This window comes from Populus euphratica, unplaced genomic scaffold (assembly GCF_000495115.2).
Source record: "Populus euphratica unplaced genomic scaffold, PopEup_1.0 scaffold20.1, whole genome shotgun sequence".
Classification (NCBI taxonomy): domain Eukaryota; kingdom Viridiplantae; phylum Streptophyta; class Magnoliopsida; order Malpighiales; family Salicaceae; genus Populus; species Populus euphratica.
Window position 1 is genome coordinate 2,847,126 of NW_011499854.1, and position 72,089 is coordinate 2,919,214.

At 31.3% G+C, this 72,089-nt stretch overlaps 3 protein-coding genes across 3 annotated transcripts; 1 reads left to right on the plus strand and 2 right to left on the minus strand.

Annotated features, from left to right (window-relative positions):
- Positions 1 to 20,811: 20,811 nt before the first annotated feature.
- LOC105122733 (crocetin glucosyltransferase, chloroplastic-like) lies at positions 20,812 to 22,700 on the plus strand. Its single transcript, XM_011022018.1, has one exon. It carries the CDS (start codon positions 21,105 to 21,107, stop codon positions 22,521 to 22,523), a length of 1,419 nt encoding a protein of 472 aa, XP_011020320.1. The 5' UTR covers positions 20,812 to 21,104; the 3' UTR covers positions 22,524 to 22,700.
- Positions 22,701 to 29,251: 6,551 nt separating this feature from the next.
- Positions 29,252 to 33,277, minus strand: LOC105122732 (Peptidase S41 family protein). The gene is made up of 12 exons (XM_011022017.1): positions 32,876 to 33,277; positions 32,610 to 32,691; positions 32,340 to 32,470; positions 32,117 to 32,203; positions 31,878 to 31,956; positions 31,531 to 31,619; positions 30,967 to 31,002; positions 30,669 to 30,788; positions 30,454 to 30,540; positions 30,198 to 30,347; positions 29,987 to 30,094; positions 29,252 to 29,717 (listed from the first exon to the last, which is right to left on the minus strand). Exons 1-12 carry the CDS (start codon positions 33,212 to 33,214, stop codon positions 29,469 to 29,471), a joined length of 1,557 nt encoding a protein of 518 aa, XP_011020319.1. The 5' UTR covers positions 33,215 to 33,277; the 3' UTR covers positions 29,252 to 29,468.
- A 937-nt stretch (positions 33,278 to 34,214) lies between these two features.
- NRPA1 (nuclear RNA polymerase A1) lies at positions 34,215 to 56,550 on the minus strand. The gene is made up of 21 exons (XM_011022016.1): positions 56,354 to 56,550; positions 55,843 to 56,009; positions 54,209 to 54,368; positions 53,739 to 54,056; positions 51,877 to 52,101; positions 51,564 to 51,737; positions 51,102 to 51,261; positions 48,611 to 48,795; positions 47,818 to 48,054; positions 46,643 to 46,731; positions 46,339 to 46,486; positions 46,011 to 46,229; positions 45,295 to 45,657; positions 45,045 to 45,192; positions 44,108 to 44,316; positions 42,605 to 42,807; positions 41,018 to 41,216; positions 40,620 to 40,903; positions 38,659 to 38,799; positions 35,932 to 36,790; positions 34,215 to 35,164 (listed from the first exon to the last, which is right to left on the minus strand). Exons 1-21 carry the CDS (start codon positions 56,366 to 56,368, stop codon positions 34,568 to 34,570), a joined length of 5,100 nt encoding a protein of 1,699 aa, XP_011020318.1. The 5' UTR covers positions 56,369 to 56,550; the 3' UTR covers positions 34,215 to 34,567.
- Between the last annotated feature and the right edge of the window lie 15,539 nt (positions 56,551 to 72,089).

Genomic DNA, 72,089 nt, shown 5'->3' on the forward strand with positions numbered 1-72,089 from the left:
AATTGGTACATTCAATTTTGTCTTTTCGTAATTGGTATCAAAAGATACGAGAATCAAATATATGAAAATAGAGTGTTTGTTCAGAAAGGCTAAGAGGATATTTTTCCCTTCAAAGTGCTTGTATAACAATTCACTTTGAATTGTTTTTATAGTTTACAAATTTTTGTATTACCTTTTTTTATTATCGTATGTACGTTAATTTATTTTTTCAATGATATATGATCAAATAAGATATTTCAGATTATATATAACTTTACTCATTTTTATTTTTATTTTTATTTATAGAAAATAAAGATCATTGATATTTATAATCAATTATTAATCAATTGAGAGAGCAAAAATAGTATTTAATTGCTACAAATATGAATTAATGAAAAGAATGAGACATATATTTGGATATTTTCTTTCAACTAAAAAATATTATATTATTTATACTTTTTAAACCTTGTTATTTTGTTTGTTGGATGAGTGAAGAATTATTTTCTCTTAAAAACCTTGATAATAAGAAATATATTTTACATAACATTTAATATTAATGGAAATAATCATTACATCAATAATACATCAATAATAGTATGATGATCTAAATATTTTTTATACAATATTAATGCTGATGAAAATAATCATTATATCAACAATAATATACTAATTTAAATATCTCTTATACAATATTAATGTTAATAGAAATAACTCTTACATCAACATTAATATTAATTGGAACATGATATGCTATTAAAATATTTTTATATATAGAGAAGTTTAGAGAAATGATTATCATTGATTTTTATAATCATAAAAATAGCTTTGTGACTTGATATAATACTTATAAAAACTATCAATTCTATATATATTTAGTTTTGAAATAATTCCAAATCAAAGAATAATGGATTGGATATCATACCAAATTCACATGCGGCTAAATCAAAAAATATTAGTTTTTATATTTTACTAGATTCATATTATTTAGGTTTAACTTTCTAACAAATTTAAATGCGTTGCTATCTTGCATTTGGCTCTTTTAATATGGATTTATTAAAACAAATGAATCATAAATAAAATACCTTGATTTATTGTAACTAAAATTTCAAGAATTTTAAGTGTTTTTTTAAATCAGACCAACTAACAAAAAAAATGCCAACCCATAATTGCTTGAAAAAAATTCTGTTAAAGTTTTCATATATTACACCTTGAATGATAGGCTTGAAATGATCTATAAAATGTATTTGGTATTGTGATAAATATTTTTTATTTTTAATATGAGTACATGAAAATATTATTAAATAATTAAAATAGTAATTTAATAATCTTAAAAACTAAATATATTTTCAAAATATGCTGGTTCTAAAAACAAAAACAAACATTCAAGAACTTGCCGACATGTATTTTCTCAGAGATCGCCCAACTGCTGCAACGTGTTGGGCAACTATGCGGCGTCCCCACCACCGAAACACCTAGACTACTTATAAAACCCACGTGTCATACTCTGATAACTTTTTTGGTCACAGTCTGTATAACTTTCACGCATAAAAAAGACAGCTAGCTGTTGTTACAGTTAGGTGAACGTTGCCAGCCGATTATTATTCTATAAAATTTAAAGTTTATAGTCGTTAATAAAGTACTAAAAAAATCAAGGCAAAGGACACCTTTTAGGACCCACTGGCCACACAAACCTCCTTTAAACAGAGAGTTTAACCTAGTTCAGAAAACACAAACACATACTCTTTGTCTAAAGCCAAGCTCCAGCCCTAAGCTTTACAAAGAAAACACATCAATCTCTCTCCTTTTCTTCTCTCCAATCTCATTGTATTATTAGCAATGGCTGCCACTCAGGCTACTATCTCCCGGGTATTCTTGCTCCTCCTAGTGATTGTTACATTCGCTGTTGTTTCTGCTCAAGAAAGCGAGATGGCTCCTGCACCAGCACCGATGGATGCTGGAGCTGGGTTCTCTATGCCAGTCTCTGGTGCCATTGTTGGATTCTCCCTTGTTGTCTCCCTTCTTGTTTTCTTGAAACATTAATTATTATTTTTATTTCTTTCTCAATTGATGAGGTGTTTTGGCTGATATATTAACTTCTCGTGGGAGAGTGATGAGAGGTGAATGATATATTGTATCATATATATATCGATCCATTCTTTGTTGTCTATTTATTACGTCAGCAATGAGATATTGATTGTTTTCGTTTGTTTATCAAATTGCTCCCCTCTATTAGCACTCTGTTTACAGGTGCGTTTGGAAACTGTTTTAAACACAAGATTTGGAAATTCGAACAAATGGCATGATGGGCCTTTTGTAAATGGGAATTCATATAAGATCACAAACTTGGGCTTCAATTGGCCTTTTGTAAATGGGAATTCATATAAGATCACAAACTTGGGCTTCAATTGGCCTTTTGTAAATGGGAATTCATATAAGATCACAAACTTGGGCTTCAATTGGCCTTTTGTAAATGGGAATTCATATAAGATCACAAACTTGGGCTTCAATTGGCCTTTTGTAAATGGGAATTCATATAAGATCACAAACTTGGGCTTCAATTGGCCTTTTGTAAATGGGAATTCATATAAGATCACAAACTTGGGCTTCAATTGGCCTTTTGTAAATGGGAATTCATATAAGATCACAAACTTGGGCTTCAATTGGCCTTTTGTAAATGGGAATTCATATAAGATCACAAACTTGGGCTTCAATTGGCCTTTTGTAAATGGGAATTCATATAAGATCACAAACTTGGGCTTCAATTGGCCTTTTGTAAATGGGAATTCATATAAGATCACAAACTTGGGCTTCAATTGGCCTTTTGTAAATGGGAATTCATATAAGATCACAAACTTGGGCTTCAATTGGCCTTTTGTAAATGGGAATTCATATAAGATCACAAACTTGGGCTTCAATTGGCCTTTTGTAAATGGGAATTCATATAAGATCACAAACTTGGGCTTCAATTGGCCTTTTGTAAATGGGAATTCATATAAGATCACAAACTTGGGCTTCAATTGGCCTTTTGTAAATGGGAATTCATATAAGATCACAAACTTGGGCTTCAATTGGCCTTTTGTAAATGGGAATTCATATAAGATCACAAACTTGGGCTTCAATTGGCCTTTTGTAAATGGGAATTCATATAAGATCACAAACTTGGGCTTCAATTGGCCTTTTGTAAATGGGAATTCATATAAGATCACAAACTTGGGCTTCAATTGGCCTTTTGTAAATGGGAATTCATATAAGATCACAAACTTGGGCTTCAATTGGCCTTTTGTAAATGGGAATTCATATAAGATCACAAACTTGGGCTTCAATTGGCCTTTTGTAAATGGGAATTCATATAAGATCACAAACTTGGGCTTCAATTGGCCTTTTGTAAATGGGAATTCATATAAGATCACAAACTTGGGCTTCAATTGGCCTTTTGTAAATGGGAATTCATATAAGATCACAAACTTGGGCTTCAATTGGCCTTTTGTAAATGGGAATTCATATAAGATCACAAACTTGGGCTTCAATTGGCCTTTTGTAAATGGGAATTCATATAAGATCACAAACTTGGGCTTCAATTGGCCTTTTGTAAATGGGAATTCATATAAGATCACAAACTTGGGCTTCAATTGGCCTTTTGTAAATGGGAATTCATATAAGATCACAAACTTGGGCTTCAATTGGCCTTTTGTAAATGGGAATTCATATAAGATCACAAACTTGGGCTTCAATTGGCCTTTTGTAAATGGGAATTCATATAAGATCACAAACTTGGGCTTCAATTGGCCTTTTGTAAATGGGAATTCATATAAGATCACAAACTTGGGCTTCAATTGGCCTTTTGTAAATGGGAATTCATATAAGATCACAAACTTGGGCTTCAATTGGCCTTTTGTAAATGGGAATTCATATAAGATCACAAACTTGGGCTTCAATTGGCCTTTTGTAAATGGGAATTCATATAAGATCACAAACTTGGGCTTCAATTGGCCTTTTGTAAATGGGAATTCATATAAGATCACAAACTTGGGCTTCAATTGGCCTTTTGTAAATGGGAATTCATATAAGATCACAAACTTGGGCTTCAATTGGCCTTTTGTAAATGGGAATTCATATAAGATCACAAACTTGGGCTTCAATTGGCCTTTTGTAAATGGGAATTCATATAAGATCACAAACTTGGGCTTCAATTGGCCTTTTGTAAATGGGAATTCATATAAGATCACAAACTTGGGCTTCAATTGGCCTTTTGTAAATGGGAATTCATATAAGATCACAAACTTGGGCTTCAATTGGCCTTTTGTAAATGGGAATTCATATAAGATCACAAACTTGGGCTTCAATTGGCCTTTTGTAAATGGGAATTCATATAAGATCACAAACTTGGGCTTCAATTGGCCTTTTGTAAATGGGAATTCATATAAGATCACAAACTTGGGCTTCAATTGGCCTTTTGTAAATGGGAATTCATATAAGATCACAAACTTGGGCTTCAATTGGCCTTTTGTAAATGGGAATTCATATAAGATCACAAACTTGGGCTTCAATTGGCCTTTTGTAAATGGGAATTCATATAAGATCACAAACTTGGGCTTCAATTGGCCTTTTGTAAATGGGAATTCATATAAGATCACAAACTTGGGCTTCAATTGGCCTTTTGTAAATGGGAATTCATATAAGATCACAAACTTGGGCTTCAATTGGCCTTTTGTAAATGGGAATTCATATAAGATCACAAACTTGGGCTTCAATTGGCCTTTTGTAAATGGGAATTCATATAAGATCACAAACTTGGGCTTCAATTGGCCTTTTGTAAATGGGAATTCATATAAGATCACAAACTTGGGCTTCAATTGGCCTTTTGTAAATGGGAATTCATATAAGATCACAAACTTGGGCTTCAATTGGCCTTTTGTAAATGGGAATTCATATAAGATCACAAACTTGGGCTTCAATTGGCCTTTTGTAAATGGGAATTCATATAAGATCACAAACTTGGGCTTCAATTGGCCTTTTGTAAATGGGAATTCATATAAGATCACAAACTTGGGCTTCAATTGGCCTTTTGTAAATGGGAATTCATATAAGATCACAAACTTGGGCTTCAATTGGCCTTTTGTAAATGGGAATTCATATAAGATCACAAACTTGGGCTTCAATTGGCCTTTTGTAAATGGGAATTCATATAAGATCACAAACTTGGGCTTCAATTGGCCTTTTGTAAATGGGAATTCATATAAGATCACAAACTTGGGCTTCAATTGGCCTTTTGTAAATGGGAATTCATATAAGATCACAAACTTGGGCTTCAATTGGCCTTTTGTAAATGGGAATTCATATAAGATCACAAACTTGGGCTTCAATTGGCCTTTTGTAAATGGGAATTCATATAAGATCACAAACTTGGGCTTCAATTGGCCTTTTGTAAATGGGAATTCATATAAGATCACAAACTTGGGCTTCAATTGGCCTTTTGTAAATGGGAATTCATATAAGATCACAAACTTGGGCTTCAATTGGCCTTTTGTAAATGGGAATTCATATAAGATCACAAACTTGGGCTTCAATTGGCCTTTTGTAAATGGGAATTCATATAAGATCACAAACTTGGGCTTCAATTGGCCTTTTGTAAATGGGAATTCATATAAGATCACAAACTTGGGCTTCAATTGGCCTTTTGTAAATGGGAATTCATATAAGATCACAAACTTGGGCTTCAATTGGCCTTTTGTAAATGGGAATTCATATAAGATCACAAACTTGGGCTTCAATTGGCCTTTTGTAAATGGGAATTCATATAAGATCACAAACTTGGGCTTCAATTGGCCTTTTGTAAATGGGAATTCATATAAGATCACAAACTTGGGCTTCAATTGGCCTTTTGTAAATGGGAATTCATATAAGATCACAAACTTGGGCTTCAATTGGCCTTTTGTAAATGGGAATTCATATAAGATCACAAACTTGGGCTTCAATTGGCCTTTTGTAAATGGGAATTCATATAAGATCACAAACTTGGGCTTCAATTGGCCTTTTGTAAATGGGAATTCATATAAGATCACAAACTTGGGCTTCAATTGGCCTTTTGTAAATGGGAATTCATATAAGATCACAAACTTGGGCTTCAATTGGCCTTTTGTAAATGGGAATTCATATAAGATCACAAACTTGGGCTTCAATTGGCCTTTTGTAAATGGGAATTCATATAAGATCACAAACTTGGGCTTCAATTGGCCTTTTGTAAATGGGAATTCATATAAGATCACAAACTTGGGCTTCAATTGGCCTTTTGTAAATGGGAATTCATATAAGATCACAAACTTGGGCTTCAATTGGCCTTTTGTAAATGGGAATTCATATAAGATCACAAACTTGGGCTTCAATTGGCCTAGGATGGAATTCTTGAGGTCATCTTGAGGCTAATTGCTCAATTGCTTAATTAATTTGCATAATTCTGAGCCAATAGAAAAATACTTTTGTAAATGATGTGACTTAAATGAACATCTTTAAAAATACAAGGACTGAAAAATCTTAAAAGTGCATCTACAATAATATAATTGTATGTTAATTTGTACTGTCTAATATTCCATCTCATTTTTTTTTTCCTCTGGTAGTGTTAATATATCCTGAATATATTAAGTACCATTTGTTGTTATGCGTTATGCCGGTAACAATGTGTTTAATTTGAAATTATTTTTATAGTATTTTTATCTTTTAATAATTATGAGTGTCTAAATTAATTATTAATTTACATGTATATCAACTAATTTTTTAAAATCCTAAAATTAATAATAATAATTAGGGATATTAAAAGTTGTGACACTTAAAGAATAAATTTAAAATCTGATTAATTAAATTATATTTCTCAGGTTTAATTTTACTTTTTTTTATTGATTTTAATGTACTTGTAATAAAAATATAAAAAATTATTTTTTAATATATATATATATATATATTTAAAAAAAATACCTTATATTATAAGGATGGAATTCTTGAGGTCATCTTGAGGATAATTGCTTAATTAATTTGCATAATTCTAAGCCAATATAAAAATATTTTTGTAAATGTTGTGACTTAAATGAACATAGTTAAAAGTCCGAGGACTGAAAAAACTTAAAAGTGGTAAGTACCATTTGTTGTTATGCTTGTAACAATGTGTTTAGGTTAATTTTTTTTATGTTTGTTTATTTTTTTTATTTATTATAAATATTCATGTTAGCTTACATATACATCAATTAATTTTTTAAAATTTTAAAAATAATAATTATATAAATTTCTAATAGCCTCAAATTTTATGAAACTTAAATAACTGATTTTTGAAGAGTAAATTTAAGATTTGATGAATTAAATTATATTTTTTAAATTTAATTTTATTATTTTTTATTGATTGTAATGTACTTGTAATAAAAATATATAAAAAATACCTCATACTACAGTAATAAAACACACGTAAAAGGATCTCGATTGTTTCAATAACAAACCAAGAATCAACGTTCTGCCACCAAAGGTCAAGATTTCACATTCATCCTTGAACTTGTAAATTTATAAAGCCAATTACTATATATTTTGGCTCCCCCACTTTATAAATTCTAGATTCATCCCCGCTTGTATCGCCATTGAAAGCAGAAACAAAACCTGATTGTTTACCCATCGCCTGCCTCATATTTATCACCGCCCTAAATTAGAGAGATTTACCAAAAAATGGAATTTAGTATTTATTTTCATCAAATTTTCAAGCCATGGTGTTTTTTCAGACAAACACTATTAGAAAGTTTTGAAGAAATAACATCTGCGAAATTTTATTTTTAAAAAATAACTTAATCAATGAAAAATTGCAAATAAAACACGTTATATTTAAAAAAAATGCAAATATATTTTTAAATAAAAAAAATACTTTAAAAAACTATGATACTAAAACACTTATTAAAAAAAAACTGGCCCTAGCTTTGCTGCCATGCCCACTGGGCACAGCTAGCCCACCCACATGGTGAGTTGGGTAAGATCACCTGTGCCCATATAGAAACCGGCCGACAGATTAAACACTGAAATGCCACCTAATCTTGTCTTTTGTGTCAATCTCCCATTTGACGCCGTCCATTTTTTTGACCACGCCAAATGACCCAAAATCTGAGTTGTCCTACATTTTCACATCCAGATGGCAAGACCCATGCTAGGCTGTTACGGACCCACACGGACCCTATCAAATACAACCATATACACCGTCCCCATAACATCATCTCGACAACAAAATAAAGAGATAAATTAAATTATTGAGCCTACAGAGTTATTTCAATTTGATGTGTTTATTTTTTGTACAATTCCTTCGTCATTTTCAATCATGGCCAAGGTTAGCGTATCCAAGGCAGTTCTGTTCACGTTCATTGTTGCAATGCTCTCGGTGGCCGCTTCTGTGTCAGCTCAACTGGCACCGGCTCCGGCACCATCTATGGACACTGGATCAGGGTTCTCGTTGCCTGCTCCTGGTGTTATCGTTGGATTTTCTCTCATGGTCTCTATCCTTGCATTCTTGAAGCTTTAGATTATAATGACGTTGATTTATTTATTTTTTATTTCTTATAATTGGATTGGATGGGTTTGGTGATTGAGAGAGGAATAGGGAGGCACTGTGATGATTCTTTTGCTGTTAAATTTTATCTACACATACTATATTATGAAATAAATGATTCTCTCAGTATTCATTTTTTTTTTTTTTGAGAAATGATCTTTTAATTTCACTACTGCATTTATTCTTCAACATGGCAAGGCCATGATAATTTTAAGAAAGTGTTCCCTTTACTGTTTAGTATTATGTTAATGGTTGTATATATTTTCAAAATATTTTTTATTTAAAAATATATTAAAATAATATTTTTTACATTAATATATTAAAAAATAAAATTTTAATTACTAATATACTAATTGTAATGGCTTGCTCTCGTAGCCTCATAATCATCTTCATCTCGGAGCATTCATCTTGTTTTTTTATATTATTATTAATGTGATTATTTGAATTAACTTGTATGTATTTTAATTAATTTTATAAATTTTAAAATTAATAATTATATAAATCTTCGATAATTATAATAAAATTCAAACCGACAATGATTAAGAAGTAAGTTCAAGTTAAGTTAACATCATACTTTCGCTCTTTTATGTCTCCCTCCCACTTGTGGCTAATGCCTTGGACAGCAAAACAATATGTGTGACTAAACTACCAATGGATTTGACATATGCATTGGGCCATGAAAAAAAAAAAAAGGTGTGCTGAACTTCATGGAAAACGAGTTCAAGCACGGTTCAAATAAAGATAGATTATAATTTATTTATTTTTTTATATTTTAAAATTATTTTAATGTTTTAATATGATATGTTGATTTAAAAAATATTATTTTAATGTAATTTTAAGTAAAAAACACTTTAAAAAATAATAATACTCCTAAATATCCTTAAAGTTCTAGAATTATTATAATATTACATGATTTGTATCATCATGTTCCTGTACTGTTATTTTGATTTATAATGTTCATCTATTATATTTTTATATATCCTTAGGAATCATATTTAGATTAGGATTAAAAGATATCATGTGTCGAGAACTGAATTAAATCACAAAATAATTACAAGATTTACACTTTTTTTCAGAATTAACGTAAAAAAAATTGAATTTTTATCAAAAAAATTAACTAATACAACCTTATCTAATTAACCACAAATTTAGCTGCTCTCCTATTTGGATCACCTTCCACCCTGGCTCCCTCTCCATGCATTAGTTTATGGTCTCCGTGTTTACAGGCCACTCTTCACCTTTCCTGTAGCCAGCAAATCAAGGAGATTCGGCTTAAAAGCCTACGGCTGTCAGGTTGTTCAGCTTCGGCACTTCCTACACGGATGAAAGTGAAAAACAATAGCAATGTTTGTTTTTATGGTTTAATTATATTTATAAATAATAAGTTTTTATTGTTTTTATATTAAAAATAAATTTATAAAAAATAAAAATATATATTATTTTAATATATTTCTAAACAAAAAAATATTTTAAAAAATATTTTTTATATAATATCATGAAAAAATCATAAAAAAATCCTACAGCAATTTATCTAGCCCTGAACCAATAGCTTTTAAGCCGATTAAAATTGTGATATAAGTTGCAAAATTATATAAATAGTATGTTTAACATATAGAATCATTTTAAAAATTTAAAAATTAATAAAATTGAATTGAAATCAAATAAAATTAAATGAAATCACAAAAAATTATGATTTTAATTTTGATATGAGTTAATGTATGTTTAATGTATAGAATCATCTTAGAAACTCAAAAATTAATAAAATTAAATTGAAATCAAATAAAATTAGATGAAATCACAAAAAAAATCATGATTTTAATTCTGATTTTACGATTTCAGCAACATATCTAATTTTTTTTGTTAAAGTATCTTTTCGGAGGAGCCAAAGTCTCTTGTTGGTAAGTCATGGATTACGGATTTGACTTTTTCGGCATTGGACTTTGCTTCTGTTCTAGCCATGAGCTTATAGGCCAGTTATATTGAAAAGCTTTGACATTAAAAAAAAAAACAAAAAAGTATATTTGCAGCAGTAAAATTGTTTGTTCTTGTTTCTTTAAAATAATTTAAAATTTTTAATATATATTTAAATAAAAAATATTTAAAAAAAATAGAGAAAAAGAGGATAGATATTGTTTATGAAGGTGTCCAGAAGCTAGTCTTAATACATTTAACATGAAAAAGGGTCTTCATTAATAAAAAAACTGCATCCTTATTAAAAAAAAAGAGGTAATAATTTTTTTTTATATAATTGATAATGAATTTTTATTAAAAAATTCATGCTTTTATTTATTCTTTTTGTTTAATTTATCCTATGTGCCTCTTTTTTATTTGTTTTATTGAAGGAAAATTCAATAAAGAAAATATGTTCAATTTAATTAGAATCATAATTTAATATGTTCAATTTAATTAACAAAAATTAATTAGAATTATATTATATTTGAATTGATTATAGGACTGAATAAATATATATAAATTTTTATTTGAATCATATATTTTAAAATTATAACAGTGTATTTTAAGGTGCTTGAATTATGTATAAATTTTTTTTATAATTTTTTATTTTTTTTATTTAATTTTTTATATATATTTTCCATGTTGTGTTGAATTTTACTATGGGTACGGATTGAGGAAGATAAGGATAAAAAATACTTGATAATGTTATAATTGTTGTTTTTAAATTTTTTTAATATGTAAAAATTATATTATATTATTTTTAAAAAATTGTTTTTAAATTTAACAGATCATTAAAATAATTTTAAAATATAAAAAAATAAAATTTAATAAAACCACGTTTAAAACACAATTCCAAAAGCCGTATAAAAACATTGAGATGCTGCATTAACGACTATACGTCTTTTGAGCTAACTCGAGCGATAAAGCAAGTAACTACAAGAAAGGTCCTAATCGGTTGACCGACAGGAAAGTCAATATCTTCGGAGCACGTCTTCGCTGACCTCCTTAAAGAAGGAGCATATTCCTTCCCGTTACAAAATAATTCCCAACTCAACTTTAACTGTAGCTCAATTCAGCGTAAAAAATAATTTATTCTATAAAAAACACATCCTAATCAATTTTCACAAAATTAACTCCAGACCTTAAAATGCAAAATAATTATCTCTTAACACCGAAGTTACCAACCAAACTTTAAATTGAGACAATTCAACCTCTCTTTTTATTTATTTATTTATGAAAAACATGTGCTAAGAAATTTCTGTATTTCAACCATAACTTTAAATTAAGACTCAATTCAGTCCGAACAGACATGTTATTTATGGATAACACATTATTTTTTTTTTTATAAAAATTAACCCAAACCCAAAATTGCAAAATTTTAAGACGTAGAAATAAAATCTATAATTGTCAATTTAAAGTGGAGATTTGAGAAGGAGTTAGGGTGGAGGGGGAGGGGGGAGTTGCCTGCCACCGCTGCTGCACACTTCTGCTGGTATCTAGGCTGTATTTAAAAGTTTAACCATGCTTATTATTTAAAGTATTTTTATTTAAAATTATATTAAAATAATATTTTTTATTATTTTTATTTTTAAATAAAAAACATTTTTAAAAATAATTATTATCATACATTCAAATACCTCTTCATTAGAAATCACCTACAAATTATTTTTCATCATGAATTCCATTGAAAATCATCAACAAAAAATATTCTTTAGGTGATTTCATTGTAAACTATCAGGTAAAAAAAATGATAATCCTGGAATTCTTAAATAAATATGTAAATTTACAAAAGATATAGATATATAAAAAACCAAATACAAACTAAACAGGTATGCAAATTATACTTGAATAAAAATAGTTTAAAGTATTTATTTTTTAAAATACTTAAAAAATATTCATATAAACTATTAATCTTTTATTTTTAAAGTTTTTATTTCTCTTCATCTAATACTAAAACATTAACTTCAATAAATCTTTTAAGATTTTAACAACTCTTCATTATTTACACATATTTTAAATAATAGCTGATGAACTTAAAGAAATTACACATATTTTTTTTTTTATAAAGATCTAATCTAAACTTTAAAATAAAATGAATAAGTAGAATAATAAATCTAAAACAACAACAAAAAAATAAAAAGAAGCTTGAGAAATTTCAGAATAGACTTTCCATCCCTCCAAAATACCTATTTACAAGACATAGAATGAAAATATTAATTATTCATAATTCATAAATGTTTATTAATTATGATAAATTTTCATAGTTAACAATTATTCATAATTCATAATTCATGAAAAATTACAAACACATTCATAACAAATTCTAAAAATTACTAACCAAATAAAAACTTAATAACAATTTTTTTTATTAACCTAAAAATTACTAACCAAATAAAACTTAATAACAATTTTTTTTATTAACCAAACTCATTAGCCGACAGCTCATCAATCACCACCCACTCTATATAGTTATTTTAAGTTTGAAACTTTTGTTATTTAAAATTTTTTTAGTATAATTTCTTATTTATATCTAATTAATTTTTAAAATTATATTAATATTTTATATTAAAATAATTATATTGGGTTACAAAATCCTACGTGATTTTAACTTCAATTATAAATAAACTTCATATTTAATTTAATCTTAAAAGACCAATTATATATTTCATAAAACTAATTCCAACAATCACGAGGATAATAGACCTTTTCTAGTAGTGTGTAAACACTCCTCTGCAAACTTATCTTAAAATTAACCTTATCTAACCCAGAGATATGCACTGTAATTTCATATATTCTTAATCCACATTATATCAACTTTCATTTAATTACATCTATAATTTTAAGGGATTAGTTTAGAAATAAAAAAACTGGTTAATTTCTTAATGATACCTAACAAAACTTAATTTTTTCTAAATACAATAACAGATCTGATAACACTTTTACGACCTTTACCATACAGCCATATTTTTTTTTGAAAAATATCTATTTATTTGTTTATATAGCCAATTTCAATTACTTTTGCACTTGGTGGTGCTATTTGTATCGCATCCAGTCTTATAGTTAATAATAATAAATAAATAAAAGGTTACGCAGTACCAAAGAAAATATTTTAACGGGTGAACTTTATATTTTGCAGTTGGCAGAGCTCATCTAAGGTGAATGGAGTTTTCGATAAAATTATAAATAAGACCCTTTTAAATATTACAAGTGAGGTGTGGGATAGTTTTAATTTTGTACTTGAAGTCTTTTATTTAGTAAGGACAACATTCATTTCCTATAGTATAATTAATAAATATACTTCACTGTTAGGGGCTTTTTGTTAAGTAGAGGATTTGGATTATTATCTAAATATCTCTTAAGCTTTGGCCAGTTCTACTGTAATGGTTAAGTATTAAATTCAATTAAATTAAATGGTTGTCGAAAACCATGTGCAAAACTGAAAAATTGTATATATGGTAAGTTAGATTAGTCTTTATGACATAATCAATCCTATCTTAAAAACATATTTGAATTTTGTCCTGTTTCTAAAAAACCTTACCAGTCATGTTTCAGATTTCACGATCAATGTTGATTTTAATGATTTAGATAGGAAAAATAAAATAATAATAAATTAAATAATCTGTCATTTTTATCACTACTTAATTGTATTCAAATAATTTGAACTCAATAATTACACGATCAAATAATTTGAAACACAGAGGACCCCCAACAAAGAAAAGAAGAAATTGACTACTAATAAACTATTAAATTACTAATAAATCACATGAATTATATATGGTATGTTGGGTTCATATCTTCTCTGTACACAAACAATATTGCCTAAAAAGATGACCTGCTAATTAATTTTATTAATTATATACGGAAAGATGGGCTCTTATTTTCCTCTATACAGAAAACACTTATGATTTACCAGTTTCAACGTGCCGACGTGTCCGTTTCTAATGTCAACGTGAGTAGAATCAACAATCCATTTATGATAAGTATGAGTGTATTTTGGTTGTTTTTATAAATATTTTTTTATTTTAAAAATATATTAAAATAATATTTTTTATTTTTTAAAAAAATATTTTTGATATAGAATATGAAAAAAATTTAAAAATATATAAAAAAATAATTTAAAATATTTTTTTTTTAAATATGTTTTTGAAATACAAAAACAAAGATGATAACTGTCAAAATCAAATATTTTTTTAAATATGTTTTTGAAATACAAAACCAAAGATGATAACTGTCAAAATCAAATATTATATAATACACACGTCTTGGGCATCCAGCCCTTTTATCCTTCTTCAAGGATGTCCTGTTTCTTGTACATCTTTCTTTCTGTCACCTTCGGTTCCAGTTGTTTCTCATAAAATAATTTGCTTTAACAAGATATTTTTCATATCTTTCCAAAAAAATAATAATTATTTTATAATATGTAGATAAGATAATAAGAATAAGAGCGGTTTAGTTTGTTTTCATATTTAAAAAAACAAATTTAAAAAATTTCTATTTTTTATCTTTTTACTTCAAATTAATATTTTTTTAATATTTTTAAATCATTTTGATATACTAATATAAAAATAATTTATAAAAATTAAAAATATATTATTTTATTATTTTTAAAATAAAATATACATTTAAAAAATAACTACCATCATAAATTTTTAATAATGATCAAAGCCTCAGGTTTAGAGATTCTAGGAGTAGAGATATAGCCTTGTAAGAATGAGGCTCGTGAAAAAAATTAAAATGTAAAAGATAATGATTGAGATACTTGATTTCTTTATTAAATGACCGTTCAATTTGTATTTCTTTATTATTAAATCTTATAATTATAATTATCGCATTAAATGTGATAAGATATGTATTTCATAATTTTATTTTATTTTTATAATAGATGTCACTTCATTTAATAAGGAAAAAAATTTAGTATTCCTATCACTATCTATATGTAAATCAGGTCGAGTTGTCATTATTTGTACTTCACCAATTTGATCACGCTAACCTCTATATGGGATACTACATGAATGATTGTCATTAAAAATAAATAAAATTCTGAATGAATAGATACTAAATTAATATTTCAAGAAATCTTGTACAAAAATATATTCAAACCATAAGAAATACGAGAACAAGTTTTTAAATATTTAACATCAAATATTAAACATTTCAGAAACATTGGAAGAAAATAATACTAAAACCATAAGTAGTATGAAATGATTTTTTTTTAAATAAAAGACTCCTTTTTTGAATTAAAATTTAGCATTTAAAAAACTAATTAAACAAACGCTAAATAGAATTAATAAGTTTTTTCAGGCTTTTAATTGTACCCAGATATTTTAACTCAAACAACCCAGCTGTTTACAATTATAATATAAATTTTTTTTTAAAATGTTCTTTATTTAAATATTTTTTTATTTTTTAAAAAATATTTTTAATATCATCATATCAAAATAATTTAAAAATATTTTAAAAAATCAAATTTGAACCCCAATGTCAAATTATCATCATGCTACACAACCATTCGTTGCCTAACTAGTTGAGATCACCAACATTTGACCAAAAGAAGAGCAATTGAGTGGTTTTATTATTCATCATCTTTTTTTAATACAAAACCAAACCAAACCAAATACAATCATAAATATTTTTATTGACTAGGCTTTGATCTAATCCTTTTAATTGAGTGACGCATGGACTGGGTTTTCATGATAATTGGTGAGAAAGAAGGGAACGACTTGTCAAGCGCGGCACAACATGCTGGGAGCGGGAGCAGGGACGTTCTAATAACAAGAAAAATAAAAAAACGAGCAAGTCCGGTGAAAAAAACAAGGTTTAGAGTTCGTTTGTTTTAATTTTTTACTTCATTTTATTTATATTTTTAAATCATTTTAATTTATTAATATTAAAAATATTTTTTAAAAAATAAAAAAAACATTATTTTAATATATTAAAAAAATACTTTAAAAATAACTATAAAAACACCCCTCGAGAAACTCGTGCTTCTGTTCCGAGATCTGTGGTCGAAACATCGCTCGAGAACCTCGTGCTTCTGTTCCGAGATCTGTGGTCGTATTTCCCATCACTCAACCTTACAGTGTACAAACTTATTTTAAGAAATAGTTTAATAAAAAATTATTTTAAAAAATAAAATATTTGAATTAGCCGCGACAACATTGCTAGTATAAAATTTGTCTACATCACAACAGAAGCTACTATTACGTCATCGACACTGCACAACTCAGCAACAATAACAACACAATTCAAAGATAAACAAATATTAGTTGGAAAAAAAGTTTTCAACTGGTTGGATTAGAAAATATATTCAATTAAATTGTAACACAATCCCTATTATTATTATTATTATTGCATGGTCAGCTTTATGCCCCTACATGCAAACTACCTTTATTGCATGAATATATATAGATATGGGAAGACAAAGATTTGGGCTCTTTTTTTTTTTTGGACATTTATTTTCATATTTGCATTGTGTCATTGCTGTCGCCGTAAACTTTGAATTTTAGCTTGTCGAGGCAGCGTGAGTGCCGTAATTATTGATGCGACAAGTGAAAAGTTTTTTTGTTAACGAGATATTGATGTTGCTACAAACTCGATTATGTTCCCCTTGGCAATATGCTAACTTGAAAAAAACAATAAAAATCCATTATTAATGCCAAGCAACAACAAACTCGAACAGAGTATCTTGTACATCACCAAAACTCAAACTCAAAAAGGGAACATGTAATAGTTATAAACTAGATATGAGGTGTTTGCAGCGTTATGATTCAGATTTTTTTTAAAAATAAAGGGATATTCAAGCGTGATAACCTGTATTATTTTAAAATAATTTAATTAATATAATACTAGAGATAAAGATTAAAATAACATCACAAAAAAATCCATAAGGTTTAAAGTTTAATATTTTAATATTAAATAATAAAATTAAAAATAAATAAATCAATTTAAAAAACATAAAAAAAATTCTAACTCATCCCAAATTAACTTGATTGGCCGCTACACATTAAATGAGACCAGGATAAAAGCTAAATAGTAACATGCAAGGAAAGTTACAAACTTTCCTTACATATTTTAATTCTATGTATAATATTTTTTTAAAAAAATTATTATTTTTTATGTATAATATTTTTTTTTAAAAATATTATTTTTAAGCATATGAAATAAACGATAATAAAATTAAGTTCAATTAAAAAGAAAAAAATCTCATCAAATTTGTAAATCGCAATAATTTGGGTTACCTTAGCAAATATATAAACTATTTTAACCCTGTAAAAGATAAAATAAAAATAAATAAATTAAAAAATTTAATTTTCAATTACATTGAATTAAACAAATAAACAATTTTTTGAAAAAATAATAACAAAAATTTTTAAAAAATGAAAAAAATAAAACATAGCAAGTGAAAAAAATTACAAATTGAAATTTTTAATCAGTTTAATATTAAACAATAAAAATTAATAAAGAAAATTCTAGTAAAAAAAGAAAAAAAGAAGAAGGGGAAATCATTGTAGGCAAAACAAAAAAAAGTGAAAGTAATATACTGTGAGTGAGAAAAAAAGTGAAAAAAAATGAAAAAGTGAGAAAAAAAAGAAAATACATAGTAAATTATTGTAATTACAGTTAATTACATAGTAATTGGACGTGGATAAATAGTAAATTTCCCATTTCCTTTAGCCTATTACTTAATTACATTGTATTTTCAGTCAATATAAAATCAAAGAACAACATTGAAGTAAAGAATCTTAAAAAAATTAAAAAAGAACAAAGAAAGAATGAAAGATTGAAAGAAAATTATAAACCTTCCAATAAATAGCATGAGTAAATCATTGTAGCCCATACCAGTATAAACCAGACTTATTATACTGCGGATTTTCACAATATAATTTCTTTTTCATCCCAAAAGATTTTTTTTCATCTTTTTAGATTTAAATTAAAGGCTAATTCATGATAATTTGTTAGGAAAATGTAAGATTGAAAATCAGGGGATCCAAGTGAAAATAACGAAGGAGATGGTTGTCTTTTTTGAACTTTTAAAAAAATATTTATTATATCTTTATACTTTTTAAATTTTAAATATTAGGATTTTTTAATTTTTGAAAGTAGATAAAAATCAATTTTAATTCAGAATTTTATTTTTTATATTTTTCTATTCTTAAGTAAAGAGAAGAGAGATAAAGTTGTTGGGGTTCCTACAATTAAAAGAAAAAAATCATTGTTAGAGTCGTTTCTACAACCAAAATAATTAATTTTAATGTTAACGAGTTTTATTTAAAAAGAAAACCTTTACTTATGTAAAACTTGAAAAGATTTTTTTGGGTTGATTTTAGGTTTTTGTATGGTTTTTTAAAGCCATTAATGAGTTTATCTAAATATATATAATATATTTTTAGATATCTAAAGTAAAAAATTGTTGAAAATTGAATTATTTAGTGAAAATATATAAAATTATTTATAATCTTAAGAAAGATATATTTTTAAAGGATGATGACGTTTTATATTGGTTAATTTATTTTTTTGTGGTCATTTGTTGAATTAAATATTTTTATTATCAGTTTTTTAATTTATATTTTTTTTCATTTATTTTAAAAAACACGTTGAAAGAGTTTGAAAATTTATTGTTTTTTGCTAAAAAAATTATTCAATCATCAAAGACAAAAAGCAAAACCATGGCAACTATTGTAGGGTGAAAACCTTGGAGGAACATGGGACAAAAAGGTGGGTGAGGAAATACATCATTTGCACGAGAAACTTCAAGAAATGACAGAAGAACAAACCAAGTAGAATTAACATTTTAACTTGCTGTTGGATGATGAAATGGCTACGTATTTTGAAGACTTTCATGACCCATAATTAAGGCATCGGAGACGGAAAAAAGCAACAACTCAGTTCCAAACGGGGAAGATCGTACGGTTATAAACCTGAGATCAGGAGAAGGAAGTAGTGATTGTTCCCGTGGCACTAGATAAAAGAAAAGAAAAAAAAAAGATTTTCGTACAGTCACCTAATTTGTTTTTATTACACAGTTGGCTCTATTGTTTTACTTATTACACTGAATCTTCATTTTGATGAGGGAATGTTTACATTTCATCCTTGGTATGATTTGAAATTGGACGTAAGACTATTGTTTGAGGCTTTTGTTGATAATAGAGGATTAAAAGGGGGTTATGGACACTGATTAAGATTGTTTTTTATTTAAAAAATATTTTTTTATAATTTATTTTTTAATATCAGAATATAAAAAAGAATAAAACAATATTCAACCGCTGGGCCAAAAAATCTTTAAAAATAATTTATCAAATTTTCGTTTATAATATGTGGATTTAAACAATAACACTACTTTTGGAATAAATTTTAATCTTTTTTTATATATAATTTATTATAATTTTAATTTGAGATTGATATAAATCAACGAGCAATAATTTATAGAATATATATTTATCCTCTCGAAATTTTAAAATTGAAGAAAAAAAGTATTTTCAAAACTCAAGCTATATGATTTAAAGAGTTAATGTGAATAATAAATTTTAAATTAATTTAATTAGTATAATATGCATAATTAGCAATTAGATAATCCATATAGAAACATACTTCGTACCCTTAATCCTGAATTTTATCAATGATCGATCTAATTTCAAAATCTCATTTGGAGAAGAGAAACGTGAGAAGAAAAAAAAAAAACTCTTGCAAATTGACTAGATCGTGATGAACTCAATTGATGCATTTGTTATTTTAATATTATATTGATATAGGATTGGAAGCCATTTTTAATTTTTCCATCCCTCTCTTTGACTCTTTGTCTACTTTTCTTCCCGATACTTCGAATGTGAATGAGAAACAGTCAACTATCAAGAATGGTAAAGGGGGTAGGTTGCTTTATTTATATATATATGGTAATTAGTTCGATTTTTTTATGATATAATCCATCTTTTCTTAAATATATATATTCTAATTTTCTCCTGTTTCTAGAAAAACATACGAGTCAGGTTTAGATCTCAAAGTTCATTTTGAATTTAATTATTTAGATAGGAAAAAAAAATAAAAAAAATTAAGTAGTCGTTTTTGTCATCTACTTAATTATATGCATTTAACTTGAATTCAATAATTACATTTCAAATGATAAAACATGACTGAAGGAGAGACCAAATTAAGGATCCCCAGCAAAGAAAAGAAGAAATTGGCTACTAATAAACTATTAAATTACTAATAAATTACATGAATTATATATGGTATGTTGGGTTCATATATTTTCTGCACATTGTACAGAAACAATTCTTCCTAAAAATATGACCCGCTAATTAATTACATACAGAAAGTTGGGTTCTTATTTTCCTCTATACAGAAAACACTTATGATTTGCCTTTTCTCACTGCTCTTTTTTTTTTTGTCAATTTGTGTAAGAAAACAAAAATGGAGTTGTCAATTTCGACATTTTAGGGAAGCCATCGTCATAATCGGACGTCTTGTGAAATCGTCACCACTTGCGTAAGTTTTCAGTGTATAAAACCATTCTCCCACACCCTCAAGGACTCACAAAATCCCACACTCCATTTCAGCAACAAAAATCAATCCAACTTACTTCTTTTTCCCTACAATTCCAGCGACTAAGATGGGAGTCATGGGAGTACAGCCTCACATCCTCCTTGTCACATTCCCAGCTCAAGGTCACATAAATCCAGCCCTTCAATTTGCCAAACGTTTAGTAGCCATTGGTGCACATGTCACCTTTTCTACAAGCATGGGTGCCGCACGTCGGATGTCCAAAACCGGAACTTATCCTGAAGGCTTGTCTTTTGCTGCATTTGATGATGGTTCCGAACATGGGTTCAGACCCAGTGATGATATCAACCACTACTTCACCGAGCTCAGGCTAGTTGGCTCAAAATCTCTGGCTGAACTTATTGTGGCAAGTTCCAAGAATGGCCGGCCATTTACTCGTGTGGTTTACTCCAATCTCATACCATGGGTGGCAAAGGTGGCACGTGAACTAAAACTCCCTTCAACGCTTCTGTGGAACCAATCTCCTGCTCTTTTAGACATCTTCTACTACTACTTCAACGGCTATGGTGATACTATTAGGGAGAATATCAATGATCCAACGTTTTCGCTGAAATTACCCGGATTGCCTCCTCTTGGCAGCCGCGACTTACCCTCATTTTTCAATCCTAGAAATACACATGCTTTCGCAATCCCGGTAAATAGAGAGCATATAGAAGTCCTTGATGAAGAAACCAACCCAAAAGTTCTTGTCAACACCTTTGATGCATTAGAGTGTGAGGCTTTGAATTCAATAGGCAAGTATAAGTTGGTTGGTGTTGGCCCTCTGATTCCATCAGCCTTTCTGGATGGAGAAGATCCAACAGACACTTCTTTTGGTGGTGATCTTTTTCAAGGCTCAAAGGACCACATAGAATGGCTTAACTCGAAGCCTGAATCCTCTGTGATTTATATAGCATTTGGAAGCATATCCGCTCTGTCAAAGCCACAAAAGGAGGAAATGGCTCGTGCCTTGCTAGAAACTGGCCGTCCATTTTTGTGGGTCATAAGAGCAGATAGAGGAGAGGAGAAAGAGGAAGGTAAGCTGAGTTGCAACGAAGAGCTTGAAAAGCAAGGAAAGATAGTGCCGTGGTGCTCTCAAGTGGAGGTTTTGTCACATCCATCAATAGGCTGTTTCGTGACACATTGTGGGTGGAACTCAACCTTTGAGAGCTTGTCTTCTGGGGTGCCAATGGTGGCTTTTCCACAATGGACTGACCAATTGACGAATGCTAAGATGGTTGAAGATGTATGGAAGACGGGGGTGAGAGTCACGAGTTCTAACAAAGAAGGGGTAGTTGAAGGCGAGGAGATAGAGAGATGCTTGGAGTTGGTCATGGGCGGTGGAGAACGAGGAAGTGAGATAAGAAAGAATGCCAAGAAATGGAAGGAATTGGCAAGACAAAGTTCTAAAGAAGGTGGCTCTTCTTACAATAATCTGAAGGCTTTTGTCGACGAGATTGCAGGAGTAGCTACGTCGTTTGAAATATGAGATTTGGTTTTCGTGAATAATCTACAAAGCAAGGAAGGATTAGAACCCTTTGAAGTTATTTCCTTTATCATGTAAGCAAAATCTTAACCTTTAAATTCATGAATTATGAAGAGTCAAATATCTCTTCATGTAAAATAAGTTCTTATTTTTTATTATTAATAATAAAATATTTCTGTACTTCGACTAGAAAATGAGGCATGCGTGTTCATTTTGTAATTAATCAAGTCCCCAGCTTGCCTGCTTGATGCTACCTTCCCAATGCCGTTCTCCAGATCGATCTACTGGAAATTTCATTCCTTCTCTTCCTTCACGTATTGTTCTAAAAGGCTTGTATGATCTGTTTTAAACAAGATTAATTACCCAAATTTAGTAAATGAGTTTAAAAATGCTAAATTTTGAAACATTTAAAAGCATAAAGGCGACGAAAAAAATCTCCAATTCCACCAAGGCGGAAGAGAAATTTGAAACGAACTCATCCTACCAATGTCAACATGCAAGCGGAAGCAGAATGAACTGTCCTATTACGGCAACTAGCCTTTGGTGTTGTTGACTTAAATGAAAGGTTTAGATGATACTGAATGCGTGATTGTGATTGAAAATAAATAAAATCCTGAATGAATAGAAACTATCTTAATATTTTACGATTTCTATACGACAATATATTAAAACCAAGGGAAACAAGTTTTTTAATATTTAAACCCAAGTATTTCTGAAATATTACAAGGAAGTAATGTTAAAACCATAAGAAATATGAGTGGATTTTTTTTTTTCTTTTTAACAAAAGACTACATTTTTTTTGAATTAAAATTTAGCATCTTGAAAACAAATTAAATGGAATTAAAGTGTTTTTACTCGCTTTTAATTGAACGTAGATATTGAAGGTTATTAACTCACGCAAACCCTGTTCTTTTCATCATGCCTCGCAACCCCCCAGAATCCCTTTCCTGGCTGGTTGAGATCACCAACGTTTGACCACAAAAGAAAACAAAAATCAATTGAGGGATTTTACTATTAATTGCCTGAAATTTCCCATCTTTTTTAATACAAAACCAAACCGAAAACGATCATAAAGATTTTTATTACAAGGCATTGATCTTTTTAATGGAGTGACGCACGGACTGAGAATTGGTGAGAAAGAAGGCAACGACTTGTCAAGCGCGGCACCACATTATGGGACCAGGGACGTTATGGATTAATAATAAGAAAAAAATTAAAAGACGTGAAAGGCCGACAAATAAACTTGGGTATTTTTTTTCATCTTTGCATGGCGTCATTGTTGCCGTAACCGTTGAAATTTAAATTAAGGCCTGCTGAAGCAGCTTGTTGAAGCAGCGTCAAGGCTGCCATTGTTGAAGAAGCGGATATGCTGATGTGAATCATGTGACAAGTGAAATGTTTTCTTCTGCGTCCCATAGTGCTGATGCAACGAGCTCAAATATGTTATTTCCAAGTTTGGACGCTATGCTAACTTGAAAAAAAAAAAAAAAAACTCCACTATTAATGCCAAGTGACAACATCCTCAAACAGGATACCCTGTACATCACAGAACGTCAAACTCAAAAACAGAACATGGAATAGTTAAAAACTAGATGCGCTGCGGGTTTGTAAGTGAAAATGGCTAACTGAAGAAATAATAATAAAAAAAAAGGCAGTCAAAGCAACTTTTGTTTAAAAAGTCGAAAGTGTTAGGGAGGAATTTAAATAGACTTTAAGGTTATATTTGTTTTTTAAAAAATAATTTTTAAAATTTTTTTATGTTTATTTACCATTAAAAAAGTTAGTTAATGAAAAATATTTTTCGGTCAACAAAAAACATTTTCCAATTAACGAAAAATATTTTCTGGTTAATGAAAAATATTTTTCAGTAAAAAAAAAATTTGGCTTGATTTTCAGGAAAGTGTTTTTCTTTTTAGTTGTGTTTGTTTTCCGGAAAGCGGGAAAACACTTTCCAGATTTTCTAGTGTTTGTTTTTCAGAAAGTGATTTCTGGAAAATCACTTTCCAAACTTTCTTGTGTTTATTTGCTGTTAGGAAAGTTGGTAAACGGAAAACACTTTCCAGTCAAAGAAAAATTTGACTTGATTTTCAGGAAAGTGTTTTCCTGAAAAATTTGGGAGGAAAACACTTTCTGAAAGTTGTGAAAAATTTAGAAATATCATTATTTGCTGATTATGTCAAATTTGATCTTCAAACTTTTGATTGCTATATATATTTTGTTTTGAATATTTATTTTTCAATTTCATTTCTTAAAATTTAATTTTTATATTAACTTTGGTCCTCATATTTATAAGTGTTATTTGTTTTTCTCCTATTATTTTTTTATTAAAATTTTTTATCTATCAAATTTGGTCCTCATTCTTTTAATTATTAATTATTTTATTTGAAATACTCTATGAAATGTTTATTATTATTAATTTAATTTCTTCGTCTTTTTTTTTAGATTTGATTTTTATTATTTTAATTATTATTTATTTTATTTGAGATAATTGATGATTTTTTTTTTCAATTTCATTATTATTCAACTTTTTAATTTATAAGATTTGTTCCTTATTATTTTAATAAACTTGAGAAAAATAAAACATTAATAAATTATTTTTCAGTTCATTTTTCATAACATTACTAAACATTAAAAAATGATTTACTTTTTTAAAATTTATTTTTAAAAAAATTTATTTTTTTTAAAATAAAAAATGATTTACTTTTTTTTAAAAAAATTTTCTTAATTTTTTTTTTTTTTAAAAAATAACTTTCCTCCTGCAAACATAAAAAAAAAAAAGGGTGGGCAGGATGAGCAAGCTTACAGCCAAGGCAAATGCAATGCTAAAAGCGACAGTGACAGACGATAAATATAAGCAATGGCCTAGCAAGCTAATAAAACGAAGGAGCTAGCAAGGCAAAAAGCACATGCGCAAAAAAGGGCAGATCAAGCACATCAAAGATGCATTATTAAGTACCCTAGATCAAAATGAATATGTTAAATGTTGCTGGAAAGTGGAACAAAAAACATGAAAGAGTTGAGAAGCCAAGCACGCTAAATGGTCAGTAAAGAATGTTGAGCAGCACTGGATAGAAACAGAAAGCATGGTAATTAGTTCAATGGCAATTACTTAGGATGAGGAAAGAAAGGATAAACAGGGTAAGCAAAAGGAGAAGACACAGAGGCAAGGATAGTTATCATAGGGTAGCAGGAGACGCGGGAGCCTGAGCTATGAACCTGGAGAAAAGAAAACACGGGCACGACTGTTACTGCTGTGACAACACTAAAAGTAAATGGTGTTGTTCTCCGAATCAAAGAAGTTCAGGGAATAGAAAAAAATAGCAGAAAAGCAAGCAATTTAAGACTAAGAAAGCTTGCCATGGACAAAAACTCATGATCATTAGTTTAAAAAACAGATCATAACAGCAGCAAGGTAAGCTTGTTGAAACTATACAACGATGCATCACAATGGAAACCACGACAGCAAGGGGGCATACCCCAAGCAGCAAAAGAGCAAGGAAGCACGATGAGCCACTGACATGATAGCCTCTAACTAGACAAATCAGCAAGCAAGCCGTGTTAGGACAAATGCAAGCTTGGGAGCGTTCCTGCAAATCTGCCTTTTTTTTCTTTTCTTTTCTTATAGGAAGGGGGAAAGCAAACCAAAAACATAGTTAGCCAAACAAAAAAATAAACAAAAAAGCTCTATTGAAAAAGAGTGAAGAAGTCGTGAATAACAGCAGCCCTCACCCAGGCAAATGAAGAAAAGTAGCAGAACAGAACCAAAAAACAAGATTAGAAAAGGCAGTATAGAAACAAAACCAAAGCAATTCAAGTAAGAAACGCATTCTGGACAAACCAAGCTCAAAGATACCCTCTTTTAATAGACTCGAATTGTTCAGTAGTAAAAGAAGAAGAAGAATAACAATCAAATTCGTTTGACTAATTGCAAAAGATCTTTGTCTCAGCTCAGATTCACCAGAAACTTTTGTCCAATCATTTCTATAAGCATTACACAAAGCTAAAACATAAAACAATTTTTTCTTTGCATTGGCAAGTAACAATTTCAAAGCTCGTAAAACATCTTTGTTCATGCATAGACCAAATAAGTGAATGGTGCCTTTACCTTCACGATGGAAAAAGACAATCACAAGGAAAAACAGTAGCACACAAATGTATGACAACTCGGGAGACTAAGTTGACAGAGCGAAAGTGCGAAGCAGAGGGCAACAAAAAAACAAAACAAAAGACAAAAAGGTAGGAAATGGGTCTAGTTGGCAAAACTGACGAGGAAAAACTAACCTTGCAATCCCATGTAATCACCCACTGTCCAGGGAAAATAGACAGATGCTCACAATCCAAAAGAAAGCCAACCCATCAATAATATCACGTGGCTTTTCAATGAAGAGATACGAAATAAAAAATAAACATGGAAAAAAAAGCCACCGAATTCAGTTAGTAAACAACGAGCTAAATGGAGAGGAACATTCAATTCAAACCTGAAACCAAACATAGTAACCACCCCAGCCAAATTAGAAATTGAAACAACTTAAAAAACCAGTAAAAAAAGAGAGTAAATGAGTGGCTAATCAGCTATTATCAGTTGATACTTTTATTGGTTGATCGATTGGAAGGATTGAAGCGGCTTGCTAACTGGTCTCATGTTCAAAATTTACACCATAAGGGGTTTCGATATGTTCGAGTAACCATGTAAAGCCAATTTGATATAATAGATCCATAAGTTTAAGTTGCACCAAGTGACCGATAAGAGGTAAAGCTTATATAAATACTCGGAAGTTCCTGCTTAATCTCACGACCAAAGCCTTGAACAGAACTAGAACGAACAGTACTGAAACTTATCTACCTAGCTTTTCTGCTTGCTAAAGAAGGCTAAAACATGGCCATATTGATGGTTTTCTGTTCTGTTGCTTCATGGTTTCCATTTGGTTCCTTTGCACGTTCCTTCTCAAATCCCTAAAGAATCACACAAGTTTCTGGAACCAAAATTCGACGCCCACCAAGCCCTCCAGCTTTACCTATCATCGGCCACCTCCATTTACTAGGCTCAGATTTGGGGACTTCCTTGCATAGGCTAGCTCAACGCTATGAGAGTTCACCTTATCAAGAATGCTAACATGAATGCTCATCATTGAAGAAATCCATGAGAGTCCGCCCAATCAAGAAGTCTATGATAATGTTCTTTTATTGCTAGCTAATTATATGCTAATACTCATGTCATATTCTTCACTTCGTAGTCTTTCCCCTTGCCTTTCAAGATTGAATTTTGACGTTATAGATTTGTCAACCAGGATGATATATATTCTAACAAGAAAAAAAATATTATGGGAGGGATTTCTTGAATTGTTACTTTTCAAAGAATAGTGGCTGTGACTTGTGATGTTAAATTAGAGTTTTACATTACTGTCCTAACCAGTAGCCTGACAGTTCATTAAACACTCTAGAACTGACAATTACATTAGGCTGGTAGCTTAATCAAGTTCAGATTAGGGAGAAGCAGACCACTGTAATGTAGTCCCTGCAGGTGCCTTTATGCATATATATCCTGTCTAAGTGGAGAACGTGCCAACCCATTATTCAATACAGAGTGATGCTCTTGCCCCATGCCAAGCCCAGGCCGGCAAAATTATAGCATTTTATTCTTCACACCAATGGCGGCTATTATTGAATGGCATTCCCTCGTTGATGGGTGCACATGCGGTCTAGAGGTTACAGTTTGGCACTCCAGTGACAGACCAACAAACATGCAACGTGTCAGGATCCTATACGGCGACCCATCCACAGTAGTGGACCAGTCAGATTTTAGCTGTAACAGTTCAGAGTAGGGTCCAGACTCCCCACAAATAATCCATTATATATATGCAAGCATATTCTCACAAGCTTGTGTACACTTTAACTGATATCTTTTTTCTCTATTTTGCTTACAATTAGCATCTCGTCTGCAATCTTCCATAGACTGCACTCTTCTTATTCTTCAGAAATGGCAAATGTCAGGATCTCCAAGGCCATTATGGTTATCTATGTGGTGGCTTTCTTCATGGTAGCTACTAATGCATCAGCACAGGTGGAAGCCCCAGCCCCAGCACCATCAATGGACACTGGAGCAGGATTCTCTCTTCCAGTTTCTAGTGCCGTTATCGCGTTCTCTCTTATCATATCATTTTTTTCTCTTTTAAAGCTTTGAGTTTTCTATTGAAGATGAAGGATGGTGATGGATCTTGTTGTTAATTTGGGTGATTTCTTGGTTTCCTGTGTGGTTGTAGGATTGCGGTGGACTGATTCTTTACTGTTGTTATTCGCTGTTAAATGATGGCAACAATTTTTTTTTGTTATTGAGTGTAATTTATTCTTCAGTAAATCAAGATTATGCTTTATAACTAGTTCAAACTTTCTCATTCCCTCTTTTCCGTTTCACTTTGAAATTATACTACTTTGAGAAACGTTGTATGATTTATCCACCATTATATAACCAGCTGAAGTTGTGGGATTTCCACATGCATTTCACAAATTATTCTATCATTTCCTGATAAAATTGGAACAGCGCAGATCATGCTATCATAAACTGGTAATATATATTGGAAGTAACTGCAATGATGTTTGAGTGAGTAAGCGTTCAGCAGAAACAATTGATCGGCATGAAGGTTCCAAAACAGATCAAAGCTTATTGCTGCAAGTCGGGAGGAATTTAGGAACTTATAAAGAAAATTGCTGTGTAACCAACTAGGGAGATGGTATAATGATAATTTGGGATCGACTCAATTCAAATTTGTAATAAAGAGCAACAAGTTCTCTGCAAATTTTTCTGACTTCGAAATAAGCCTTGGTTTTACTTGCGCTAGAATAAACAGTACATGCATAAGCAGGTCATTAACCTGATGTCCATGAATTTTCCTAGCTATCTATACATTTAATTTTCATGTACGAAGTCAAATAGCAGCAGAATCCTAACTTTCAAGATGCAGTCCCTCCGGACTCTTGAATGTCCAATTCATGCTCTGCCACCAGGATACAAGAATCTGCTTCAAGAGATGAAGTTGAGCTCTCGTTCTTCAATAATGAATCCCTGGGTGAGTTGAGCATGTCTGTGGTACACTGCACATCAGGCATTATCCCAACTTGATCTATGTCATGAAGTGCAGGCGATAGATACTTTGCAACCGTGACAAATAGAGCCGATCCATCATGCAACTCTGTGACACTCTGCAGGAAGAAAATTTAAGAAAAATAGTAAGCTCATGCAATTGAGCACATCGGTTTAGACTTGATTAAGATGGTGGACAAGGTGGCAATAGCTGCATAAGATGATAATGGAAAGATTAAAATTAGCACTACAAAAGTTCTTCTTCTACATTTTGTTTATGTTCTTGTTTTTAGCTTGAAAGAATTCCATACGTGATAAAATGATTCAAATCAATAATATCATGCCATTACCAAGAGGTCCATGACTCAATAACATCAACAAACGATACCTGAATTTTTCCTTTGCCAAAGGTTTTGTGTCCCACAAGGATAGCTCGCCCATTGTCATGCAGTGCTCCAGCTAGGATCTCACTTGCGCTTGCACTTCCCTCATTGACCTGTTCCAGGTAGTAAAAAGTTTCAGAAGCCATAGGTTTGAAGGCATAATATGTACATTGTTAACAAACCAAATGCATTAGAAACTTGTCAATTGGTTCTTACCAGCACAACAAGTGGATCATGTGTTATGGCATGTCCATCGACCATGTTAATGGGCAGCATATTTCCATCTCTATCAATTGTGTTCACAAGAGTCTCATCTCCGTCCAGCCAAATTTGTGCAACATCAAGTCCAGCTTTTACCAGCCCCCCCTGTAAAATGAATAGAAGGTTAAACAAACAGCCCCATGAGTAATCTAAATGAGGGCATGAAATTTAACTTTTCTAACTTTCACAAATATGAAAACTAGAAACTTACTGGATTGTTTCGTAGATCTAGTATGTATGAATGTACACCCTGAGTTTCCATGTCCAGTATTGTATTTGCCATATCAATTGCAGCACTCTGTCAAAACAGACAGAAAAAAGGAAGACGTCTAATAACTACAGTGAGAAAACTAACATCCATTGTGCAAGATATAATCATAAGAAAGGAAATTCTAGTTTGTCTTAGAGGTGTTCTGGAATGAATACCTGAGAAAAGGCTGACAACTTCACATAACCAGTCTTTGTTAGATGGCCATCCTGGGTTTTATGGGGGATGATAGTGCTAGATATCGGGGACAGCGTAATGTACTCACGAGGTAGATTGACCTTCAGGAAGATGGAACATGTTTCAAATATCAACCCGTTGGAGAAATTATAATGAACTTACAATAAACAAAGCTAGTTTTGTGCCATGCTTTTGCATTAGATGATATGGAGAATGCCTTGTTTGATGAGCAAATACCAAGCCATGCTAATCTATGCAGGACAATGAAAGACTTGATACCTCTCTGATACCAGCATCCCTACTTGACTCCATGGCCTGGAAAAAAGAATGCTAAATTATTAGTTATCTAAAGCGATTGGCAGTTTTCAAGAACATCAGCTTTTGGAAAATGACATTAAAACAGGAAAATCCATTATTACCCATGGAGACTAGGAATATCATGCATTAGGAAATAGTCAAATCAAACATTTCATTTTTTGCTGGTTCAGAAAACGCTAAATAACATGTATCCATACATTAGGATAGACTGAGCCTGTAACTAGTGTTTGCCACACAGCCTAACTATCTGAGCTCCATAAATTAGGATACAGTGAGACTTAACTGTCAGGACTATAATTTACGGGACTATCAAGGAGCACAGATTTTCAAAAGTAAGCATAAATCAAAGTTCCTTGCTATGCATCTGGACAGATACAGCAGTTTGGTTAGAACGTCAATATACCAAGCAAATTCTCATGATTCTAAATAAATGCAGATGCCCTTTCAGTAACGGTACATCTATCGAATCATGTAAATATAGTGAAACCCAATGCTGACAGTCAAGGAAAGAGCATAGATGATTACACTGTGGACTTTTACTTTGACAGATGTTCCAGCAGTACCTCTAAGCTTCTGTGCTGCAGCTTCACTTGTAACACCATCAAGCCTCTCCCCTAAAATTGTGTGAAAGAAATTCAATGGTTAAGATGGTTTAATTTGAATAGGAAAACTAGAAAGTGAAAAAAGGATAACAGACATTCATAATCGACAAAAAAAATTTCTTTGATGACTCTCCCACGAGTGAACTTGGAGTGTAAGGCTCCGTCATAATTGCAGTGAAATATCAATGTAGTCTCATCCAATTGAATTACAATAAAAAAAAAAAAAGGAGCCATAAAGAGAAAAATATGATATATTAACCACTAAAATACCATTAATCTCAATTAATTCATCTCCTTCATGTATACCAGCACGAGCAGCTGGGCTACCCTTTACACAAGACAAAACAACCTGCAATGTCAACAAGGAAAACATTAGTTTAGTCAAGGGAAAGACTGGCACTGCATAAAGGCCCAGCACCTTAAATATCCTGAAATTAAGTAACCAGCAATCAATATTTCACAAGTCACAAGCCATTACAATGACGAAAAGTATCTCACACATCACTAACCAAATGGCCTGTCCTTGGTTCAATGTTTATGAAGATCCCAACTCCTTGCAAATTTCCATCACTGCCAATTCTAAAACTTTGGTACTCCTGTAAATCCAAAACCAAGCAATTTTAATCTGAACTTGCAATTAAACAAAATAGGCGATGATTCTCAAACCTAATGCACAACAGTGAAAAATGACAACTAATATAGCAAAGACAAAAAATTGCAACTTTATAAGACCTTTGGACTGATAATCCGAGTAAAAGGATCCCCGAGAGTAGAAAGCATCCCACTAATTTTTGTATATGCCACATCCGCTGAATTTAGAGGAAACATTTCCACCATTGTTTGTTGCAACTTTTGGTCCCAATCTATATCAATAATAACCAATAAAACTCATTAGAAACTTTCATTTCCTTCTCTGCCTTGGTTTCTACTCTATCAAGTAAAAGCAAAATGATATTCCATAAGTTAGATTAACAAGATCATAGTAAAATTATTCAAAAATACCTTGATGATTAAATGTTGGGTCTACAAATGTTTCTCTAATCAAACCCCATGCCTCCACAAGCGTTCTTTGCACTGTATTCACCTAACAAAGAAACCATCCTCACTCAGCAATTAACCTTGCTAACACCTCCAGTACTAACTGGGGCATCAAAACCATACGTGTATTTGATGGGTCACATATGCTTAGCCCATGATAAGATATCAAAGTCAACACTAACAGTAGCTCTTCTGCACAACAAATTAATATAAGGAAGAAGAAAAGGCACCTCGGGAGCGCGGGAAACAGGAAAAGCGACCGTTAGAGACTCTGCAAAAGCTGGAGCATCATAACAAACCGAAGCCAAAGCTGTAGCGGCGGCGGCAAAGCCAATCACGCCTTTTCCGACGGATTTGATAAAATCTTGACCGTTGGAATGCAATTTGGACTCTGTTTTTTTCACCGTTGGAGACGATGAACAAACACAAGGCACAGACACGCTCCATTTCTTGGTTATAGTGCGTGATTTTAAGTTCGAGAATCGATGTGAAGGCAGTAAAAAGGTTGTGGGTTTTGGAGATTTTGTTGAGATTGGTGAGAGTTCAAGATTTGGAAACAGAGATTCCATGATTTCTCTTTTTCAAGGAAAAATATGTTAAAAAAAAAAAAATGTTGTCGCTGTTTTTAATGGAGGCAAGGCTAATTAATTCCTATATTTCCTTAAGAAAAAAAAATGTTATATTTTTCGTGAATATGGTTAACCGTTATTTGTTGATGGGGATTCTACATGGGTCCACAAGAATCTAATGACTTGTGGTAATGGGATCTGTTGCGTTGCGTGTCCGAGAATCCCAATGGGCAAGTACACATGTAAAAGCAGGACTTCTGACTGAGTTGCCACAGAAGACAGAAACTTGAGAGAGCAAGCAAGGAATTTGAGACAAAAAAACAAAACATGGGAGGAGCCATTCTCGAAGATTCAAAGCAAATAATAGAAATGATTGCTTGTGGGATTGGGTAATGGGTTTCGCTTCCTTAAACCATAGATCATAAAAATAAAAAAAAAACTTATGAATTTTTTTAATTTGAATATCTTATAAAAAACTTTATGAATTTTTTTAATTTGAATATCTTATGCTTGTTCGGAGCTTCATCGCTTAATGAACAGGGCACGAGGATAACGCCTCAGTAAAGCATCTGTCGCATAATTCTCTTGGCATGCATCAAAACTGAAAGCATATTCTCCCTACCCTTTGGTTTTCTTTGAAAATTTGATGTTTTCTTCTCTGCAACGTGTTGGGGGTGATATTTCTTACCATATAGTCATGCTACATTTAGGACTTAAATTGGTGACAGAAATATTTTTGTATACACATAATTGCTCTTTATCACATGTCTTAACGGTAACCGAGGACCAAAATGAAATGTTTCCTCCCCTTACTTTGAGCAAAAGCTTTTAACAGACCAGCCTGCACCTCAAAGCACAGCTCCAAATTATTCGGCGTATATATTAATTTATAAACGGGAACTCGAATTCCCCAAGTAAATAAAAATTTAACTGCTAACATGCATGAATTTTTGTCATTCAAATACCTTGCGAAATACATTTTTCTCAAGACAGATTCATAATCAAAACTGCATGTTAGGAATTCAAATTTATCTTGGAAAGGGGAAAATAAAAAATCTTACATGAAAACTATAAATTCAAAACGATAATGATTGATACAATAATCTCTCATGTCATCGAAAAGTAGACATCTCTTAACCCCTCTTATCTAAACAGAAGTAAGAGTTGTTTACACCTATATTAAAAGGAAAAGGATAGCTTAAAAAAAAACAATAAAAGAAATTTCCGGAAAAAAAAGAAAGCACGTGATAGACTACAAACTTTCATCAGAATAATTAACCAGAAAGCACCTCAGAGCCCCCCTTCAGTATGATTTAACAACAGGTGAAAAAAAAATTAAAAATTTATAGGGGATTAAATTTCCAATTTCTGCATCAAATCAAAAGATCCAGTACCCATTTTCACTGGCAATCCAAGACAAACCCTAGCAGATGGAGCTTCCAAATTATCGACCTCCCTGTGCAATGTGGCTTCAACTATGAATTTGGACGCTGTCTCAAAAGACATTTTACTTAAAGGTGATATCGACTCTGATATGCCCCCAATACGGCTCATCGGGCGGTACTCACCAGTATGGGTCATATAATCAGCTATAAGAGACAAATGCCGTGTATTGACAGATATTCCATAAGAATTGAACACGTGCTTTATCTCCCTAATGATTGTCTCTCTAGCGGCCTCTACTCCATAAGCTTTCAACATACCATGAATGCTATTTGAATACATATACCTAACATCAAGGTGATCTTGCATTTTCCAAAATGTATTGAAGTCCACTCCAATTGTATGAAGCGCTGGGATTTTTTGTTTTTCCCCAGGTTCAATATCAATTCTTCTCTTGGGGTCTTTCCCATAGTAAATCACTTGATTTTCTTTGCAATCAGTCACTTGACACCGTTGAACCTTCCCGGGATTCTGGATACAGACCTTCTTGGCTGTCTTCTGAGCAATCTATATAAAATTAAATGAAAAACTTTAATTTCATCTTTGGACAAAGTGATGAACAAAATATAAAAAATGCTTGAATGTTGAAGGAACAAAGCAATAAGTGCACACAAGCATGTACAAGCATGACTCTCCCCCCGGGGGATGTTCTAGTCCAGCTAGTTGTTGAAATAAGATGATAGAAATGATGCTAAAATTACCTTTCTTATTTAGGCATTTATGTTAAGAAATTTTGAAGGCCAATCTAACTTGTATTCAAAGCATGCTAGAAGATCATCCAACTTATATTTCCAAGAGTTCTATCTGCTTTACAGATGATGTTATTCCCGCAAAAGTACAGAGATCAAAGCAAATGATAAATTGTAGCCCTAAGAAAAAAGCAAGCCATAAACGTGTAATTTGTGAACCAAGTTGCAAGGAATATTGAACACAGCTTCCTATTTATCTCAACTAATGCTAACAAAAAAATTGCATAAGCATGTATACAAGTGCCTGCATATTTTTAAAGTTTCATGGGGAGGGGAAGAAATCCCACTTTGAAGAAGATAACATAAAAGTAAATTTCAGCACCAACCAGAGAGTAAACAGAAAGAGATGCTGAAAACTAATGTTTTCAAGGTCAATTTCCATAAACAGGCAACAAAGACGAGAAAAAAAAACAGAAAATTGCAACCTTTCACAGAGAACATACTTGGCTAGTAGATTGAGTGCCCACAAACAGTCATATAAATAGATTCTACAATGGAAGCTCTAAACTCTATACGATAACATACCTCGGCCAGTAAAATATGAGGTTCATTGGTGAATTTAAGATGGATTTCAAAGTGCAATCCCTTGGCTTCCACAAAGATTGATCTATCAAAGTCCTTTTTAACTAATTTTGATCTAACTTTCTTTCCCTTGGCCTTTTGTTTCTTCTTTTCTGTTGACTTTAGCTTAGAATGCATTTCAACTTGTGATGAACTTTCTGAGGTTTTCTTCCTTGACTTTGGCTTAGAGTAATTTCCAAGATGTGATGGCTTTTCAAAATATTCACTGTCATTGTCAACCATACCAGTGTTACTGATCTCACTTTCTTTATCAGCCGGTTCAGTATCACTTTCAGATCCAGATGGAGCCTGGCTTCCTGATAAATCCCCTTCATCTTCATTCAGTAACCCCTCAGAGCCATCATCATAATCCATCTCATCTGTAACTTGCTGTTTTCTTTTCTGCACATCTAAACCTAGATCATCAGCCTCTTCCCCTTCATCATCACTATCATCATCGTTTTCACCCTCGTGTGATATGTTGCCAGAAACATCTTCTTCTGCTTCAATTGGCGTCCCTGAATGTGATTCCTTCAAAAAATTCTTAATGCCACTAATTTTAGAAAGCAAAACCAGATGATTTTGTATAGCATCCTCCAACTCTCTCACAAACAACACCTCAAGGGTTTCTTCCCAATTTTCTACTGATATATCAGCATGTTGTGGGTAGTGCGCTGGTGTATAAAGCTTCATTTTAAGCTTATAAATTCTGCAAATGCCGTCATTCTGAACAGCAAATGGCATGACAGATACTTCCATGCTCTCAATTATATCGGCTACGGTGACCTTCTTCAACTTATCAGAAAGGCGCTCAGCATCCTCTCTGCAGATAACAATATATCAAGAACTCAATCAACAAATTCTCTCACCTGTACAGGGTTCTCTCATCTGTACAGGGGTGTAGCCTAGATGTCTATTCTTAAAAAAAGGAAATGACAGAAAAACCTGTACAGATAAGTTCTAAGAAAAAAATGAATTTGAAAATACAATAGAATACAGCTCTTGGCAATCTAAATGTTGATTTTATAAGAAGATAGTGCCTGGCTGTCTAGAGACATGTTCAATGACCAAATACTAAACAGAAAACATTGGCAGTCATAAAAGTTTGTGCAGCAATTTAAAGAAATTCAGAGACAGAAAATTTACATGTCCGGATAATAGATCAAAATGCAAACTTCTGTAGAATTTACGTGCTGATGATGAAACCATAATCTCCATCAGCATCTTCTTTTTTGTTTTTATTAATTCCTTACATAACCAATCTTCTGATTTATTCATCATATGTAATCAAACAAGCTGCAGTATGCCACTACAGAGCAAACTAAAAGCTCATGCCAGCTCTTTTCCGATACCCCTCATAACTACTCTTAATAAATAAAGACAATAATTGGTAAAAGAAAACCTTCAAGCAGAAGATGGTTGATGGATGTCTCCACCAATGTTACCAAGAACACAGATCACAAGTAACAGCAGTTAAATGGTATCTATACATAACAATTTCCATAGCCAGTTGAAACAAATTACCACTTGCAATACCAACAATTTGAAATAATTCTTATCATTGTCAAAAGTTCAGGGTTAATATGTAATTATCTTGAGGAGTTATATTTAAAAAGATATGAATTTTTAAGTTAGATCAATTTCAATTTAGTGGTCATTACATTTGTGTTAGTGTATTTGAAGTTAGTTTGGTTTAGACATGATCTGGGACCGTCGACTAAAACAAATGACACATGCCAAGCACTTAGGACTTGAATACAAATTATTTTAGTTGGTAGCATGGTAACGCTTGCAAGGGGAATGGACAATGGTATCTAGGTCTTATCTGGGGCAAATGATGAAGCATCTTCTTGATCTATTTCTGGAGTTTTAGGACCTGGTGGATGCTGTCCTTATTTCCCCTTTTCTTCCCCTCCTTTCCCATTTCATTTCCTCTACCTCTATTGCAGCTTTCTCCCTCCCCTTTCCCCTTTACTTTCTGTATAGTTTCAGGCTCTTTCCCTAATTCTTTACTGCTGTCTTATTCCTCTCCTCTGTTTCCTTTCTGTATCAGTAAATTGAAGCACAAAAAAGTTGTCTCGGGCTCTCAGCTAGTTGCTTAGCTTTTCCTTCCAATCAGCTACAGTCTACATCAGTCTTGATGCCTCAGTTTAAAGACAAGACTATATCACACAAGCATTGACTTTCTCAATTTGCTTTCATCCTATCCTTAGCTCACTTTAAAAATAGACAGATTGGTTTTGTTTAACTACATGTAGACTAGCTTGCTGTTTATACAGTTTTCAGCTTGTGTATCTGGGTTGGAATGAAATATTTAATCTGACAAATGCTCGAGTACACATATAGCTTCATTATTGATGCAGTGTACTTTACCATCTTATGATCTCTAAATTAAATATGATAGTCCTGAAGCTGCATCATAATCTCATATTACAAAAGTTCCACTGTTAGAATAAACATCCCATATGCTAGCATTGAGGATTTATGGGTAGCTTCGGTATACATAATGTTACTGCAGTCCTTAATTGATTGTCAAAACCAATATTTCTGTGAAATGACATACGAGACGCTTTGATGGCATTAAGTGGAAGCAACAGACAAGTATATGTTACTCTTATAAGAGACTGGCCAAATTTGTTGACTGCAAAATAAACAGAAATAACAGGTGTCAGTAAAGATTTAACAACTTACTTAGTTCTCCCTTCCTGCAAGGGGCAGGTCATAATCGGAGTCTTAATATCAGCTGAAGCAGTCATCAAAATCTCTTGGAGACGTGGAATTCCAAGGGTTACATTCATTTCACCACGCCCAGCTAGATGGAAAGTGTTCAGCCTGAAAATTAGGAGCAATATTAAATAACCTGGGGAAAATGAAGAGCACATATTGATAAATGATGCTTTGCTTAAACAAACAAAAGAAAATTATAAACTCTACCCTACAAAAATAACTATTAACTCTGCCTAGTAATGCCAGATTTGGAGCCCTATCAATGGGTGCATTGTATTTACAAAGCAAAAGGAGAAAAACGAACCATTTCATCTCAAACATACACATATTGAATACATATTATGAAGTGGTTGTTTTGAAAATAGGGGACTAATTGTTGGTGGAGAAATTCTTACATGGGTAATGATTAAGGGTATAGCTGGTTTCCCAAAATGATCGGTGAATTTGCTTATTCTAAAGGGCACAAAAGACAGAGATACAGAGACTAGGGATGTGTAAAGGTCAAATAACCGACCTACAAGCAACTTTCAACCAAACTGAACAGAATCTGCACAAAATGAGAATCCACCATTGAACCAGTTGCTGTGATAATCACTGGCATTGAATTATTTTATCAGTTTCATCTGCCACAACAAGATATCAGGTTGATGCAGGAGCTTATGAGGTCCCTTTGCTTTCCCTTTTAGTTTCAGTGTTCTTATGTGGTATATGAATCATTTTGATATTTGCACTTTCTTCTTGTCATGATAGTGGCATGAGACTTCCAACCAGTTATTTCTTTTCCAACAACTATTAGGAGGGCTTTAGACCATTATAAATAGGTTAACAAGGGATATTTTACTAGAAAATCTTGTTTTGTGTTGCTTTCTCTACTCAAATGAACAGCCCATGGTCTCTGTCTCCATCAGCCATCTCTATCACCAAAAATAAACCCATATAACCACCAACTCCTACATACATTTGAAATTTAAATCTAACAGAGAAGCAGACAACAAAAGAAACAAAATTATCTTATTTCAGTGCGATTTTTGTAGGCAAGGGTGTTTATGTAATTTTCAGATTTGCTGGAAAATATGAAAAAATTTCTGCATAGGTTTTATTTTCTGTTTAGGATATTACTATTCATAAAGTCATTAGATTTTTTTCCTTTTCTAAATAGGACTTGGTATTTTCTATTATAGGATTTTAAAACCTAGAATTTTGACGTAGTCTTCCTAGTTCTTCAATGCAATGTTATCCAAGAATTTTCCAGCAATTTGTTTTTGAAACACTCATCAATTATCCCTAATCAACTTCTCACACACACCTAACCAACCTCAAAGCAATTACCCATCAAATATTCAGCTTCATATCCCCTAAACCACTGTTCACGGCCCACAAATATTCAAACCCAGAACAGCCCCTATGCTGTCCTGGGTCAGAAAGCTTAACCAGAGCTGTCAGCTTTCCTTTTTCTTAACAATTTAGATTCACTTTAGCAGAAAACCTGGGTGGGATAAAAATAGATATTGAGAGCTGAGTAGACAATAGAGATTTTATATGCAACCCTTGTGGTGGATGATCAGCCACTAAACCTCGAACAAAGCTTAAATTATTATAAAAAATAAAGATGAATTTTTAGTAGGTTTGCTCTTTGATTGATTCAAGTAAAAGATATTCAACATCGAAATATATTAATGCTATTGGCTGCAACTCTACAAGGAGAAAAATATCACACTTAATTACATCGTCGTCTCTACAACTATGGATATCTGAAAACCAACATGGCCCTATATCAGGAACAGAAGCAACCCATTTAACAACTGTAACCATGCTCATGCACTCATAATATGAACAAGCATACAAAGCATCTTTCCTTGGATAAAGAAAAAACAGAAGCATTTATTAATAGAAGAATATAGACATAAAAAAAGAAGGAACCTTACGTCATCTGTGTTGATGGTTCTCCTACAGACTGAGCAGCAAGGACACCAACTGGTTCTCCTGGTTGTGCAAGACTCAGGAAAAACTTTTGCTTCAATAATTTATAGAAATCATGTTCCACTAAATTAGAACTCCGATCCTTTGTGTAATCATGTAAAGAACTCTGCTCCTTTGCGATATTACGCAGGAATATTTCTGCTTTTTCTTTAAGAGCTTCAGGCAATTCCGAAATATAAGCATTAAATGTGCCAAGCTCATCACTTTTTTCGTATATTATTTCTCGATTCTGAACATAGAAAATTAACAAGAAAAATCAAATTTGGAATCTGGAAATCATTTTACAGTTCAGAGACAAGAAAATAGCAGAATATTCAGATTCTGCATACTGTAAAAACCTCACCGCTGCCAAGGCTTCAAATTTAGCAATAAAGCCTGTTTGATGAACATCCACACCATCTTCTCCATAGTAAAATTGAACAATTGAGCCATCAGCATCACGAACTGTATGATCATAGCCGATTCTGAGGCACTCAAGATTTTTAATCAGGCATCTTTGGAGGTATCCACTGCGAGATGTTTTGACAGCTGTATCAACCAACCTATAAAAATACAAGAAGTCCTATAATCAATAGACAGTCAATCAAATGATTACCCATGAAATATCAATTCGACCAATATCTAGAGACCGCATCTTGTATTTTTAACATTGATAAAAAAACACAAGCAACATCACCGAAGTATTATACAACAGATAGTTTGATGTCAAAGCAAAACATTTTGAAATGTCATGAACCATGAGAAGAATCCTATCGCAGGCTGCAACATTATAAAAAAAAAAAAAAAAAAAGAGTACTAGGTAGAACCAAGAATCGGTCTCTTCACATATTTGTTGCACAGTAAAATTACTAATATACCCTTACAGTAAAAAAACCTACATGGTTTACAAGGGCTTCTTGGTCTTTTTGCTTTTTTCAAAACAATTAAAAAACTAAATTACTTGTAAAAGCAAAAAATATAAAACTTCCTATCAAGTTTTTTCATTATACTCAATTTGAATGCAAGTCAATCTTTTAACAAATAAAAATATCATAAAAAAGCACCGCATGCCACTCGTGCCCTTTAAACAGTGTGTTGCAACATCCAGTGATGTGGTGAGATTTGCAGCAGTTCAATGGCAATTAACCTCTTTTTTCTCTCTTTTCCCTCTCATGACCTCAGGATTTGCGCTAGACCTTCCAAAATTCAATTTTGCCCTCCAGCTTGTATTTAATTCAATTTCAGTCATCATTATTTTAATTGCTATTTGTTTTGTTTTCTAATTTTTTATACTTGAGAATTTTGTTTCATTATTTCTTTTTCTTTGTTTTCTATGGTAATCTTGATCTTGTAATTCAGATTACTGATTTTGAATATTAGCTCAATTTAAGTGCAATCTTTTTTTCAAGTCTTTTTTAAGAAATTAATTTGTTTTTTAAATTTCATCATTCAACATTGAGTTATTTGCCCTTAAGTTTCGTGATTTTTTCTGCTTTTTTTATTAGGTTATTTTGATCTCATATCTAGGACAGCAAATTAGTCGAGTTAACCTGAGTTGACATGAATTTTTTCTAGATGATTTTTTTTTCAACTTTCATCCTTTGGCATTAAATTATTGCACCCTTGAGCTTTGTGATTTTTCCACTTTATTTTCTGTGGGGTTAAGTGAGTGCGAGTAGTCAAGTTAACCTGGATTAACTCAAGTTTTTTCAGTATTTTTTTATTGATTTAACTTTGATATTTTTTTTATAAAAAAATAAATAATTTTTTTATCTCAACCTCATTTTTTCAGGTTAGTACAAGTTGACTCGGGTTATAATTGTTTGGATACTTTTTTATGTTAGAAAAAAATTCACCCAATCAGCAGCATAACACAGGCTAACTATCTAATATTACTTAATAGAGATTCAAAAAAGGAGTCAAAAGTGGTTGAGATTGAATTTCCATTTACCCTTCACGACCAGCCATGCAATGGAAATAATATTCCTGAGGACGCAGACCGGTGAGAAAACGATCAATAATATAGCCTCCGGCACGGGCTGCCCAATCCCATGGATGAAAGCAGGGCAAGGTCTTTCCAGAAACCATTCGGGGAACTCTTTTACCTTCCAACTCCTGTTGGCCCAGAAAAGAAGATATCTGTTGGAAATTGACCTGCCCAAGGAATACTGCAATTAGCAAATAGGACTTCAACATCAATAAATAATGTAAAACAATAGGGAGTTGAAGTCATAATGTGTTACATGGAAACTGAGATCCAACCCACTATAGCATAACTGAATTGGGCACCATAATCATCAGGACTGATGTAATTTCAAAAAAAAAAAGAAAAGAAAAGAAGGTAGTTCTTATAGTTCACAAAGGCAGGCTATTTCAAAAGGTAGTATCTGTTGAATAAACATGCATAATAAGTTGATTAATCCAACAGAAAATGAAACCAAAACTTACTGCAGAGCAACGTACTTTTCAGAATCTGATTCAAACTCAAAAGGAAGAAAGAACTTTGATTTTATAAAAATCATAATCTTGATTTTCTCCTCTTCAAATAGCACATGGTTCAAGATTCCTTAATTCTCAATTCAACTATTCTCTAACCCAATGAGGTTGTAAGACCCCATAAAGGCTTAAGTAACGTCCTCACCAATCGGGAAGTGGAGATCTCTAACCCTGTTGTTAACATCAGAATTAAAGCTATATTCTGTATCAATGGTCACTCAGCACAGCTTTCTCTAAGCAGTTATCATTCAGCCAGTATTTGCAAGCTGCTTTTCTTCCATCACCTTCCCTACTCCAGCACTCCTTTTGCATTTCTTTTTATTTCCTCCCTTGCTATGTTTGCTTCCCCATGAACCTTTATACTATCATTTTTAGTAGCAGGAATTATTATGGAAGTAACTCCAAGAACTCCGGGACTACATCAAAGATCACTGTTTTAAGTTGGATGTCAATAAGTCAATAGATTGCAACTGCCAATTTTGGGCAAAATATATAATTTGAGAACTCCAGAGGGCATTAGATCATTAGATTGTGGTTGTGCATATGCTTGTGCTTTAGGGTAAAAGCCCAAAACCAGATGCTTTGGCCGTTCTATAATAGTGGATAAAACAAAAATCAGGTCACAAGGCTGTGGACAATTAGGTTAGCTGTTTGGTCGAGACAACAATCATAGCTTTCAAAATAAAATTTCAATATCAGGGGTTGCATTATAATTTACAAAACTCAAGATTCAAATCAAAGTTGTAGTGAATATTTAATTGCTGAATTTTAATCTATCAACACACTTCTCAAACAAGTTCAAATTATTGTATTCGAGCCTACCCTGTTTTCTATAAGGAATTCAACTTGTTATAACCTTGTATCAAAACCATGAGAGATAACCACAGATCTAAAGGTCATCAATTACTACAGCTATTGCATATGAGAAGGATTATTGCCTTAATGCAAAAAAACTTACCTTGCTACCTTTAGCCCCAGATGTAGTCATAAGCGATATGCAATTCTTTCCAGAGGGTTTTAGCAACCCTTCAGACAACAGCTCATTGATGACTCCTGAGCTTGTTTTGGAATTTAGTTCATTTGTCATCTGCCTATCCAGATATGTCAAGGCAGACTCGCCATCACTGCGTATAGTTTTTTCAATATTTGATTGTAATTCCAATGGATCTGCAAACCAAACAAACAAAAACACAATCCTTGGAAAAGGGGCATAACAATACATTATTGCAGAAATGTTAAAAAGCAAGGGCATGGAGAAATTAAGATGCTACTAAATCCTTTAAATTTAATTAAACCAGTTATCTGGATTACAAAAAATAGCCTGGCTACCATATTCTTTGAAGCCAAAGAGTCTGGTGATGACACCAAATATGATGTCAATGAAACATCAAGCTCCTGTCAGTGCAAGTCTAGAAGGAGTAGTAAGACAATTGATCTCGACATAAACAAAATCCATAACCTAAGCAGGCAAATCTTCAAGTTAGAAAACAAATGAACTCGTGCACCTGTATTGTTATTAATCAACCAGGTCCAGAACCAATCAAGCAATCTCTCACTCTCTCATAAGTCTTCTCCAACAATTTATTTAAATTTGAGGAGGAAAGTTGAAAAATACAGGCAAACCATTGGAATCATTCTTTGCAAATTCAAAAATACATGCTCTCACTTTCATATATCCTTTCCAGCAATTCATCTAATTTTGCAGTGGAAAGTAGAAAAATATTGTCATATCCAGTTGAACCATCCTTGGCAAATCAAAAAATAAACATTATCACTCAGTTCATGAAAAGCTATTCACCTCAATCACGAAGGATGACATTAACATATGAACTTGATGGAAATTTTTCTGTGCTAAAGAGCAGTCATCTAAGAAAATACCCAAAGAAGAGGCATACCTATCTTAATGTTCTCATCCTTGATTCCGATAAATTTACGATGAATTTGTTCCCCACACTTTTCACAGTTTTCAAGTTGCTTCTTCCTTTCATCGTCTTTAATTTTCGTAATCAAAAGATCATCAACTCCACATGTGAATCCATGCATCTGAACCATTAAATAAACCACTAAAAATATGATAATGCATGATAACAGACTTGACACAAAATTAGCACTTAAAGCAAAGATTTTATATTTAAGCTCCCTAACCTGCAAATAAGCAGTGAATAATCGACTGAAAACAGAGAGCAGGGTGCCAGCTGCTTTTGCACCAAACAATTCTTGAACTGTGTGCACCAAACCGTACTCACCAAACTGGGCCTTGTCAATCACCCCTTGGACCAATACATTCCTAAAGATAATCATCTTATCATCTTCAAGCTGCTTTTCTTTTGGATTGACTTTGCCAGACTCTTTTTCCTTCATTGGTTTGCTTACACCAACTTTTTCTCCATTGCTAGATTTGCCATTCTTAATTTTACTCTTAAAAAAATCATACGAGAGCTTCCCACCTTTCTCAACAGTGAATGGTGGATGGCCCCTTGTAATGTGATTCAACACAGCGGTAATCAACTGAAAAGGGCAAGGTAGATTTAATTAAGTTAAAAATATAGTTCCCATTAATCATATGAGGAGCACTTCACATCCTTGCACTGGTTTTTGTTGTTTGGTTACTGCATCGCAGGCAGTGATATTGCATTGCACTGAAATTGTGCACAACTAAATGACCACATCAAACTGCTAAGCAACCAAAAAAATTGACAGAAGCATGACCCATGCTGAAAAGTCAAAGAAGTCTTTGACCATCATATTCATGCTTCAGAATCCCAAATAAAAATGTCACGTATTTCTTTCACATTTAAAACTATTTAAAGAGTACAAAAAACTATTAATAAATCCAGCTGGTATTGTCATAAAATGCTAACCTGTTTTCCTGACCACAGATAAATGGGTTTCCTTATTGCAGGATCAAGGGTTTCAATCTCATCTTCATAACTTAAGAATATAACTTTTCGGCCAGCTCTGCCACTAAAAGATGTTGGACGAGCATTTGACACACCAGAACTATAAAGCAGTTGATAAACTTCATCCTCGGTCAAAAAAGTGTCCTTCTTTGTTAAAAGCACAGCACTAATAATATGATCCTGGTACATTCAAGAAAGAAATTTGATAGTTCAGTGACATGTACACCAAGTATATCAAGCAAGACAAGGAGAATAAAGGCCATGGTTAAGGGTAATCATCATATGAAACCTGAATCAAGGATCTAATTGGTTCGCCATTGGAAGGCCTGACATATTGATTATTTGCATTAACAATGTTGTAACCTTCAGCTCGAGAAACTTCATCTTGTGGGAAATGAACATTCATTTCATCACCATCAAAATCAGCATTGTATGTACTGTATTCAGAACAATAATTGAAATTAGGATTGCAAGGACAATCTCCTAATTTTATCTAAAAAATGATACAGGCACACATGCAAGTACATTTATGCATATGTTCATGCACTGCACATTGGGTATGAGCATGCATGTATCATATGTATAATATCAACCTGCAATTTGCATAGTGCATGCGTAGTGTCTTCTCCCCCTTCAATACACGAACTACATGTGCCATTATACTTGGTTTGTGAAGTGTAGGCTGCAATGAAAAATTCAAATAAGATAAAAACAATAACAAAGAAACAGATGTGAAACATTATGTAGAACAAGTTTTAGCGTTTTCTTGAAAGCAACAGTAAGCAGTAAGCACAACTTCACAGCCTGGATAAATTAATACTCTTTCTTGTGATAGAAACCAATTCAAATAATCAAGCAGGGTTAAGAATGTTTTTAGGGAAAAAAAGCATTCAAACATTTACTATTCAATTCAGCTATAAAAAGACACTTCTTGAAAGAATGCTCTGCCCAAACATTTCCCTTCAGCTATTCAATTCAGCTATAAAAGGACACTTCATAAGTCTTCCACCTAGGCATCTCACCCTTTACTGATGGAAACTTGGCTGCCATTATCTTCCTTCATTACCTCTTCTAAAAGCCAAATCTTAAAAGATAAAGCTCAAATATGCTTGTTGTGTGCCACACCCTGTTAAAGATCAAGACTGCAACTTGTATGCCTATTATCATTAACATAATGAAACAGGGTCCTAGGCATGCAATTGAATCCAATGCTGCAAATAATATTGCAAGCCATGCTAGTAGAAGATGATCAAAATATATAAAGTATAGTTACCAAAACCAGCATGTACGAGCATAAATAAGAGCTATCACCAGAAACAGAATCTTGATGTCAAATTAGATCTGACAGACTAAAGAACACTTTTTTTTAACTCATAATTATGGGAACTTAAAGAATTATGACATTCAGTGAGATGCAAAGAAATTTAAACAAGTTGGAGAAAAATGGTAAAAGGATGACTGAACAAGTAGCCATCCAGGCATCACTTCCATGTGAGAACATCTCCAGTGTTATCCATTCTCATACACAACTTTCTTCTTCAAAATTTATAATCTTTATTCACCCAGAAGCACAGATTCTTGAAACAGTCAGCAAGGGAAAACATAACACTGAATATAAGCCGAGTATTAATTAACAAAACAATAGATAATGCTTCAACTCATACAAATCCTGTAATTCCAAATATTAAGAATCACAAAGACAGATCTTCCATGTGTCATCATAGATATGCACACTGAATGAGAGAAATCAAGCTGGATGGTTATTCACCTGTCGATTGACAAGCACAATATCTCCATCTTGCAAATGGCGATATACAATTTTCCCTTCATATTCATAATCAAAACTCCTCCCAGATAATTTCCTTGCTACAGAAACACGCATTTTTCGATTCGGTGGAAGCTTAGTCGTAGACAGCTTATCCACATAGTGCGTAGCTCCAGGGTGACTTTCAGGGCCATTGATTACAGCATTTCTCAATTTGGCAACATTCCAGGGTGTCACTCTCTGCAAGTACATAACATCAATAAATACAGGGAAAAGAAAGGAACAAAGCAACAAAACAAATCCTATCTGTTACATAGTGGAGTAAATTTTTTGTTTGGTATTGCAGTGCAAGGCACTTTTCAAAAGTGTTTTTAGCTTCAAAATGCATTAAAATGATTTTTTCAGTTTTGTTTTTATCACATCAAAATCATCAGAAAACACTAAAAAAGCATCAATCTGATTCTTTTTCAAGCCAAACACACCCATTTTGAAACGCACTCAAATAAAATCTCAAACACAAAAACAAACGATGCTTAAGACAGGGAATGCTTATTCACACAAACTGATGGAATAGATATCATCAGTGACACATTAATCAGCATGTGTTTAAGTATATGACTTTAAATCATGGACAGTTCTAGATGGAATCAAAACCATATGGTACAAATAAAGTATAAAATAAACAACTACTTCACAATTACAGAGACACAGTCAACCATGTCTTGGCATGGCTAACCTTAAATTAAAATGACAAAACAAAACAAATAGGTCAAATTTATACATAAAAAGACCTAACCTCAGGATATGTTAACTTCACTGCAAAGCATGGAGGAACTCCAATTTCGTTGACATCTAAATAAGGATCTGGGGAAATAACAGACCGGCATGCATAATTAACCCTCTTTCCCATCATTTTCTGCCGAAACATACCCTCCTTCTTCTCAAGTATCTGGCATATCCCAGAAATCACATCCTTCTGACCTGGACCCACAATTAATAAAAGGAATCCACTGCTTAGTTGGAGTTGATAGCTTTACAAGTAACATTTGAAACAGTGGGCATAAAACAATTTGATGTGGGCATAGACAATACAAACATAGCAGGAACAGCAAGTAACACTGTTGCATAATGTTCTGCTTACCCTTCCCGTCTACCACTATCCCAGGATTATGTAGGAGCTTTAAACATGGTAAGGTAAGTTTCAGTGCATGATTTTTAAGAAAGATAAGCGCATGGATATCAACTAGTATAATATACAACCATGCAACCATAATTTTTAACCAAATCCTAAAAAACACATGCCACCAGCATTATTTTCCATCATGGATTTCAACATAATTATCCTCGTCACTATCCATAAATTCATAGAAGAGGGGGGAGAGGCGTGTCTTATCATATAAGAGATTAAAGTATGAGCAAGGGAGGGAGCACCTGTTAGCATAAAGACATAAAAGTGCAAGACTACATAGTTTTATTGGCATGCAACATTCTCATGGTATTTTTTTAAAAGAAAAAGGCAGCATGCTTGTTTGACAGCCTTTAACCCACAAAACAATAAAGTTGATGCATTGCTAAGTTCCCTCGAGGCTCACGAGGAGCAAGAATAATCCTAGAATTGACATGGTACAAATTAAGAAAACCCAAAAAAAGCTCATGCCCTAAAATATACACTTACATTAACATGGCATTTGGTCCATGGAATCAGAAGGGAAAGTGAGCAAGGAAAGTGGGATTTCACGCATTGTTGTGTTTGGTATGCCTTAGGAATCCAAGTTCCTAAGTCCACTTTCCCATCTTTGGGGGGAAGTGATTTCTTAGCTTAACCTAAGGAATCTCTTTTCTGAAGTGCTAGAAAGTGAAATTTAATATTACAACCAATATATCCTCCTTGCTAACAACATAAGTTAAAAATACCCTAAAATTAATTTACACACTAGTTAAACAAGTATTCATTTCTTTAACCTAAATTATTAATACTAGAAACTAAATTTAAAAGGATGATAAACAAAATTCTACTAGAAAAAGTTCCATTAATTTTTTTTATAATGAATCAAATTTATTTTATGGTATTAAATTACTAATTTTAAGTATTACATTATTATATTAGTTTGTAAGATAATATTTTCTGAGTTCCCTTTAACTAGAACACATTTTTTTATTTAAAAAAAACATTTATTCATGCAACTAATTAGACATTAATAATAATTTATTGTATGACAATAATAAAGCATAAGAGACAAGAATTTACTTCATATATCCTTAAAATTTTCAAAGAAACAACAAACAAAAAATGATGCTTTCCTAGGAATCCTATATTGTAAAAAAAAAATTCTAAACTCCCAAAGAGTTCCAGAGGGGAAAGTACCAACCCATGAATCAAACTCCACCTAATAAAAATCCAGTCTAATATGGCAGTCATACGTGACTTGATCATTGATTGGAAGAAGAAGTTCCTCCACCATGTAACAAGCAACTAAATTCAACTTGATCACACCTAACAAAACCACAAAAAACAACTAAATTTAATTTGCTAAAAAAGCATTACAGTCACCAAGCATATTGGTTTTTGTTATGATCAACAGCCTATAGAAATTTCTCATTGTTCGACTTCATGAACTTTTGGGAGACAACATTTGTCTAAGTTTCTCCTTCTATTGCAAGGCTGAGAATAAGAAGACACTAAAACTGCTTGGGGCTTGGGAGGATAAAATGCGAAGGGAAAGGAAGAGGTTGAGAGGACAGTGGCAAGAGCCATTTTTTCCTTTGTTTGGATAATGGAATTTCCAGGAATGAATATGGGGATGTAATTATCCTCCCAGACACACCAAGCCCACTCCCCAATAGCAGAGAAAATGGGAGAGGAATGTTTTAGAACTATATTTTTGCCCCCACTTTTTCAAAAAACAGGACGTTTACATGCGTAAGAGGCATGAAAACATGGCAGTTTTCCAAATGATCCACTTTTTTTTTTTCTATCGGAACAATTAAAATCTACTTTCTGCCTTTTTTCCCCTCCCATTTCAATCTCTCATCTAAAAATGTGAGCATCAAAATATCTTTTTTCCTTCATTCCCTCATTTTCTTTCCTTTAATCCATCTTCACCAAACAAAAGTTTAAAAGGGATAACCCCTGCTTACCTACGAATTCTGGAAAATTCTTTTGCTAATTACTTTTGGTTTTAGAGATCAGTTGAGAGGTATTGAGGCAATGCTCTAAAGCCTACTACAAACTGAATCTCAAATAAAGGGAGACAGAGACAGCAACAAAGAAAAGGAGATGAAATTACCCTTGGCAGTATTGGAATCAAACAAGACATTTATAGACTGCTGAAGTTCCAACCACCGCCTAGCTATTAATGGGAAATCATTGCTTCTATGCGCATCTGCCAAAGATCCATTCAATTCCAGCACCTTGCTCAGCAAAACAGATAGAGGATGTTCCATCACCTGCAAGAAATGCCAGCACAAGTGGTTACCTAAAGAGGAGGGAAAAATTAAAACCTAACAAATACAGGTTAGTGAGAAAGATAAGAGCATGCATCTACAAGTTTATCAGACTCTCCCTCCAATTAATGCTTAGGAACAAAGACTGAAGTGGAAGTGTCCTAAACAGAATCCAGAAAATGCATCACATCTTGCCAACCTCCCATACCATATATTTAAACAGTCCTCCAACACCCCCCCCACCTTCCCTCCTCGACCTCCAACACACACAGAATAAATAAGTAAACAATCTATCAGGTACTTACAGAGTCACCTCCCTTGGTCGGAGGCCTGAATTTGATTGGAGGCACTAAAACAGTATTCAGAAAGAACATAGAATGTCCTGCCTTTTTCTTCCCAACTCCTTGCTGCTGAATGTCACTCATCAATGAGCAGAGTCCAGCTTCATTTTTCCACAAAAGCTTTAAAATATCCATCGCCTGAAATAAAATCAAAGCTTCAAAATGCTTTCCAATTTAAATTGACAAAATGGTTTCATCACAGAATATAACCAAATTGACAAATTAACAACCACCAAAGACAAACAACAAAACAAGTTTGACAGTGCAAGAAGCATACTTCTGATGGTAATAACTGCGAGGACAAAGCATCTTTCTGGCTAGTGAACTGATGTTGCAATTTCTGGTGTTCTTTCAAATTCCTGTTTGTGGCAGACTCTTTGTTATTAGGAGATTTGGTTGCATCTTCTGCATCTATCAACTCTTCAAATGCACCCCCAAATGGCCCTTCAATTGTCTGCTGCTTAATCAGATTTGATCTAATAGCTGCATTTGATAAACCTGCCTGCAACCATCAATCAGCTGGGAAAAGTGATTACCGGCAGGGAAATAAGCTTTTGGTACAAAGTAGAAAATCATTATCGGACCAAGTGCTCCAATGAAAAAAATAAAGAAAACTAGGATATTTCTTAAAGACCCACCCCCCCCCCCCAAAAAAAAAAAAAAAAAAAAAACAGATGAAAAGAGATCAGGGAATGCTGACACATGTGAAATGTATATTATTCATCAACATAACAAGGGGAACCGAAGAGGAACAACAAACAAGCACAATGACAAGAAAAACAAAATAAACAATTCCATCATGCCTCGTTACAAAGATAACACAAAATAAAAGGGTAAAAAATTGGAACGCTAATCACCAAATCTATGTTTGAAGTTCCATTTGCATACTCAGGAAATGGAGATAGGAATGACAACAGCAACAGCAATAATAAAAAAACAACATCAAGTGAATTAGAATAAATCAAATTTTAGCATATACAAATGCAAAGGTTACAGCATTGCAGCTAAAAACCAAAACCTTTTAAGATACTGAAAAGAAGACATATAAATTGTTTAAAGTTCCTTAATGCCATTATTCAAGTACAACTGATTTTCTTGTAGCCTTGGGAGTTAACGAGTGTTGACAATATGGTTAGGAAACATCTATTAACAACAATCTGAGACAGAAGTTAAGAGAGAGAAAAAGTGTCATAAAGCAAGAGCATTGCGATAGGAAAAGAAGTTCTGTAAAAACATGTACACCATCACATAACCAGGAGACAAATCTATAACCAACATCCACTGTATAAATTGTTAGAATAAAAAGGTTTCTATTAAGGAAAGTGAGAGAAGTAACACAAATATCAAAAAAAAAATCATCAAGGGAAAATAAGTTTACAAACAAAAAAGACCCATGGAAAAGAGTGTCCATGCAATCAGATTTTCTAACTAGAAAAACCTCTAAAGAATTACACTCACCACAAGTCAACCAATCATTTGTATTTGTTAAATATTTGCTAAGTTTAAGAAAATCCAACCACACCATTCCTAGGCATCAGCTGAAGTTGATAAACTTTATTCTGAAGGCCAGATATGAACATTAAAAATCTCTTATTTTGCTTATAAACTGTTTATTCTTCAACTCCTATTGCATCACTGCAAATTTCAAAAAACAAATCATAGGAAAAAAATTCCTCATATAGTGTACCTAATTTCAACATAAAACCTGAAAAAATACACACCATACAATATCAACAACTCTCATAGCCAAAAAGTGCAGGTGCCTAGGAACCATCTTCGAGAAGAAAGGAAATTGTTCTCCAAATTTCGAGGATGAACACCAACGAATTTTTCTCAACTAAGTGTATGGTGTAGAGTGCTGATCACATCAGAATCGATTATTTCTTTCTATAAATATATTTTTTCACAAAAATCCAATTCAATCTTATTCTTTGTACGTTTGATACATGCGTATCATTTCTGCAATTTTGCATAGGCACAAAGAAACAAGTTGAAGCATTTGTACAAGAACACACAAAACAAGTTAAATCATTTGTATTAGGACTTAGCATGCATCTAAGAAAGCAGAAATGTATGTGATAAGATCTAAGATTTCCCAAAAAGAAATGAGAAATTCAAGCAGAGAATGTGAAAATATACCCAATGAAACCAACCAAAAGTAGGCTTCCGAATATTAGGATTGGATGCTGAACAGTTCTTGCACTTCTTTGATTCCAACTTCAGAAAATTATTTAAGATAGACATTGCTTCAGATAACTGAAGGGAGGTCCATTCGCTCTGCTTTGACTGCTCATTGTTTGGATGCGGTGCTCCAGAATGAATTGTAGAACAGGATTCACTGCTGCCATCACTGTCTTCTGGCAATGAGGCTTCAATTGGCGAGAAAGAATCCAACCTTTTAGCCCCAACAACATCACCTTTTATGATGAGTTCCAACTGAGAAACAAATTTCTCAACCTTCGTAGAAATAAAAAATTCAAAAAAAAAACTTCAGATACAGAAGACTGGTTAAACAAGAGGGAAGAAGAAAAGAAGCATGAGGAAGCATTAGGGATCAAAACCATGCAATTTATCAAAGCATCAACATTGACTGAATGACACAAATATACCTGGTTGCTATCTGCTCTAAAATGAAAGCAGAAGAAACAGGTTCTTTGCAGAAGTTTGTGAAGAAAATTAAAGAGCAGAGGATTGTAAACTGGACTAATCAGATCTATATGGCCACAATGACCTGTGCAATTAGTTGAACGTTGACCGCATGTTTTGCAACTGCAATAAAATGATTGACAAAGTGTATCAACAATGTGACAAAGATATGAAAAAGATACTGCAAAGGCCAAGTTTATATCAGCTACCATCAGAAAATTTAAATAACTTGGTGCGATCTCTTTTTCTGTCTATTATTTACTGTGATCCAAAACAGATGCTACCCCAAATTAATATGAAAATTCAAAAGTCTCATGCACAAAAAGAAAGAATAAAGAAGAAAAGGTCACCTTCCAAGTACTAGAGAGCAGAAGATCATTGTGAAATTTTTTATTTTTTTAGATAAAAAAGATTGTTGTAAGATAAGTTTATAAGAATGATGTGGTGATGAAACAAAATTGTCCAGTTGTTTTATATAGATTGCATGGATTGTTTGCCATTGGAGGCAAGTCATGGTTAGTCCAAATAGGATCAGATCTATTGATGTTTTCCTTTATGGCTTCAAAGAAAATGGAGACCATAGAATCTAGCGGCATTAAGCTGTTTCAGTTATTTTTTGAATAGAGAAGAATGCTAAAATCTTTAAGAACAGAAAGCTTAAACACCGTTTCAAGGACCTCGTATCTTGAACCTTTATTGGGTAATGCTGAAAAGGCTTTTATGGTGAATGGTTGTTGCTCTAGCTAGTTATAAGAGGATTGGAACGCTCCTTTACATAGAATTCACAAAACCTTACTATCATTTCTGGTGGTTGAATTAACACACCTACCATGCTACTCCTTAAGGTTAATATCAAGTTCATCTCCTAGCCAGATCACTTCACTTCCCACTACTTTCATATTCACGTTCAAAATACTGCCTAGGACGATGGTCTTGATATCTTTTTCTTAGCATGGCCTTGTTGGCAGAACTATTCTTGCTGACCAATGAAAACATAGGTCAATTGAAGCATGGTCTCAGCACTCTTTTTTTTCTACTTTTCCCTCTCTTTCCTTCTACTTTTCTTTTTTATTATTCAAGAATTTCCTATTTCCAAATTGTGCTAATGAAATCATACTGTAAATGCTTCTCTAATCCCAAGAAAAACTTAAAAAGAACCAATAGCAAAGTCCACCAGAACCCATTTTATAGCATTTTTTAAGAAAAATAAGAGTTTGATCCACTAGATACAAGCCCTCTAGGAAGTTCCACGTTGAATACAACACCTCTTCAAAATCTTAATAAAAACAAGTCATGATGTGACAGGTAAGGGTAGGGTTATCATTTACCGATCACTAATCGTGGAACTCCAAACGGAGAATTCTTCACTATGAAATCATTTTAGCATAGAGAAAAATTATTGAGCTTCATATTGAGAAATTAATCAACAAGAGCAATGGTAATAAGTGCTGGTGCATAACAAAGAAAGCAACCCCATGTTCAAGCACATACAAAAAAGTTGACATCTCAATACATGCACAGGCAACATAAACCTTAATGTCAACAAAATTGAGCATTCAAAGCAATATCAATGAACAAATGGGTTTCTGATACTTACGGCTCATCCCCTAGAGGCCCCATTGCTGGGTCATATAATCCACCAGGCACAGGTTTGTCCAAAGTATCAAGCAGTCTCGCGCTGGTAATCTTTACAAAACTATGCTTATGAACCTCTTCATCCGTTAAGAAGCTAAACGCTACCGAATCAACTGACACAGTTGCACCCTGCGAAATCCAAAAAAAAAAATCAATAAAACCTTCAAGGGAAAAAACTACGATTTAAATAATTTCATATTTTAAATTACTTAGCCAAAACCTTCCAAAAAAACCCAGATAAAAAATTTCAAATTACTTTCACCAACACTAAGCAATTATTTTCCAGTCTTGATTTCGCCTTTTTAAATTGGATAAGTGTACAATAACTATAAATAAATTCCACTTAATTAACCTTATTAACCAAAAAAAATCATTATCTTACTGCAATTAATTCCTTTCAAATTTAAATTAGTAAAACAAAAAAAGGACAAGAACGCAAGAAGCTGACAAGAAAAACAGAAAAATAAAGAAACCTCTAGGGAAGCCATGGAGATATTCTGGCAGAGGCCGCAACAGAGGGGGAGGTGATAGAGCGACGGAGAGGCGAGAAAAGACGGCGCCGGTGAAGTTTTTTTAAGGGAAGGGCTTAGAGAGGGTTTAAGAGAGGCGTGGGCTGTGCTGCCCTTCTATTCTTTTCAAGTTTCGCAAGCATTGGAGGCAGCGGCAGCAAAGACGTGGAGTATTTATTTGTCGGAGGCGACTGTCGATACTCTTTGTTTTCGTGCTGGCCCAATTAGTGTGGTATTGGACTCTTTGATGGGCTTTTATCTCCAATTAGGGCTTCGGCCAGTTTTTGTAATGGGTTAGAATTTGGGGTGTGTATGTATCTATATAATCTACCTTTCATGAAAAAATTGTGGCAAGAAATATTCTAAATTTCGATAGAATTATTGGTTTATGAATTATTCTCATTATTCGATATTGAAAAAACTAAATATAAATGGATTTTTTTTTGTTAAATTAGCTTTCTTTTTCTGATTTCTTTTTGGTGTGAAATTTGGGGTTTTGTTTTTGTATCAAGGTTTTAAATTATTAAAAAATATATATGTTTTGATAGAATTAATCAAGTTTATAAGTACCAATAAATTAAAAAATTTATTATTTTTTCTAAATATATTAAAATCATTTGTTTTGGAAAAAATAAGGGATAACACACTCTAATTTTCAAAATCCTAATTATTTTTTATTTTATTTTCGTTACTATTACATATACTTAACAAAAAGATTTTTCATGTATGGTAAAAATCATATAAAGAAAGCTTCCAACAATCAATCTCTAAACTCCAAGCATTTATATTACTTGAATCCAAAAAGTGCATAGATTTATAGGTTAAGGCAAAACTTAGGTTTAGTATCTTTTTTTTATTAAAAAAAAGTTTCATTAAACTTAAAATTAAAGGCTAGCTCTAACAAGTAAAATGAAACATGGTAGCAACATGTCTTAATAAACACATGAGATGCTTTATTAGCATTTCTAAAAATATAATTAAGACTAAAATTTAATTTTCTTTGTAATAAATTTTTGCAATCCTCAAACACGACATTAAGTTTATAAATATTAATGCATAGCTTAAACATTCCATCAACAACAATCCTTGCATCCAATTTTATACCCACATCATGTATACCTCTATAAATCAAGAATTTTAAGACAATCCTTGATCCTTGATGGTTCAACCATTGTTAGAGAAAAAGAAATTGAAACCTTTTAGAAACCACATAACTTCACAAGTTCTTTGTTATTTTGCATGATATAGTTAACCTCCTGCTCCTGTTGTGCTTTTTCAAGTTCAAATACTTACATTCACATTACACTTCATAAAGCCTATTGCAGATTTAACCCATTTATGATTAAAATGATAAATTGAGCTTAACCTTCTAGAGGCCTGTCGAGTAGTCTTCCATTGTTGCCAATTTTTATCTCATGTTTAACTAGTTAGTTTGCACTAGACACATACTCATTCCAAATCTACACAATCCTTTGACTCTAAATCGCTCATATAGACAACCAACTTTGACAACTATTCTTTATCTAATAGTTGAACTAAACTGAAGAAACAGTGACCAAATTCATGATTAAACAACAGCAACAAAGACACAATCAAGAAATAGTTGCTTCCTTGTTTTGCTTTCTGTAATACAGAAAATACAACAACAAAAACACAATCAAGAAATAGTTGCTTCCTTGTTTTGCTTTCTGTAATACAGAAAATACAACAATTATGAACCTTAACTTCTTTTTATGACAGCCTAGATCTAGTAGGCAAACAATTATGACATATACTTGAAATAAAATACTTAATCTTAGGTGGTATCCTAAGATTCCAAAATTTCATTCATGCCTCTGGTCCCACTTCCTCCAAGTCAGGAACCTCAACCTCAATGACCACCTTATAGGCCTACTTCACACTAAAAATCATTTACTTATTGAAGTGTTAAATAATCTTGTCATCAATATTTGTATTGGATAAAGAAATAGTCTATATAGCGAGTTCATTCTTTAGTTAAAATAGTAAGTTAATCATCTGCAGATCCTAATCAAAACCAATATCTGAAATAAGATCACAAACACATAAAGATTCTAACATTTTTATTATTGGTTTTTCAATGAATCTATCTGCATCATAAATTAACCATACATCAAACTAAACTTTAGCATTATTACCCCTACTAACTCGTCATATACTACCTTTCTTAATCACTTCTTGCGAGTTATGGATGCTTCGCCAAACAAAACTAGATATATACCTCAAACTAGCATTCATAAAGTCCATTTTAGGGAAACATATTACTTTAAAAATTCTCATCACTAACAAATAAGGTTCAACAATTAATTTCCATCCTAACTTATTAAGAAGAGCCAAGTTAAAGTAATGTAAATTCTTAAAACCAAGATCGTCATCTTTTTTCCTTTTATATAATGTGTCCTATCTTTATCAAATTATCCCACAACCATTTCTTTGATCACTACCACACCAATAGTTATTTGTTATTTTCTACAACTCATCATATAAAAAAACAAGTAACAAGAAAACACTTATAGTATATATTGGTAAAGCTTGAGTCACTGAGTTAGTCAACATAGTTTTTCCAGCCTAGATAATAATCTACTTCTCCGCCCATGAACTTTCTTTCATATTTGATATCTTAAGTAAGTAAATACTGAATGTTTGTTACGTTCAATAAAAAAGGGTAAACCCAAATATTTTTCATGATTAAAAAAAGAAAACACATGAAGAAGATGTGAAATATGTTGTTTGCATGGTTCCTTGATATTTTTGCTAAAATAGATTCTTGATTTCTAGAAATTGACATGCTACTCAGAAATTAGCTCATGTTAGTGCACTAATTATTTCACAATATAAATCTCTTGAGGTCATGGCCTCAAAAAGAAAAAAGTTGTCATATATAATGAGTAAGTGAGAAACTAATTGAGCACATCTGACAACCTTAAAATCATGAATTAATTGTTGTTGTTCAACCTTATGAAATAGTATTGAAAGCCCTTCACTATATAAAATAAACAAATAAGGCAAGAGAATCCCTATATATGGTTGTATATGACCTATTTCATTACCATTAAAATACACAAAACATCTCACTGTAATGACAAATAACATTATTAAGTCCACCCAATCAACCACAAATCCTAACTTTAACATAATAGTATATAAGAAATTTCAATGAATCCAATCAAATGCCTTGCTGATATATGTTTTTAAAGCTACCTACCCTTGATTCCTTTAATTGTGGCTTTTCATGAAATGAATGGTTTTAAATGTAATCACTATATTATTTGTAATGATTGTTTGTGACACAAATAGTTCTTAATTCAAATAAATAATGAAAGTTAAAATCTCTTTCATCCTACTAGTTAGAACTTTGGATATTAATTTATACAATACATTACAAATAGCAATAGGTTTAAGTTCCTTCATACTTTATGGATTATCACACTTAGAAATTATGACCACGAAAGTGTTAGATAGAGTTACAGGGAATTCCTTTTTAATTAACCAACTTCAACAAGCATTACATATATCATAACCAATTAAAGATCAAAAGTTCTGAAAAAACTTTGGGTTTAATCCATCTAGACCTAGGGATTTGTATAAAGCCATTTGAAATATTGTTATTTTGAACTTATCATCTTGAAAATAGGCAAGTAAGAAATCATTCATACCCGAGGTAGCACATGATATTACATAATCTAAAAGATAAGGATCTCATTCAAGATTTTCTATTAATAGCTTTGTGAAGTAATCATGAATCAAATTGTACATTCCTTTATCATCTTCCATAATAGTTCATTCTTCATTCACTAATCTAGTTACTCTGTTCATTCATTTTCTACTTGATGTAACCAAGTGAAAATACTTTGTGTTCAAATCACAATCTACTAACCAAAAAAACTTGGCTTATTGTCTCCAATAATCATCTTTTTGAACCAGTAGTTTAGCTAGCCTTTCTCTACAAAATACATACTCTAACATTAACTGATTATCCTATAGCAATCAAAGTGCATCAAGTTTACTATAATAAGTTGAAATTTCTTTTTTGAAATTCTTATCCAAATTCTTTTCGCATTCCAAAACCCGACTCACACAAAATTAAAACTTGTCTACAAGATCCTGATCATATTTAATGTCTCAATAATCATTCAAAAGTTGTTTCAAAACCGGTTCCTTAAACCAAATATTCTCAAATAGAAACCTATTGTGCTTTAAAAACAAAATTACTGCTTCTTTACTACTAGCAAGATCATATCACAGTCAAACGAGAAGCATATAAAATTGTAAAGTTCAATGTTGTCAAAGTAAAAAAGCCAATTATCCATGCACATAGTTCTATCTAACCTCTAATGAACCCATATTAAGGATACCCAATTAAAGACAGGTCCCTTGATTTACAATTCATATTTGCTTTTTTAAAACTTAGTATAAATCACTTAGGTGAGGATAACTCCGTGTTTTATCCTCAACCCATAACAAGTTATTATAATCCCCAATACAAACCTATGAAAGAGTTGATCGACAACTCAATGCTCGTAGCAAATTCCAAGACTCCCTCCTTTTGTGTCTTTTGGGAAAGCCATAGAAATATGTAAATCTCTATTGAAATTTATCCACTCATTCCATGGACAAATTCATATGATTATTAGAATAACCTAATAAAGAAACCAAATCTAGATTCTTTCAAAACACAGCTAAACCTCTCTTTCTACCCATTCTATCCACCACAAAACACAAATCATGTTTAATATCAACATGTAAAATATCAATTCTATTAGCATCTACCAAATTTTAAAAAAGAAAAATAAGATTTGAATTTTTTTAGAACACTAGCTCCTTTAAAGCTTGAGCTGCAAGAGGATTACAAAGCCCTCTGCAATTCCAGCTGAAGTAATGTATAATTCATGACAGACCCACTTAACAGGCTTTGTATCATAGAAACATGGTCTGAACCCTCAATCCTCTCATATATGAAAGAAAGTTTAGCCGAAGACCTATGAGTTTCCAAATTCATACACACAAACCCATCTTTTTTCAAACTCATACACCTCTTTTTTATTTTATCCATTAGTTGTAAGCCCATGTCTTTCAACCCATCCATTACAACAGCCTTTCCAAAACCCAAATCTTATTGTCTACCTAATAATTATCCATTTAATGACGCATCAACTCAATATGTGTTAATAAAATTAAATGTCATGAAATTATAAGGATATGTAACTACTCTCCTTGAATGTGCTAGATAAGATTAATCACGTGTAATACTTGAGATGTTACTTCTCCTTCTTCATAATTACCACCCTCTTCATGCAGCCACTATTTGTCATTATCACTTATCACTTTTTTGGTAAAGCCTGAAGCAAGGCCCTCATTCTTTCACCAAATCCCCATTATGCATATAAAAAAGCTTTACACAAAACCTATCTGAATGTCCAAAAATTCCTTGGATAAAACAAAAGGTTAGAAGCTTTTTATATTTGAATTTGATTATTAACTATGAATCATCCTCTTTATGGATCTTCTTCCACTGTTTTAGAAGTAGCCTAGTATCCATAAAGACCTTTAAATGCATGTAAGTCCTTTAAACATCAACATTGTTATTAACATCATAATCCATAAAAGTTTTAATGAAATTATCCAATTGTTTTCCAATCCTAACAAACATACAACCCACTAGCAAATCATGCACTTGAATCCAAAACTCAACATGGTGAATTAGAATTTGACATGAAACCTTCATTTCTCTTAATTGGTGTAATAATAAAATATGATTGTTGAAAGTCATAAAGCTCTTTCTAACACTTTTTTCATATCCACTAGGTGAAAAAAATTAAAACAAATATTGTTGGAGCTAAGATCATTGATATAAGTTCCTCTTCCTAAATGCCACAAGCTGACAATCTTATTGTGCTTAAAATTAATTACTCTATCAGTGAGAAAGCTCTCAACTAGGCACAAATCAAAATAGACCTAAGATGTCTTATTGCCTTTAACCTCAAAGATGAGCTCATCCTCTTCATCATCCAGAAGTGTCAAATTTCTTATTCATGAACCACCATACTATCACTTAAATCACACACCTTGCTAATAAAACAAGATTTTTTTCCCTATCAGACTAAATAAAAGGACTTCATCTAATAACAGGTGTTAAGTTTAATGTTATTTGAAAACAAAATGCAATAATATGTGATGGTTAGTTAGATATTATTAGAATATAGACTAGTTAGGTTTTGTACTTCATATTAGGTTATTTGTAATTTTTTTATATCATTGAAAAGGGGCCTAAGCCTAAAGAAATAAAAAAATTGCAAGCCTATCATATATGAAAAAACATCTCGTGAATATCCATAGAGAGAAGAGTACAACAATATATAAGAGGTTTCTCGAATTAAGTGATGCCTTGATTGAGTTCAGTAAGGCAACCTATGTCTAGCAAGCTTACCTTCTCCTATATTGGATTTTATATATTCACACTTGAATAATGACCTCTAAATCATTAGAGAGTGTTTGGTATTGTGAATATACAGTTGTTTTAAAAAACTTTAAATTGTTTTTTGCTTTAAATTTTTTTATGTGTTTTTTAATCATTTTAATGTGTTGATGTTAAAAATAATTTTTTTAAAAAATATTTTTTGATAGATTTTTAAGTGAAAAACACTTTAAAAAGCATTCACTATCACAATGTTAAATTAGCAATGAATAACATCTATTTGTTCATAGAAAAGGATGCCAAACTTTAGCATGGTTTTGATGTAGAATGGCATTTAGAACCTGTTGGGTATTATAGTAGCAGTTGTTTTTCAAAGTATTTTTCGTTTAAAAATGTATTGAAATAATATTTTTTTAAATTTATTATTGACATTAGTATATCAAAATGATATAAAAACATATAAAAATAATAATTTAAAGAAAGGATTAAAAAAAACCAATTTTAGAACATAAAAACAAACAAGTTAATAACTTGAGAATGCATCTAAATCTCAAATCTCTTGAAATCAACATTCCAAGCCAATTAAAGGCCAACAAGTATTCCATTTATCAGCTGATCAACACTAGTTTGTACAAAATGATGCATCAGCATTTCAGTGGCGAAGCCACATATTAATCGAGGGAGTAATTACCTCTTTTTAGATTTTTTTATCTAACAAAAAAATATATGAATAAATTTTTTTACCCTCTAAAATATGTCATTTGACCTCTTCTAATTGTGATATTTTGCAATTTTATTAAGAATTTAAGTCAATTCAGTTCCAAACCAGCATTAAAAAAAAAAGTAAAATAGAAATGCTCCCGGGTCATTTTAATTCCACAAAAGCAACAATTAATTTTCAAAGAATCAATTATTTATAAATTTTAAATTATTATATTAATTTTAGGACCAATGTATTAGGAATAATTCATTTTCAAAATTTATATTTTAAAATTTAATTTTTTTAATTTATAATTACTATTTAGAGTTTATTTTTTTCTATCTATTATGATCATTTGCAATTAGATAATAACTAACTAATTTCTCAACAGAAAATTATTGAAAATAACTAAATATATGTATCTTAAGTTGTTGTATTCTACATGATTATAAAGAAGTTGATTAAACAATTAAATATTATAATTTAAAGGAGATTTACTAATATGATCTATAAGATGTCCCCCCAATTCAATCACTACAAAATATCTCTGGCGTGAATAAAAGTTTTTTAACCTATTGCCCTCGCTTATAAGAAATCCGACCTCCCGCACTGCAGCTATGTGACGTGGCCAGTGTTTAGTGTAACAGTCATATAGCATTATAGCTATCTGCATTGCCTAAAAACAAAGAAATAATATTAGAAAATATAAAATATAAAGAAAAAACACTAAAAAATATCATATTCTTTTAAATATATTTTTAAAATACAATTTCAAAAATAAAAAATAAACTGCACCGAAAAAACATAAATTATTGTTGGATTTTTTCAGTGATTAGTGGAAACAAATCAGGGGAGTGTTCAGAAGGCTTGCATTATTGTTATCTGGGCGCCCATAAGCATGTACGATTAGAGAAATTCTCCAACAGAGCACACCACCGACCATCAAATCAGCTGGCCCACCTGGGGCACGAAGGTATTTATCTAAATCTCAAATCAAAAAACATTCACGTGTCCTTCACAAGGGACACCATAACTTCTGGTCTAGGTTTAAAAAAGACATTGCCTGAAGAGTTGAAAACTTTGCTATAATTTCAATCAATCACGTGGGTTCGGGTCTTTTTCAGTTTATTCATGTCGCTTCCAAATTGCCTTGTCCGAAACCAAAAAATTACCCCTTCCCCGTATTAATTGCTGTCATGAAGGCCAGCTTCAACGCTAATGCGCGTTTTGTCCTGTATTTTAAAAATATTTTAAAAAAAATTTAATTTTTTTTAATTAATATATTTTTAATTTTTTTAATAAAACAATCGAAACAATATACTTAAACATTCTCAATCATATAATTTTATAATTTAATATATATTCTCGTATCCATTTTACAACAATTTAAAATTTTCAATTATTATGCTTATTATTATATATTCTTTTTGTTTAGTTAGCATTAGCTCCATGAATGCTTATATGTATAAATTTTTAATTAATAATACAAGGATAAAAAAAATATAATCTTACTTAAACCCTTTTGAAAAAATAAAAAATTATTTGTTACAAGCCAGAACAAAAAATTTTTATTCTATAAAAATGTTTTTATGGACAAGAATAACAGGTTATAATTTAAAGTTTAATCATATATTTGTGCCTAAATATCATAGTTTTTAAAACAAGTTAACAACATTATAATTTTTATATAAAAAATTCCATGACTTGTCTAAGATATGATGTAAGAAACCAAACTTCAAGATTAAAAAAAATCATATTTTAAATTGTTTGATTCTTTTATTTTAGTTCATAAAAATTCTATAATTTCTTACCAATTCATTTGTTGAGATTAATGGTGTGTAACAAATAATATATAAAATTTCTTAAAGTATAAGGATATTTAAAATAAAGTATAACAATATATAAAGGTAATATATTATTCATCAAAGAAAAATACATTAAATAAGTTAAAACATCATAAATGATCATATATTTAAAATAAGCATTAAAACTAATGTTAGCTTACAAAGAAGCATAGCTATGAAGACATAAATATTTTCAGTATTTTTTATGTAACACAAAGTCTTACCAATTATTTTCAAATTTTTCCCTCTAATATTGTAGAATCTTATCATGCAAGAACAACTACACTATATTTTTAATGATGAAATTACTTGTTATTTGCAAGGATCATGTATCGAAAAAATATTACTTATAATTTTATAATATATTTGTACCATTTAAGTTTATATTTTGTTTTCTATATCATACTTAAACATTCTCAATCATATAATTTTATAATTTAATATATATTCTCGTATCCATTTTACAACAATTTAAAATTTTCAATTATTATGCTTATTATTATATATTCTTTTTGTTTAGTTAGCATTAGCTCCATGAATGCTTATATGTATAAATTTTTAATTAATAATACAAGGATAAAAAAAATATAATCTTACTTAAACCCTTTTGAAAAAATAAAAAATTATTTGTTACAAGCCAGAACAAAAAATTTTTATTCTATAAAAATGTTTTTATGGACAAGAATAACAGGTTATAATTTAAAGTTTAATCATATATTTGTGCCTAAATATCATAGTTTTTAAAACAAGTTAACAACATTATAATTTTTATATAAAAAATTTATACAGAGATAAATCAAAATTATGGAGCTCATTAAAAAATAACATACACACATATCATTTCAAAAAGTAATGAAAACTAACTAACTCACTATTTATAATCATGACTTGTCTAAGATATAAGATATGATGTAAGAAACCAAACTTCAACCATGACTTGTCTAAGATATGATGTAAGAAACCAAACTTCAAAAGAAAGAAGACTGCCATTTTTATTAAAAAAATAATTCTACGGTTAATTAAAATAATCGCATTGGATTTAAAAAAAAAAGAAGATTACCATTTTTATTAAAAAAAATAATTTTACGGTTAATTAAAATAATCGCATTGGATTTTTATCTTTTATTTTAGTTCATAAAAATTCTATAATTTCTTACCAATTCATTTGTTGAGATTAATGGTGTGTAACAAATAAAATCTAAAATTTATTAAAGTATAAAGATATTTAAAATAAAGTATAACAATATATAAAGGTAATATATTATTCATCAAAGAAAAATACATTAAATAAGTTAAAACATCATAAATGATCATATATTTAAAATAAGCATTAAAACTAATGTTAGCTTACAAAGAAGCATAGCTATGAAGACATAAATATTTTCAGTATTTTTTATGTAACACAAAGTCTTACCAATTATTTTCAAATTTTTCCCTCTAATATTGTAGAATCTTATCATGCAAGAACAACTACACTATATTTTTAATGATGAAATTACTTGTTATTCGCAAGGATCATGTATCGAAAAAATATTATTTATAATTTTATAATATATTTGTATCATTTAAGTTTATATTTTGTTTTCTATATCATGTCAAAAAAGTATTTTTGAGAACCTGACCAACATTTCTTCAACATAAAAAAAAATCAAAATGATATATGAAATGTTATTTGTGTTACTTAATTGTATAATAACATGTAATTTTTCATGTGTTTGAAAAATAATAAATGAAATGTTATTTGTGTTACTTAATTGTAAAATAACATGTAATTACTGTTTTAAGATAAAATAAAATAGCTTTATCATAGAATATATGTTTATTTTATATATCTCTATTTATTTAAAGAGATGATCTCTTATGTATTCATTATTTTTTACTTTTGTTTGAAATATTAACTGAATATGATCGGTTGTATTAATCAAATAGCCATCAATAATGCGGTGGCCATAAGCCTTTTCAATAGATTAGAAAAGTTTGTGTGTTTGGAGTTAATTTTAACTTAATTTTCTAATGGTTGCAGGAGTTTTTTTTTAAAAAAAATTATGTTTCATTATCAATGTCCTTATTGGTGTTTCAATGGCGAATCAATTGTTGGAAATATTATCCAAACTAATGAAATAAAGAATTTTCGAACTCTAAATGTTTTATATGTAGTTATATAGAAATTTGTTAGAAAGGCGTGATGAAATAAAATCTTATATTTTAATAATTATAAATTAAAATTATTAAAATCATAAATATAATTTTTATATAAAATTAATAATATATATATATATCAAAATAAAAATTAAATACAGAGAGAAATCAAAATTGTGGAGCTCATTAAAAAATAACATACACACATATCATTTCAAAAAGTAATGAAAACTAACTAACTCACTATTTATAAAGAAAGAAGACTGCCATTTTTATTAAAAAAATAATTTTATTTATTTTTTAATTTTCAAACTATTTTATTTTTTTCTTTTTATTCAATGTAAATCTCATTAAGAAAATAATATAATCAATTTTAATTCTGTATCTTATATTTTTAAATATAAACAATATACGTGATTATTGTAACAGGGTTATACGTGATTAAATTTTAAAAATTTAGAGACCAAATTTAGGATTTTCTACCTTGTTTATGTGGGGATTATTTTTCATAATTCTTCTAATTTTAACTTAAATCTTTTAAACTCTAATCAATTAATTTTTAAATGAGTTAATTAATATCGATACTATGCCTAAACCCATGCAAGAATATTATTCCATACCAACTCAATTAAATTACTCACAAAAACAATTTTTCATGCCTCATCTCCCGGAGAAAATTACACAAAAAAACTTTATAATACATATATATATGAAACGAGAAAATATTTTTCAATTTTGTTTGCATGGAAAGGCGCAATGGCCCAGGGGCAAAGCACCTGATTGTCCTTGTATTTTGAAAAGTTTAATTATGATCTTGACGCATAATTAATTAAAATTCCAAAGAAAAAAATGGGGACTATGAGATTCGACGAGAGAATTGACCCCTTAGACTTTGATGGATGCTTGAATCTTAGTCGCTAATTGTTTTACGGATGGGATATTCTTGAATCGTTGACTTAACAAACTCACTTTAATTTCCCAGGACAAACCCTAATATGTGAAGTCTGGGTATAACACTAGCTAGGTCCCTTGTGTTTGATATCTTATTTGCGTTCTTTATCATTTTAGTTAACTTAAACCTTAGTCATTGCATTATAGGATTAACTTTCAATAATAGCTGTTAACTGAGTTATTTTTTTCAAAAAAAATATTATTGTTGTTATTATTTAATTTTTAAATTTAATTATAACTAATTTGATCGAATTAACCCTTTAAATCACTTGAGATTAACTAAGTTAATATTCAAAATAATTCTAAATTAAATTCTAAATTAACATATTAAATCTAGTTGAGTTGGTTGAATATTTAAAAAAAAAATCAAGGAAAAAGAGGTTGTAATGCCTAAACCTAATTAACCAGCTCACTAAGTTCTAAAAATGGCAATTTATAGGTTTCATGGATCAATTAACCAATTTTATACAGTTGGAAAAGGATCATTATATGTTGGTGTCATATCATTGAACTTTTCTGGGGACAGATTTTTCCTGAATAAGAGATCATGAGGATTGTTACGTGTCTCGTTTCCGATTCTCAAGTTTTTGTTTCGCTCTCTCTCTCTCTCTCTCTCTCTCTTTTGAGAATGTCCTGTTTTTCACTTTTAAATAATTAAGGGTTTTGATTTTTAAATAAACCTCTATTTTAATTCCAAATGCATGATCACTTCATCGCATTATAGTAGAGGAGGAAGCCGACATTGCAAATGCAAAAAGTATTGTAATCTTTCCTTTAGAAACTCCATAGAAACTGTAATATGTGCAGGTATGCTTGGACAAGAATATAGTAAAAATAAAAGAACGTCGTTTCCCATACCTCTGCACTTAGGTTTCCCTTTTGGAAATATAAAAACTAAATTAATTAAAAGGCACAAAGAACTTGAGAATCGAGATGGACTGCACGCTACCAAAAATTTATCAGCTAAAATATACAGATGGAGCAAGTTGCTAGTGAGCTAAATATGAATTTCAGTGATATATAAGTGAAACTAGCTTTTGAATTGATCCTCGAGATCTAGGTCATGGGTGGGAAGAAGTTTAATAAGTTTACTTTCAGCATGTTTATAAGCTACAACTAGCTAGCTAAAATATTTCCATTAATCTTTCGTCTTTCACAGCGAAAACCAAATGCTAGCTTGCAATGAACTAAACATGAATCTTTATGATATATAAGCGAAACCAGTTTAGATTTTAAATTAATTAATTTTTTTAACTCATGATGTAAGTCATAGATAAAACCAAGTTTAATAAGTTTCAATTCAACATGTTTATAAGCTACAACTAGCTAGCTAAAATATAATTCCTTCAATCTTTCACCGCGAAAACCAAATGCTAGCTAGCCGCAGTAATAATCTTGTCATGCATTCTATATAATAAGCTAAAGAAAATCCTAATAATTTATATATTTCAAGTGGAAAATATAAAATAGTAGGATATTCGTGATCAGCTTAATACTCCTTACATTAAGTTTCGTCGTTTAATTCGTTGGAGCACAGTAACATGGCGACACATCGCCGGAGAATGTAGAACCTTGCCCTCAGCTCCTTCACAACTCTACAGCACCTCTCACCCAAAGATCTGCACGAGTCTCGCACGCACAGCTGGTCACAAAAGCTTGGGATATTCTCTGGTTTCATGACCATCAATTTTCTTGCTATCTCCCTCTGCTGCTTCTTTTTGTATTGAAAGAATTACTGTGTTACGTACGTACCAAAGAGTACCAAATGGAGAGGGAGAGAGAGCTAGCTAGAAGCCAGTGTGCCGATGTGAGGGAAGAAGGGTTTTTTAGCCTTTATACCAGTTCCATTTTGATCCAACCTCGTAGTAGTTCTCCTGTGTATAGATGATTGAATAGGGCTGATGGCTGATTGATTGCTGAGGAAATATTTTTCTGTCATGTTTTAATCGGTTGAAATTCCGGAATAGATATTTTCAAGCCTTTAAAGGACAATGCTAGCACCCTTCTGATCAATATAATTGATAAAACCATCCACACATCCATATTCAAAGAGTTAATTAACTCAAATTTTCTATAAAGTTCGAGTATATATTAAACATATTCTCTATATATACCTAAAGAAATAAAAGGTGTAAAGAAAATTGCTGAATCTATTTCTCTCTTGTATTTCTTTTCTCATGTGCTTTTTTTAAAAAAAAAACAAAAGGATCGGATCAGAAGATGTTATTGAAAAAATTATTTTCTTACTTTCTATTTTTTTTGGTTAATTTTTCATTAATTTATGCTGGATTGTTTTTATTTTTATAACTTACAGTTAGTTTCTTGTCACCTAACCAATGTTTATATATATATATATATATATATATATATATACAGAGAGAGAGAGAGAGAGAGAGAGAGAGCATGAATTAATGAAAAAATAACAAAAAAACCATGATCATTTTTAAATTCGTTTTGTCTTTAATTTTAAAATAGAGTAAAAACACTTCAATGTAAATAAAAATATTCGAAAAACTTTTCAATTATAAATAATTAAAAAGTTGAAAACAACTAACAATTTTTTTCATCATACTATTTTATTTCACTTTTTTGTTTTTTAATAAAAAACAAGAAGAAGTTGACACGTATGCATTCCCCTCTCTTTAAAAGTAAAAAATAACAAAAAAATAAGGTTGGCTATAGAAGAAAGGACATCTATTGCCAAGAAACCAACCATAAGAACTCAAATATCTAAATTAAAATCAAAAAGCATGTCTTTGTTAAGAGTAGATACCACAAGAACCTATCAAACCTATCTAATTCCATTTTTACCAATTAAACTGCACGATAATAGTCAGCCATGATTCCTTTATTACATTCTGAGTACATATACTTTTTTTTTCGATCAATAATTATATATATAATATAATTCTTGATCCAAAAAAAGGAGTATATATATGTGTGTGTTCCAATTTCTTTTTCCGTACTTAAATTAATTTATAGACTCTCAAATTCATCATTGATTAATCAAGTTTTAACTTGAATGTGTGTTTACAATAAGATAGATTAAAGATCTATCTTATTAATTATAATCAAGTTTTAGGGTAATTAATAATTAGGATTGACAGATATTTATTAGAAGCCGCAAAAATGAGCTCATAGAGGATTTTGATACATAGAGAATGTAAAATAACTTGAAAGTTGAGATACTACATTGGGAAGACATAAAGAGATTTAGAATGTTTGATTGGAAAATTTAAGAAAGTTGATATACATGTAGTTAAAAAATAATATAAATTATATATTAAAATTTTATTTAAATATTTAAATATTTTAATTGATATATTTTAATCATTGAGATGAGTAATGGTATATAAAATACTTTTCCCTCTTAATCTTAAAGATTTTTTCATACGACTGGCAAAAAACACTCATTCTAATATCTCAAATTTACATCTAGGTAGCCTAAAACATGGAATTGTCCTAAATTTCTTTATTGAAGCTGCATACAGGGTGTAGTGTCTAAATATGAAAGATTTATAGGGTGTTTAAGAGTGCGGTAGTAGTTGTTTTTTAAAGTATTTTTTATTTAAAAATCTATCAAAATAATATATTTTTATTTGAAAAAAATAATTTTTATATTAACACACCAAA

What these genes read in the sequence shown, in the direction of transcription:
- LOC105122732 (XM_011022017.1), bottom strand. Translation starts at nt 33,214, where the DNA reads ATGGAATCTCTGTTTCCAAATCTTGAACTCTCACCAATCTCAACAAAA. An exon ending in AACCAAGGACAGGCCATTTG is followed by an intron (nt 31,957 to 32,116) that starts GTTAGTGATGTG and finishes TTGACATTGCAG; the next exon opens with GTTGTTTTGTCTTGTGTAAA. An exon ending in TTGGCAAAGGAAAAATTCAG is followed by an intron (nt 29,718 to 29,986) that starts GTATCGTTTGTT and finishes TTCTTCCTGCAG; the next exon opens with AGTGTCACAGAGTTGCATGA.
- LOC105122733 (XM_011022018.1), top strand. Translation starts at nt 21,105, where the DNA reads ATGGGAGTCATGGGAGTACAGCCTCACATCCTCCTTGTCACATTCCCA.
- NRPA1 (XM_011022016.1), bottom strand. An exon ending in TTGCAGGAAGGGAGAACTAA is followed by an intron (nt 36,791 to 38,658) that starts GTAAGTTGTTAA and finishes TGTTATCTGCAG; the next exon opens with AGAGGATGCTGAGCGCCTTT. An exon ending in CTCATATTTTACTGGCCGAG is followed by an intron (nt 35,165 to 35,931) that starts GTATGTTATCGT and finishes AATTTTATATAG; the next exon opens with ATTGCTCAGAAGACAGCCAA.